The sequence below is a fragment of the Cavia porcellus genome, unplaced genomic scaffold (assembly GCF_034190915.1).
Source record: "Cavia porcellus strain 051 isolate PalLab524CR breed Dunkin Hartley unplaced genomic scaffold, mCavPor4.1 scaffold_14, whole genome shotgun sequence".
Taxonomy (NCBI): domain Eukaryota; kingdom Metazoa; phylum Chordata; class Mammalia; order Rodentia; family Caviidae; genus Cavia; species Cavia porcellus.
The window spans coordinates 32,933,541-33,005,629 of record NW_026947497.1 but is presented as its reverse complement, the minus strand read 5'-3'; the positions used below and the strand labels follow the sequence as shown (position 1 = coordinate 33,005,629).

The 72,089-nt window shown below is 35.9% G+C and overlaps 1 protein-coding gene across 2 annotated transcripts; it reads left to right on the top strand.

The window, feature by feature from the left end:
* Positions 1-49,033: 49,033 nt before the first annotated feature.
* On the top strand, positions 49,034-60,946 carry Pcdh18 (protocadherin 18). Of its 2 annotated transcripts, none has more exons than XM_003476797.5 (4): positions 49,034-51,981; positions 52,715-52,800; positions 52,886-53,049; positions 58,968-60,946. In XM_003476797.5, the coding sequence occupies exons 1-4, from the start codon at positions 49,498-49,500 to the stop codon at positions 59,636-59,638; spliced, it is 3,405 nt and encodes a 1,134-aa protein (XP_003476845.2). In that variant the 5' UTR covers positions 49,034-49,497; the 3' UTR covers positions 59,639-60,946. The 2 variants fall into 2 exon arrangements, with proteins under 2 accessions (XP_003476845.2, XP_005006836.2); XM_005006779.4 differs by having other exon boundaries at positions 52,712-52,800.
* The last annotated feature ends 11,143 nt before the right edge of the window (positions 60,947-72,089 follow it).

The window sequence follows — 72,089 nt, the reverse complement described above, 5'->3', positions numbered from 1 at the left end:
AAAAGAAAGACTCCCAAACTATGATGTTAAGGGCCATCATGGACCACAGTGCACATCTGGGACATAAAATGGTAGCACAGCCTTGACTGCAATTGTGATTTGTCATCCTCTTTTATTCCATCGAATTCTGAAACTGCAAAAGGCCTTTCACTCCCACTGGACTGTACTACAGTCTCCCATCTCCACCAATCTATGAAATGATGGAATGAAGCCAATTTCATGGCTTAAGGAATTACAGTTTCTGGAATATATGTGAAGTTTCCAGTTTGCATCTTGAGTTTCATTTTATGCACTTTGGTTGCTACAAATATATAATAGCCTTCAAGACACGGACTCTCAAATGTCTATTTTGAAAACTTCTAGAGTCCTCATTGTATCTGAACCATTTTCTTTCTCATCATTTCCCCTTTATCTTAATCTGTCTTGAATCTTAACTTACTATCAGAGTTTCTATGTGATTCTCTAGGTCTGAATTCAACCCCAGGACCTTAACACCATCACACAATTCTATTCTTAGCTCCCATTCTTTTCAAGAGTGACTTCTTGCCCTACCTTGGGTAAACTTTTTCAAATACTGGTCTCTGAATTTACCTACCTTTCTTTCTCCTCCTCCTCCTCCTCCTCCTCCCCCTCCTCCTCCTCCCCCCCTCCCCCTCCTCCTCCTCCCCCTCCTCCTCTTCCTTCTCCTCCTCCTCCTCCTCCTCCTCCTCCTCCTCCTTCTCCTCCTCCTCCTCCTCCTCCTCCTCCTTCTTCTTCTTCTTCTTCTTCTTCTTCCAGACTCTTGATATGCAGTTGAGGGTCACCTTAAACTCACTGTGCAGCTCAGTTTGGTCTTAAACTAACAGCAATCCTCCTGCCTCAGCCTCCCAAATGCTGAGATTGCAGTCATCATGCCTGACTTGTCTATCTTTTTGTAAGTGCCCAGTCTGGTGAGGGATGTTTGAGATAGTTTAGAAATTGTCAAAATAAAGAGAGGAATGAGCTATAGATGTTGAATGTGCAGATCTAGTTTACTTATCTCGGGATAATCTAAGTATCTGGCAGTACATGTGTATAAATATTATTCTAGATGTTTTTCAAAATTGTTTTCTTTTTAGATGCTGATCTATGCCTTAAGACTTTATAAAAATTATAGAAGAGGTAGTAACTACAATTTATAGGAGAGATGGTAACTTCAGGGATCAATTATTTCCAAATACAAATGGAGTACTCACTTAACTATGCCTACCAGGAAGCGAGATTTATGGCAAGAAAATCATAGTATGAATAATAAAAGATAAAAATGAATAGACATATTTTCAGATGCCAAATTCACCACATTCATTTACTATCCTCCTTAGATATCACTGAAACAATGGCAAATGAATTTTTGGTTTGTTTGTTTTGGGGTTTTTTTGGTACCAGGGATTGAACTCATGTCCTCTGGCAAATGAATTTGAATTAAATTTAAATCAATAAGGCCAAATACTGAGAATAAAGAAACAAGATACGTTGAAAGATACATAATCCGGGGAAGGCTGCTTCATATCAGAGCTGTGGATTTGGAAATCTGGGAAAAGAAGGGAAGATTTCTTTCCAGAATCACTCACAAAATCCATGCTACCAAATTACTAGGGCAAAGCAGGAACACTGGAATTTAATTCCTGACCGCATTAAAATAAAAACCTAGAATTCAGGAGGATTAAGTTTGTGAGGGGTAATGCTGAGTAGCCAGCTTGATAACTAAAGAGATTAATTGGAGGTCCATGCGTTCAGTGTGAGTTCATAGGAATTGCCAGAGAGATCACAGATGTTCAAAATAAGATAAAAGACTCACATGATTAGCTCAGATCTTCCATTCAGGTACTTAGGATTTCAGAGGGGAGACCAGAATAAATACAAAAGGGAAAATCACTCAAAGCACATTTCAGGCAAATTCCTAAAAGAACATGAGTCTCCATAACAAATGATCCCATAGGATACTCACACGGGAATTTATCATCAGGAGGGCACAACATTACACACTTCATGCGAAGGAAAAGGCCTAAGTGATAGATGTCCAATAATATTCTGAAAAGATTAGAGCAAGGAGTAAACAAAGGAAAAGAAAAAGATGACTTCAAGCTTCTGAATAGCAACATCAGAACCTAAACAGCAGTAAAAGAATGATTTTGTATTATGATTAAAATAAGATTTCCAACCCTAAATTTTATAGACAAATTTCTAAACTATGTGACTGTAGCATAGATTTTTCACGTGTGCAAATGATGTGGAAAATTTAATCTCCTTGATTAGGAATCTAACTGAGAATGTATCTCGTATTCTAAAAGAGGTCACCTTGATTTCACCTGTGGGCCTAATTAATTATGTCCCCATTTCTATGTCTTTGAGCTGTATGCTCCCAATTCCACTGTGCACTTAGCTTGTGTCTTGCTTTGAACAGCATGGTAACAGGAAGTTTGATGCAAGCAGGCTTTTTAAGGAGCACTTGCAAATTTTCTCATTCCCCTGCTTTTGTAAATTACCATGCAGATAGGTCATGAAGACAAGACTAGTTTGTTAAAGGACTACAAAAGCCTTGTGTATATGAGAAACCAAGAAGGGCATCTGAGTCTCCTAGAATAGCGAGACTCAAGCTCACCTACAATTCAATGTAAATCCATGAGTGAACCCAGCCAGGATCAGCTAAGTCAAATTCACCCAGCAGTCTGTCAAGTCAATCCTAGACTTAAGCAAAACAATGAAACACCTCTAAAACAATTATACTACTAAGCCAATACATTTTAGGGAAGAGTTTACATCTGTTTTAGTGTGAAAAATGGTACAGCGAAATATGCACAAATGGTAGTCAACTGAGTGGAAAAAATGTAAAATAGGATAACTTTTGGTGTATTGATTGAAGGGTAAGATTAGTTTAGTTTTATTACTCTTTCATTATTTCGTTACAGTAAATGACTTTCTAAACCATCAGCATTTTTTAAAAAAATAACTTACAGACTGCATTCAAAAAGATACTTGGAACTCAGAAAAATGATGGTGTTTGTGGTGGTGTCATTCTGTTTGTTAGGAATGAGCAAGGAAAGGAAATGTCCAGAAATAGACTTCGATTAGGAGAGCAAATATGAATTCTGCCTTTTCAGTCTAAAAACACGAGGATCTAGAATCCTAAGTGGTTAACTGGGAGCAGGAATCTTCCTAAATTGGGGCTGGTTTCTACTGAGGAAAGACTGAAATTGATTTAGCTTGTATTTTGGAGAACAGGGATTCCTGGGGAGCACAGATCAATGTGTGCAGGAGAGATGTGGAGATAGAAATTGACAGTAACGGGACTGTATTTTTGTCTTGATTTGAGGAACCGAAGGAATGATCAACTTAACTGACTTTCTAACCCTGAACACATCTCTCTTTGAAGTATTTTTTTTCGTGTGAGAATTTCTTGAAAATGTCAGATTTTGGGGGGCCTTTATTTCTGCAGAGATTTATAAAGAAATATTTCCCCTCAGAAAAGTCATATTCAACTCATGCATACACACACACACACACACACACACACATATATATATATATATATATATATATACTGAAATATCTGATACTGAATTTTAAAAAATTGGTGTTCATATGTGAATGAGTGAGTTACAGCTGTCAAACAAGGAAAAGAGTTTGGTTTTTTTTTTAAGGTACTGAAAATAGAAACTTTTATCTGGAGTGTGTTTTGAAAGAAAATACATGCTTGAAAACTCAAACATATCATTTGAAAAAGCAAAGTTAGGTTTTAAAGTCTTATTTAACTAGAGACTAAAACTTTTAAGTATAGCATGATTTAAATGCACCCAAGTAAATCATTCTGCTTTTGTGGAACAAAGATCATCATTTACAGTAAACTTGTTTTTCCCTCTATATAAAACAGACATTATAAGATATAAATAAGCTGACAACACATTCATTAAATGAGGACAAAACTGTTCAGTGTTTCTCAATTTTATTAGAATATATTAACAGTAATTTCAATACCAGCCTCTTATAACTTTGTTAGCCCCTCTGAGAGCAAAGGGGGGGGGAGTTTAAGGCAAATTAGTTAATTTCTATTGTCTGCATTCCTATCCTAAGCCAGAGATGTAGACATTGAGCCCCTAAGACTTGAATGTATGTTTATATATGTGCACACAAAAAATACTACTAGTTTTTCTTTTATCTTTAATGTATTCACATTTGATAGCCTAAGTAGTTCAACCTGATCTCATATTCATTTTTAAAATAGTCAATAATCTTCTGTAAGTAGCACATCAGCAATATCACACAACCTAGTAATAAAAAGGAAACATAAAGTTGTGTGAGAGACTGCACTGGTTTGCAGCATGTATCCGCTTACCTGTGATTTCCGCTGGGATGAACGTAAGAACTCTATCTGCTGCGTCAGCAATATGCTTAATGAGATGCCTACGCATGCAGGCTGCTGTGGGTGCTGCAGATGGAATTCAGCTGAAATGTGTACTGCTTGCTACTGAGAGAAAATAAAGGATGATCTGCAATTCTATACATAATCCTTTATACAATAAATGCAAAATTGAGACCAGTCCCCTTTTGTTGTAAGAATGTTGAAAAATAGTATTCAGAAGAACTCAGATTGAAATCATTCAAAATAAAAGAGAAATTGATGGGGGAAAGAAGGAAGAGAAAAAAATTATATATATATATATATACATATATATATATATATATACATATATACACATATAATAGTTAAGATAGTTTTATAGCTACTTTCTCTTAATTCAGTGAAAAGAAAGGTTTATGATAATATCGTCTGGACTCTATTTCATGTCTATATCTTGTACTCTGAGTAACTACTATGCAGATAACAATACTCAGTTACTTTCCTCCTAGCCTGTTTTGAAACTCTTATTTTTATTTATATTACTTTCTTCTACTTTTAAAAGAACTCAGATTGAAAGAAACCAAACAGAAGCTCTGAGCAGAGATGAGCTCATCATTTCTGTTCATGAGTTTGGAAGAATGAAACTGCACCAGCAACCTGCATGTCCACGTTTCAGTTGAATTTCACCCTCTGTGACTTACATGTGTAAGCAACTCATTAAGCATGTGCCGACACAGCATTTGGGTTGGTTATTATTTGCAGGTATTGAATAAAAGGGAGAAAATGGTTCATTTTCCCAGTTCAAGAACTGAGAAGACCCAGCACTCAAGAGGTTGAGGCAGGGCTATTGCCAAGGGTTTGAGAGCTGACAGAGAGAGTTCAAGTTCAACCTGAAATACACAGGAGCCTGTTTTTAAAAATCAAAACAAACAAACAGCGAAAGAGAGAACTGAACGAAGTTTACATATGATAGGTGACCCAAAACATTTCTCAGATCAGCAAAACACAAAAAACGTGTATAAAGTTTAATACAAACTTAGACGGTAAAGGTTAATCGAAGATTATTTTGTTCTTCAAATCAGAATACTATGCAAATTTGAATTTTGCTTAAAGTACACCAGAAGATAACATAAATGACTGAAACATGAAGTACTGATATTTCTTCAATTATATGTATAGCAAAAATGAGTCATTATTATATTGTCATGTGAACAACCTTTTGCAAGACCTTTTTTTCATGTTTATTTATGGATACTATTATTGGATACCATTAAGGCTATTGGATATTTCAAACTCTGAATTTATAAACTTGATTTCTCTAAATTTTATTTTTTGTAACAAATTTGCTGAAACTTAGCATCGAATTTAAAAAGTGTAAAATGTTCTTTTCAAATATGTAATTTAATTTGATTTTGTTATTGGTATATTCACAAGGCTGGAAATCATTATTACTATCTAACTTCAAAAATATTCATTACCCCATAAGAAACCTTATATCAGCTGTCATTCTTCATTTCTTGTATCACCCCCAGGCCCTGGAAATCACTAATCTAGTTTTTGACAATGTTTTTATTTAAAGTTGTATCTCAATATAACATCACATGGGGCCGGGGATTTAGCTCAGTGGCATAAGTGCCTGCCTGCCAAGCTCGGGGTCGAATTTCACAGAAATTCTTGATTTTGTCTCTTCCAATCCTCGGTACCACAAAAAAACAAAATCAAAACAAAACAAAACAAACAAACAAACAAACAAAAAAACAATCACATGGTTCTGACTGTAAGATTTTTCACATTTTCAAGGGCTCAAGGGCTGTAAATACATTATTATTTAATCATACCCTATTTCTAAATGATGTTATAAACATTTTGAGTCATAGGAAAAGACAGAGAGAAAAGAGGGAGAGAGAAATTTTTCAAAGTGAATGCATAAAACGTGATTTGAAATCTTCATGACTTCATTTTTTAGCTTTACAACAGACTAATACTTGCACAACAGAGACATGTAAGGCCAATTACAGGTCAGTGGCCACATTTGCACTAGTCCCTTCCCCACCAATACAAAGCTCAAGTCCAGATGGTGAAGGACTGTAACTTGAGTAGACACTGAAATTCCATCACACAGAGAGCTAAAATCACATTGTACAGGAAGAACTTGTGCAAGATGAGCCGGATACATGAATGTATTATACAGGACTCTATTTTGATAAAACAAACAAAAGGAAAAACTTCAAAATGATCATGCGAGTAAAGCAATAAAGGTCACTATTAGTGGGTGACAGTGACAGCAGCAGCATCCAGTGAATCCTTAAAGCAATGCTTTTACTGTAAAACAGTAGGTTTTTTTTTAACTCACAGCTTTTAAAACTATATACAAATGAGCCCTTATCTGTGAGAATGTCATCTCATATTTTTAATAGAAATTCTTGATTTTGTCTCTTGTGTTTTTCATATATTTAGATCAAAAGTCTATGATCTGTGTGAACTACAAAACATTTATGTTCACATAGAGTTCAATGGCAGAAGAGGAATTTTGCCAGGTTTTCTAGGCCTGAACAGCTTAAGGTCAAAAGGAAAGGCTAACAGAACTAATTTATATGAGATTATTGTATTAAAAGAAAGAGAAACCACTACAAGTGATCGCTGTTCCTTCATGTTTGATGATACCATCCCTCATTCCCTTGTAATACTTATATCTGGTTTTCTTTGATTTTTAATTTTTCCTAATTTCCTAAATGCTGAGTACTGATGATCCTTGTTATTGTGATCCTTAAGACATGACTGACACAGGAGGGTTTTAGGAGGGATACTGATGTATCCGTACTCCTTTACCTTGGTTCATTTCATAGTCTCAAGGTGATGAGTCAGTGGGCATTAAAAAAAAGATTTTACCATTTGTTTCATTGTAGCGAAGAAGATGTTTCAGTTAGAAGATGTTTCAGTTATTTATCCCTACAAGGGGAAAAATAAGAAAACCCATAAGAGGAGAAGAGTCTCTAAGTCTCTAAGAACAGGGGCATAAAAGCATTTTAGGGATGTATCAGAAATTGGAAACTATTCTTTGTCTTGTATCTTTAACATTATCGCTCTCTGGAATTAATTAACCAAGTTGTCTTTATAGAAAAGCTAAAATTGAGCTGAGAGAATCCGCAGAAAATTAAAGTTCTCTTATATGCTTTTTTTTTTTCCTAGCTTGCACTCAAGATGTATTTTTCCTGCCTTAGTTGACTCCAGTTTGACAAATGAAAACTTTTAATGGAGAGTATGGAACACAATATGTCTTCGCAATGGCAGTGTTTACAGAACAAATGGCCCTGCTTCTGCAGCTGGAAATGAGAGTTCAGGAAGACTTTAAATGTCAGGGAACTCACAATGTGATTTTTAAAAAAAATTTAGGCTCCTTGGGGAAGAGTGTTTTAAAGAATGTCAAGATTTTGCTCATTTCCTCCACCAATTCCTTGATATTCCATATATTCAAAATACTCTAATAGATCTATTAAAATACGTTAAGATGTGTACCCTCAGAAAAACAGACATAGTTTTGAATAAAGTATTAGTTATTTTTCTGAATTCTTTTGATTATATTTTAATTAGGATAGCATCCAAATAGCATGAAATAACTTCACTAGCAGGAGTTTTTTACATTAATAACGCTACTTAGAAAACAGCAACCACTAGAGAAAAATGATCAATACTATTATTATAAAATTGTCAGTGTAAACTATTTACCATTTACCAAATGTAATAGATGGAATTAATGTAACATAATAAATAGATTTAATGTAATGTCATAAATAATGTTGCTTTCTAGGGAAGTAAATTCAAAAGGAATAGGAGGCCGTTCCTTTTTATAAATGTTTTTAAGGCGCGAGTGCTAAGATTGATAACCAGTACTTCCTATGGAAGAGAAGTAATAGCAATTCTGCTTCAGATTTTTCCTTTCTGATAAAAAGTTAAGTTTAGCGTGATTTATCACATAGTAAATAAAGTATATACAATTGGTTGCCATTACAAAGATTTCTATATCTGCCACATTTTCAGTGTCTCCCTGGCAATGTTGCTTTTCTGTGCCTTCAAATATTTGTCGATTCAGCTTTCAAGGGAAAACTTTGTTCATCTACAACCATGGCCTTTCTTGAAACTTTTTATTGCCTGAATTCCTCTGCTTTCAAAAACTGTACGCTATCAATCAGTATTAGTCAATTTCCTGGAGGAACAGAACAAACGGAATATAGAAGAAGGAGGTTATTACATCGGCGCCCATGAGCAGGGCCGAATAGCCTCACAATAGCTGTTGCCACACTGGAGAAAGAAAAATATAGTAGCTGCTCAGTACAGGAAGCTGCAAGCATCAGAATATAAGGAGCCAGTGAGGTAGCTGTAGTGCAGACCGAAGGTCTGAAACCCACCAGAATGTCAGTAGTGGTAGTTCATGTTCAAAAACTTAGTGATTTAAAATCTGATGTCCACAGACAATAGCAGTAATAAAAATACATCGGTCCAACAAGCTTTCCTTTCCTATTTTTTTGCCCCATCTGGGTTCCTACCCCATTGCGTGGTGCTATGCTCATCTAATTTACAATCCACCATGTTGGGGCTTGAAGTCAGAGCTGGAATTCTATTCAGCCTAGTGCTTGTCTTAAAGGGAGACAAGCACAGCCTTATAGAGATAGGCGAAAATGCAGTTATTTAAAGTATGTAAAAAATTTAACATCCACAGACAGCTGTTTTTGTATTAACCAAATGATTTTTCTTCACCCATACTGCCTACATCTTTTATCTTGGCAACAAGTGCTGGAGGCTACCTCACCATTTCCCTCTTCATTACCCAAGAACTTCCTGATGTGTGCTATTTTCTACTCCCTAACTCTACTTCCTGTCTTTCCCAGGTGTTCTGTAAGAACACTTACTATTTTGAAAAGAGATTTTTCTTTGTTGCTGTTTGATGAACACATTCAAAGAGTTTACTCTGGATCAAGTGTGTAGCTCACTGTCAGAGAAAATGTTTAGTATTTAATTACCCCAAAGTCCTACTTACTGACTCAATGTCTTTAGGTAATTATTATGTAACTCAACAGTAGAGCTTCCATGCTCATTCAATTTACAGAAAGGTCTGTTTTTAACCTGCCAGGGCTCTTCTTGCATATGTTACAGTATATTTATCAAACCGTAACCTTCTTAAAGAAAATTAGAAGTCTTTTATCTCTGTATTTTCACTGTCACACTGTATTATTCATAAGAATTATGTAGATTTGTTCTTCCTAGCTACTTATATACCTCTCTATTTATATAGTTGTTTATGTATTTGTTTACTCGAATACTTTTTTGTGCATTTATTATAGTGACATCGATTATTTCATATATCTAGATAAAATAATTGAGACATTTGCTATCTATTCGAAACCAAAGGAACAAGGAACATTAATGAAGATAATATATGTTCAGTGCTACCTTCAGTGACACCTGTCATAATGATTTACATATCTATATTATGACAAAGGAAATTTGTCCTTTTAATATTGTTCACAAGAAAATCAATATTATTAAAACATTCAGAAAAAATTCCCCTAAGGCTCAGGAACACTGGGATTAATAAACAGTACCATTTTCAAGGCTGCTGCTGCTAAGTATGTGCTATGGATCCATGGAAGCATCAACCCTATCTATATTGCACAGTAGTTAGGTAGAGCATTTGACCAAGGCCTATGTAATGTAATATGGAAATACATGATGTTTTTCCAAATACAGGTGTGGCCTCTAGTACACCTTCCAAGAGCTCCACCATGCTTTCTTGCCTTCCTTTCAATAGGCTGATTTAGAGGATCTAGTGGAGAGCATGGAAGACTGATGGGAAAGCCGTCAGAGGGAATGGTCCTGAGTCTCACAGCTGCCCGAGAAGGCCGCCCAATGAATCAGGGATTAAAAAACACATATGTTATTATGTTAACTAAAACTTCTATGCTACATTTTAACTTTTATTTATTTATTTATTTATTTATTTATTTATTGTCTTTTTCCTTTTTATCGGTACTGGGGATCCAACTCACGACTGCCTGCTTGCAAGGCAGGCACTTATGCCACTGAGCTAAGTCCCCAGCCCCATTTTGTTTAACTTTTAAAGCAATTTACCTGTCCTAGCTAATGAAATATTATTTAAATAGATTCCTGAGTAACTTAGGGATATTGTTTCTGATAAAAACCTTTGACAAAATGAAATAAATGCTTTTCTCTGCAGGATGCATAAAATTACTAAGTAAATATATTTCTGGTGATCTGACATTTTATGACTGTACTTCAGTGTATGGATAGATGATTATATATTTTTAAATGAATGATCCCTCAGTATTATGTCTCTAATCTTGACTTTTGATAAATATTATCTAACTATAAACCCAGGGTGCCCTTTATATAAAGCAAAAGAGCAAACTGGTTGAATATTTCAAATTTTCCCCCATGGCTATTGGTATGAGAGTAAACAACAAAATAGTTGGAGAAAAGAATAGAGGTCAAAAATCTCTACATATGAAGTTGAAACACCTGAGATAAACTCATAAAGCTCAGAGTTTCATGAGTATTCATATTTGTGCTAATTTTGATTCCAACCATATCTGTGATGTAAAGCCTTAACATATCCCAAGGCTCTGGAATGACATTAAATATGAATCTAGCTAGTGAATGGTAAAATTCAGGTTTCTCTTCCACTGGAAATTCTAATCATATTATAAACATCTAAACAAAGGTCTCTGAGTGTGGGTCTTAGAAAGAGCAGTGTTTTTATTTTGCTTTTATCTGAAAAAATATTTACAAAGTGACTTTTGTGTTTGGGAGGAGACTGGTAATCAGCATTAAAATATAGTTCCTAAATAGTGCAAATATGTTCCAATCAGGAATGAAATCATATAAATAATCAAGATAACCCTTTTTAGAATTAGTGATTGAGTTCAACTGATTGTTGGTCAAATTGTATATTCTCATCAAAAACATTTTCTCTGTAACATCTTCTCTTTCACCAAAGTTAATACTGTAATTCTCTCACAGGTCTGATTTTCTCATGAGATTCTAAGTATTTCCTGCTTACACAAAATTAATAATGTGCCTTGTGACAGGATATTTAATGATTTCCTATTCTCCTTCTCTTACAGATATTAAGGGAAAGTGTAGGCGTGTGAACATAAATCCAGTGGAGGAAATGAATGATAATAAGTATTTGCTGTTTCTAATAAGAGGCTGGAACCATTTTTCAGTTTATTTTATGTAAATCTCTATGATTCTTACATTTTAAAGTCTCCATTGCAAAGAATGACAGGAAATTACAAGGCCCAGTGGTGAGGTCTGAGCACTTCTCATTTTTTTCCTGTATAAAAAAAATCAAAAATAGCTTTTTTTCTTAAAAATGTTTTAGCTTCAATTCCTTTACTAGAACATTTATAAATCCAAAAAATTACGTTTTAAATTACTTTCCATAAGCCATCACCATTCTTAGAAAACTTTCTCACCGCTTGAATCTCACTGACCTTGCCTAAGGGAACAAAATCAGAGGCACAAGTAACCATTTTAAGCTCTGTGTATGGTCATTACCTTACTGGTACTTTTCTCATTTGCATGCGTCTTGGCCTCCATTTCATTAAGCTGTCAGTGTCAGGCTGGAAGGAACTTTTCCTTATCTGAGCTGGTAAATAGCAGTGAAGCTAGTTCCCTCGTGTCTGCATCTTTCAATGAGGAAGTGAGACTGGGAAACAGACATAACAATACATGGATGCAGTGAATTAGAAAAGACAGCCGCAGAGCAGTGACATGCTTTTTTCCCCTCTGATGCACACTCTGCTGAGGTGTGTCAAATGCAGTGTGTTAAAGCTCTAGGAGTTTTGAAAGCTCTTCCAAACTCTTTCTTTTGTTGTTTTCTGTGGTTGTTGCTCTTTTAGCTTCTCTTCCTTTCCTTTTGTTTATACAACGTTTCCTCTGAGTCAGGCATATCCTTCCTAGATGGTTTTTGGGAAGAAGGTTACAAATGATAGCTTCTATTCTTCCTTTCCCTAAGCCTAACTGTTAAGGAGAGGATCAGCACCTGTATTTCTTGGAGGAAAACCTTCGAGAAAAGCAAATGTGTCATGTCAGCAAAAGAGCCAGCGTCTATCAACACGGGATGAAGTTCTCTCTAGTTTATCACAAAGAGACACTGCTAAAATAAAGTTACTTGAAATCATTCCCAAAGTGAAGTTGAATGAAACAAAAAGTTAAAAAGAACCTAACTTTATCTTAAATTATCAATCTTTATAGCCACCTTAATGAGATAAGGAGAATTTGATTGATGATACTTTGTAAGTCATACCAAAGTATGAAAGTTCTGCCTGAGTACTAGAGTTATTTAATCTTTATACATGAGACAATAAATGCAGTATTTTCAGATTGTATTTAGCATATAATTTATATTCCTAAAACATATCAACTTAGGGCTGGGGATACAGCTCAGGGGCATAAGCACCTTCCTGGCAAGTGCAAGGTTATGAGTTCAATCCCGTGTACCAAAATAAATAAATAAAACTTGTTTAAAAAAATATCAACTTAGATAATGTTTGTGTATGAAGACTAGAAATGTCCTTCATCCAGCAACCCTGTAACAGATGAAATTTTTCAACAATATTCCTGGTAGACTGTTTACTGTTCCCTCCCTGGAGCAGCACGGAGCACAGAGAGTCGATATCTTCAAATGGCTGCTGAGTGGAGAGTGGCCTTTACTCCTCAGTGGATTCAGTTTCTGTTGGAAGACTAAAACAAATGCCCTGCACTTTACCACTCTTAGCTCCTTGTTCCTTTGCTGTGTTGCAAGCATAGTTATTCAGAAAGAGTTACTAAGAATCTGTTTGGTAGCTGCTGCAACCTCACTGGTGAGCAGCACAGACCAGATTTTGCCCTGAAGAAACTTATACTCTGATTTTGGAAGCAAAATACCTGTAGGTGATTATGAAATAATGATGGCTAAATTATAAAATACTGCATTCGCAATCTGAAAATGATACTCATGTTTGTGTCAGTACATATTAAAAGAATGCTTCATCTTGTGTTGGATTCCTGGGATGTCTTCCTGGAAAAATCAGTGTATATAATTCAAGTGCTAAATTATGGACAAAAGTTAGGAAGGTGAAAAGAGAATACATCAAAGAATCCAAATTGTGGCTGAAACAAATTTAACAAGGCTGTTTCGGTGCTCAGTAATTTTCAGTACTTCTAAACTTCTTTTTACAATAGTGTGATACAGAAAGGACTCTGAAATGCTGTTTACAAGAAATTAAAGTTCAGATAAATATGCAAATTATTCACAGTCATGTAGTTAATAAGTAGAATATCCAAATGATAAGTATTTCGCTAAGGGTAATTAAAATTTGAAGGAACCACTGCAGAAGCATTAACTACCTTTTAGTTTATTAAATTAATGGATTTATGAGTGATTTCATTGTGATTCACTTACTGTTACATTATGTTTTATTTTGCTAGGCAGAGAAACTTTTTATATAAGTGCTTGGAGGCTAGGTAATGCATGATTGATGCTTTTAGAGATTTGAAAGTGCTTCAGTTTAACTTAAACTTTTAGTTCTTATCTAAACATTCCCAAATGTAGCATAAAGTACTTTTCCCTTTTAAATTTTATCTACATTGTATAGTGAGACAGAAGCTTGTTATACATTATTAGGTATCTCCCTGCAAATATGATTTTAAGAAATAAAAAGTTAGATTTGATAATCAGGGGGGCCAAATACTAGATGTGTGATCATAAAGAAGTAGAAATATGAAAGTTTTCCCATGTGTAAAATGTCATAAAGTAAAACTTTCACCAGTTTATTGTAAGGCTTGAACTGAGCTGCCTCATAGGTTGCTTTTGCCCAGCATCTGCTAATATCCTGCACTCACAAAATGTTGCCACCCTTAGTCTTGCTCAATTTTTAATTTGCATTCATTGTTTTTCATGGTTTGCTTTCACTTTGATGTTTTACATATCAGGTTTTTCCAATATATGCAATTGTTAATATCAACCCTAATTTTTGGGAGGTAGAAAATACATAATGTGGAGTTGTTTTTCAGCTGAAAATTTAACATAATATCAATGTCTAGTTAAGTGATTTGCTTGAATGAAAGCTCCAAATTATAGTTTACCTGTCTTTAGAAAACAAAGTCCATAATTATGAACTGTGCAGTATTTCTGTATCACACATTCCATGACTAATGGCCATGGAGCACCGTGCAAGGTGCCACATGGGGCCCAGCTATAAAGCTCTTACCATGTAGTACAGTATGAACAACAATTAAGGTAACACTAGAAAGGAATGATCAGGGAAAATGAGAACGATATCTTGGAATACAGAATTGCATGACTAGAGTATTTGAGTAGCTATGGTTAGCACAAGTAAGGAATTAAAGAGTACTCAAATTTTATACCTAATAACAAGAATGGAGTCATTTACAGATAGAGGGAACTCATAAGACAAAAAGATTTGAAGAACACACTGAGTGTGACAAAATAGAACCCATTAAAAGAGGAAGAGTACTAAAGATCAAGAAAAAAAAAAAAAAAAAAAAAAAGGAAACTCCGTACAGGGATTGTTATCAGAGCAAATTAGACTGCCAAAGTTTAAGAAGCTGGAAATCTGAACCCTCAAATTTGGTAAATATATTTTGTTCATTGTATAGTTCAGACTTTTTGATGCATACTTCTTACTATTCACTATATATTATTACATATGTCAACATAATGGAAGATTTAAAGATATTTGAAAATAATATAGAATAAATAATAGTTTTTGATATTTCTTAGCCAAAGAAGGAATTTAGAGCTGATCACATTTACGTTCACTCACATAATTTTAAATAACTTTAGAGAATTTCAACTTGATAGAAAATGTAATGTTTTGGCATAGAAATCATTAACGTTTTTATATTAATATATTATAGCTCAAGTATTATTTGCATTAAAATTGTTGGCAACCTGATGCTTTCTGGTGTAGTTGAATAAACAGCGGTAACACAGCTTGCAGTCAGGAGCAACTTTCTTATTTAAAATGGCATCATTCATCATTGAAACAATGTCAGCTGAAATGTCACTGGATCTCACATTTAAACCTAGCATCCAATATGAGCCCTCTTCTTCTATTTTTGGCATTCTACCACAAGAACAGAACTTTATGTAATCTTGGTCAGTTTTTAAAACTATCTTATTCTATTATCTTGTTTTGGTTGTATAAAATTTTTTTCTTTTCCAGAAATTTACACTAAGTTTTTCTAATCTTCCAAAAAAGTCCCCCTTACACACTTTCCTTTAGGAAATCACTACTTTTACTTTGTGCCTCTGCCTTTTAATGCTTCAAGAATAATTCAGATAAGAAATTCAGCATAATAGATTTCTCAACTAAGTAGCTTTTACTGAGCAAAATATTGTTCATTTTCACTAGAATCTTTTGGTTTGTATGGGAATATTTATGTTATCATTAGGACAATTTTGGCTACACTTACCCCTAATCTGTTAGAATTCTTTAAAAACACTGTTCTAGCCAATATTGGCAATCTGGAGTTTGATGTTTTATTCAGTTCAGGATATGTATAGTGATAATTAATATCTTTGAAATGAAAAATATATCTTTTCTATCGAAAAGAGTTGTTTGTTCTATGCAAATATCAAAGGAAATATGCAAGTGCTCACAAGTACATACACAAATATATGTAAGTCTGAGTAAGTACACTAATAAACTGTCTATTGCTGTGCGAAAAAAAAAAAAAAAAAAAAAAAAAAAAAAAAAAAAAAAAAAACCTGAGACAAATATTTTAAAGGAAGAAAGGTTTCTTTTGAGTCATGTTTTCGGTCCACGGTCACTTGGCTCCGTTGACTGGCAGAATATGGTAATAGGAGCATGGTGCCTCATGGCACCCAGGAATGAGACAGACAGACAGAGACAGACATGCAAAGAGAGAGACACAGAAAGAGGATACAGGAGCAGAGACTTAGAGACAGACAAATAAACGGAGAGGAAGAGAAAGAATGACAGGAGAGGAGGCCAGAGAGGAGAAAATGGTGTCCTAATATCACTTTTAAGGGCAACACCCAATGACCTAACTTCCTCCAACTAAGCCCTACCCCCTAAACATTCCACCATCTCCCAGTAGCTCCAGAGATTGATTACCAAGACTTTAGATAATGGGTCTTTGGGCAACATTTGAGAAGCACATCATAAAAATAAATTTAAACTAGCCATGGCTACCCTCAGTCTAATAAGCAAGTTAATGTTCTGTTTATCTTTTTTAAAAAAAAAACTCATTTAAAGAAAGAAATGGAATATCAACTTCACAGAAAATTTGAAATTCTTACATGTTGTTTTCTTATGGTGAAGTTCACCCCTAGTTATCAGCTGTTCTAAAATGGGACAAGTGGTGTCACCATTCAGTTTTAAAAGGAAAGCCAAATCTACCTGATTCTGCCTGTCCAAGACTGGCTTAAACTCATGTGTACTTATTCTGGGTATCTTTGAATAGCTGGCCTATGTTCCACAGTGAGGCACTGGAAAGGCATATAGCAGCACAGTAATTACTCTTTCTTCATTCTTGAGCTAGAAGTTTTGAGAAAGTCTTTCATTTTTTCTCTGTGTGGTTCTGCGGGGACACCACACAAGGAACTCACTTCCACATTATACACTGGCATGGGGAAAGATGATAATTTTGGATGCTTTCTTTTACCCTGAGTGATCATACTAGTACCAGTCATGGAGACTGAGCCTGAACATGAAGGGAAGAGACAGAGGGCCAGAACCAGACAGAGACAGACACAGAGATAGATCAATGCTTCAATTTCAGGTTGCAGTTTGAGCTTCACCTCAACTTTTGGCTTTCCCAGATACAATAATCAACAAATTATATTTGGCTAAAATAATGTAATTTATATTTTAGCCATTTACTGTTAAAAAAACTAAAATTTTCAAGTATACTAAGCTTTGAGTTTTTGTCAGAAATAAGAAGAAAAGGGTATATACTAAGGAGATTTTATTTCAACAGGTCATGGCATGTCCAGGGTGAATATCGTGTTATTTATTTAGAGCAATATGAGTCAGGTTTTGACTGTCCATCAAACTGAAGGAGGAAAGGTTTCTTTTGGCTAATGGTCTCAGAAGGTTTACTCCATAGTCAGCTGGTTCCATCGCTTTAGACCTGTGTCATCATGGCAGAGCATGACTGCAGATGGAGAGAGTAAAACTGCTCTTCTTATGGCACCCAGGAATCCGAGAGAAAGTGAGAGGGTGAAACACCAGAGAGAAAGGGGTCCTGAACAAGATGTGATCCCCAAGATCACACTCTTTCCAGTGTTCCCATCTCCTGAACTTCTACTGTGTCCAGTAATGCCATGAAATTACAGTCTCACTAAGGACAATCCAAGGATGAAGATGTAAGCTCTGGATTCAATTATCTTTCCAAAGTCCATCCTCTGAACACTTGAAACTTCTGGGCTATATTTTAGATCAAAACGGTACCAAGTGTCTATTTTGTGTTAGGTACACTTCTCAGAATTTGGAATGCCAGTTTCCTATATCCAGAGATTCTAAACTTCTGGTATGCTGTGGCACTCACTGAACAGATAAATAAGCTGGGAGTGTTGGTACCCATCTATAATCTTAGCACTTGGGAGGCTGAGGCAGAAAGATCACTAGGAGTTCAAGCTAGCTTGAGCTTCTGAGTTCAAATTCAAACTCACTACAAAATGAAATTGTCTAAAAAAAAGCAAATAATTTTAGTAGCAGTGAATACTACAAAGAAGTGAAATAAGAGCTATGTAGTATTAGTAAGAGCAGTCAGCAAATCTCTTAGAGCAGAACATCATATAATGAAGCGGCCTAATATGTAAATGAACTGGATTCCAAACAAAGAAAAGAGCTTGTTTCAGTAAACTCATGGATGCCCAGTGCATTGAGAAGTGGAAATTAAAGGGAAGAGCAGTAGGGAGACATGTCAAGGAACAGAAATTTGTGGGGTTTTCTGATTTTATATTTATTTTAATCACAAAGGCAAATTATTGCATTTTTCATTAATGCCATGATACAGTTGTGCTTCTTTATTTTTCTTTTAACTTCTGTTCTCTAAGGGCTACATCAAGAAAGGAAGTAGAAGACCTGTGAGGAGACTGTGGTATAGCACAAGAAAGAAAAAAAAATATCTTGAGTTAAGGTAGCTATGAATACAGAAATCGGTTAACTGGGTTAATTGCATACTGTGGAATACATGGAATAAGACTGACTGATAATTGAGGGTGTTGAAGGGGGTGGCCAATACTACAAGAAAAATCAAGGGGGAAACCAACATAAGATGGGAACAGTTTCCATTTCTCAAGTGCCCTTTTATTCTCAAAGATTTGTTTAGGTTACAAAATAAAATAGCTCTTTGGGTTTAAATCATTAAAGATCTGAGTTCAACTTCCAACTATACTTTCTTAGATGTGTGATTCTTTATTCACTCGTTCAATATGTATTTGTCACATGGCACTTTCTGTTGTCATGTTACACACAGGAGAAACAAAGGTAAGCAGGATGCATCCTAGTGGAGATAAAGACAAATACGAAGTAGAAATATATGAGATAACATAATTACAAATTATAAACGAGTGATGCATAGAAAATAAGAAACAAGAGAGGCTGATTCTAGGTGCTTTGATAAACACCAAATTGCTCTCCAGTGATGCGATGTTTATGATGTGATAGCACTTTAGGGAAGAATCTTGCCAAGCAGTAATTGAGTGAAGAACGTTCAAGGGGTAAAATGGCACACAAAATAGCCATGTGCAGGAATTTCTTGATTTGTTAAAGCAGGAGATGATAACCTTTATAGAAATATTTAAGCAGAAAATAATAGCATGTGCAGAACTAATTACAGTTCCAGAGGTATATCAAACATTAAATAAAGACTGTGAGAATCATCTAGTTAGTAAGTTTGCTAAAACCGTAAGTTAGTACTGTGTTGCAAGTCGTGTTGCAAGCATGGGTTTGATTTTAAGCATTTCTCTTAGCAGTGAAGCGCCGGCCTCCCACATTCAAGCTTTAAAATCTTAGAAATTGCTTCCTAAGGTCAGAGGTTCCTTTTCTGAAAAATGGGATGAGCCCTGGGGTCAGCTTCCCACTTAGGGAAAATGAAGGCAGGGACAATCTGGAAGAGCAAAGGAAAGTCATCAGCCCAAGGTCATTATCTCTGCTACACAGATGAGGGAAATGGTGAGTTTTCCTGTGGTTGCTCAGTGTTAGAATCCATTCATACCAAGGCAATGTGAAGCCAAAGCCCATGACACATTTCTGAGTGTTTAACTGGCTTTTGTTGCCTGTATGTTCTGACTAAGTTACAGTAATTCTTGAAGGAAAATTTATGCTTAAAAAACTATGTAGGTGGTCCTACACCTACTAAGGAAAGGAGTTTTTTCCTTTTTCTAAAACAGCGGTTTGTGAACCATAGGTAATTTTTGTCCCCCTCTTCACCAGGGGATATTTGGAAAACAAGTGGAAGAATTTTTCATTGTCACTATTTGGGATTGGGGAGAAAATGGTAACACCAGCACCTCCCGAGAGGTCAGGGATGCTGCTGAATATCCTACAATACAATGACACCTCAGTTCAGAAATGCTGCTGCTTGTGAACAGTTTAGTTCACGAATGGAGGCATTTGGCAGAATTTTGCTTCTGTTTGCCGACTCCACATGGGGTGAAGAACACTGTGCAGGTGTCTTCCCTGTTCTGACACTTGGCCATGGCTTTCCCTAGTTGAGATTGTGGTTGCAGCCAGACCTGACTGATCTGGCCAGGGAGTACAGGATGGTGAAGGCAACAATCTCAACTATTTTGAAAAGTAAAAACCCCATCAAAGGAGCTGATACAGCAAAAGGAGAAGATGTTAACCAAGCAGAAGACACAAGAGTTTGAAAACTTTTGTTAGTGAGGTAGAATACAGAAAAGCTAGCAGGTGATAGCATTAGCAAAGCTTTGATTTGTGAAAAGCCGAGAAATTGCACAGGGATTTAGTGCAAGAAAACCCTTCTACAAGTGCCCAGAGAGGGTAATTTGATAAATTCCACAAAAGAAGTGGCACCTATAGTGTGATAAGACACAGTGAGGTGGGGCTAGGGATTTAGCTCAGCAGCATAAGCACCTGCCTTGCAAGCAGGCCGTCGTGAGTTCAATCCCCGGTACTGATAAAAATGAAAAAGGCAAAAAAAAAAAAAAAAAAAAAAAAAAAGACACGGTGAGGCTTCTAGTTCTTACAAGATTACCTCAGCTCATTACAAAACAGAATTCACAGAATTCACGAAGGGAGGATGCATTGCTCAACAAGTGCTCAGGTACATTGAAACAGAACTCTTCTAAACAAAACCTACAAAGTGCAAGAGAAAAAGCCATGGCCAAGGCACAAACTTATGAAGGACAGATTGACTCTTTCATTGTGTGAGAAGCAAGCATCAATCTAAAGATTAAGCCACTATTGGTGTACTATTCCCAGGTCCCTTGAGCATTCAAGGAACAGAATATGAACAAAGGCCAGATGCCTGTCACATGGAGGGCCAGCGCAAAAGCTTGGGTCACAAGGCAATTGCTTATGGCATGGATGCACATGTTCACATCCACTGTTAATAAGTATCTTTCTGACAACTGCCTGAGAAATGCCTTTCTCAGATTGACAGTGCCCCCGCATACCTCCAGCCTTGGGTCATATGGATGCTGAGTACAACTTCACAAAGATCAAGTTCCTCAGCTCCACAGCACTGCATCTCTTTCAGCCCATGGACCAGCAAGTGATCTCCAACTTCAAGAAACTATATGTAAAGGCGCTTTTCACGAGGCGTTTTAATGTCACCAAGGAGATGTCCTTGACTCTGAAAGAGTCCTGGAAAAAATATATCAATACCTACTGCTGCTGCAACCTCACTGACAAAGCCTGGGAAGTTCTTCCATAGTGGACCTGAAATTCAGCCTTGAGGAAACTGTGGCTTGAATGTATCACTAAACATGACTTTGTAGGGTCCGATGCACAGGTAGTGGAGGAGGTTGTGTTCATGGGCAAGAGCAAGGGTCTGGATTTTGATGGTGCAGACATAGAGGAGCTTGCTGAAGACCAGAAGGAGGAGCTGACAACAGAGGAACTCTCTGAACTCCAGAGTAAGCAGCAGAAGACACACGCTGAGGATCATCCATTGAGAAAGAGGACAACAGGTGGGAGGTTACCAGTGATGAGATAAAAACTGAGGAATGAAATGAGTGCTTGGATTTCTTTGAGAAGCATCACCCCACCATAATTGTAATGCAGTGTTGAATCTGATAAAAAAAAAAATAGCATAGTCTTTCTTTTCCAGAGGGTTACAAAGCATAGGAAAAAACAAGTGACACTAGACATTGTTTTGGGGGGTCTAAATTGGCCTTACAGTTAAGAGACAAAGAGAGGAAATCCCTGAAGGAGATGTCTATGATTTCCTCATGGAGGAGGACTGAACTTCCAAACAGTACACCCCTCCCCACCCATCTTCCGGTTCTCTACACTAGAAGTGGCCAGAAGTAAGGTTATTTTTCTCTTTATGCAGTACTGTAATGTATTATACTGTACTTTGTATCATATTTTGGGGTTAAAACATATATATATAGTTCAGAGTGGATTATTCTTATTTACACTGAACCTTATGGAAAAATTTGATTTTGCTTGTAATTTTGGTTTGCCACCAGAATTGCAGAACAAATTAAGATTGTGAACAGAGGTACCACTGTAGCCAAGAGATACCCCACCCCCTGCAAGAAATGACTCAGCTCAGTCTGTCACTAGGGCTGAGAGTGAGAAACAAAATCTATAATCATACTAGAGGGCGTGAGATAAAAGATATTCAGGAATATACAGAATGCTTTTCTAAACTGCAATAGGTAAGAGTTTTTACTTTCTCTGAAAGCTATAATCTATAAGAATGACATGAAGGATGGCCTGCGTAAATAACTACGTTTTGATGTAACTCACTTTTGGGAACACAATATTGCTTTTCAGGCATTGTAATATGGAGAAAGGAAGTAAATTTTAAAACCTAGGTATGTTGCAGACTCACCGTTTTTAAGGATAATTTTTGAAGTATATGATGACAAGACAAAAGATTGATCAACTCTTCTTTAAGAATGAGGGCTAAAAATTCAGAAAGCATATATTAAATGCTACATACATGCTTCTGATTAAGAGTGTGAAAATAAACAATAATATCCCTATAGTATATCTATGTAGTATTGAATCCAAATTAAAGTTGTTGACAAAATCATCTTAAGAATATTTAATCAGAATCTTTTGGAATTTAATCACATTTTATTAATCATCTAAATGAAAGTGTTTTCCAATGTATGAAGCAAAAAATATATTTCTAGCACTTGGGAGGCTGAAGCAGGTGGTTCACTAAAAGTTCAAGCCAGTGTGGGCTACACAGTAGCTCAAGGCCAGTTTGAATGACGTAGTAAAATGCTCAAAGAAAAACAAAAAACACCCAGAAACAACAACAAAAACAAAACAATCAAACAAAAAAGAATATTGTTAAAGCATACTCATGCTGGGTTTGATAAAAATGATGCTTCTAAAACTAAAAATAATCTAGTTCTAAATTACATGAAATCAAAGCTCGTGTGAGGAATCACACAATGGATAAAAACAAGCAATGCCGAGCTAACCTAGCTCTTGTGTAGACTCTGCTTATACAACACAAAGAATTCTCAATCTTTCTTTGAAAAGATGTAGATTCACTTAAGGAACGGTGATATTTCAGTGAGATGCTAGCCTGGAAAGGGTTAGGATGTGGTCCATTTATACACAGACTAGTTATGCTTGGATGAGGAGATGAGAAAGATGTAGGACAGCTATCTTGGAGGGGGCTCAAAACTCCCATGTGATGGAGAGGACCGTGGCTCTCTCTCATTTGTTCTTAAATTAGGGAGAAAATGTGGTAAATAAGCTATTTAGTTAGCTGATGAGTTACGAAGCCTGAGATAGCAGTGGAATTAGTCAGAAGTCACTAATGGGAATTTAATTAAGACCCTGAACTAGGACTTTGGATCAAGAATGAACTTCCTCAGGCAACACAGAATTCAGCCCACTAGATGTTCAACTGTCCCTACTAAGTTCCTGAGTTCTGAGGAACATGAAAATAACTACTTGCTTTCTAAGATCCCAGTTCAGTGTACACACTGTGTAAAAGAAAACTGGGTACAGAGCCTGAGTCCAAACTAGTTTTTTTTTTTTTTTAACCTTCACAGAGGCACCCAAAAAGGTATCCACCCAATAGAAATTAAGCAATTCCTGTGTGCTACTTACCTATAAGTGACTCTAGATTAAGGGACCACATAACAACTCACTAGGACCTCTTAGAATCCTCTTCTTATTTTGTTTGCCTCCTTCTTATTTCCAATAGAGACTTTCCTAGCCTCATTCTTTGGTTTTTTACTTTGTTCTTCATCTGAAGACTCACAAGCCTGGTACACATGATAACACAACCATATGCTGTTCCTCATAGTTGAGTTGGGAGAGTTTAGTGATAAAAATGCTATTGGTTAGAGCTTTCCTACACTTTCCAGTTTTGAAAAGTGTCATAGAAAATTTTTGAACACTGCACACTAGATATAGGTTCCTGGGAGCCTAACATTCCTTAGACCCATTGTGGGGCATTAGCTCTTTGGTCTTCATTTTGCTTCCACTAACAGGAGGAAAAGGTTTTATCAGAAACTCAAAGACAAGCAGAACATCTACCAGCAGGATCAATAAGAGGTGAGCAGAAAAGGTAGCTAACTGAATTCAAAAGGGAAGCGTAGGGAGACCTTCAGGGGTGTTGGGTGCAGCCAGTGAGCACAAGGAAAGCTTTGAATCACTGCTGTACACCTGGAGACAGTAGAAGAAGGCTATTTTATTTTAGTGGCTACTCATTGCTCTGACTCATATCTTGGAGTAGTAGTGTAAAGGCTTCTGACAAGAGCACAGTAATGAAAGTAGCACCGATTTAATGGCAGTTATTTTTCTTTTTGGTTTCCTTTGAAATAGAGGAAAATAAGAAAGAGCAGTCACTCATGATGAATGCAGAAAATCAGAAAATCACTCCCCATCTGCTAGCTAAATAGACAAATAACCATAAATCATTTAAATGATAAAAATAAGGAAGTGTAATATATAAAAAAAAAAAAAAAAACATTCTTTCCATATGGCCTGCCAGAAACCCAAGAGGGTATATTTGTTTAATTTTTAATGTGCCAATTTTTGTAGTGAAATCAATAAATTAACATTTTTAGAAGAAAAATATTATTGATAAATGGACAGATTCAAGTTCTTTAAATTGCAGTTTTCTTTAGGAAGGATGCTTTAGGACTGACAAAATTTCTTTAGCTCACAGTCTTACTGGCACTGTTCTATTCTTTTGAAAAAGATTCCCACCTTTGTTTTTCTGTGGAAAAGATGACCAAGGTCATACTTGTCACCTGGTGGAGGCTTTGCAAACAAAAACAAATGTTGTCAAATGCTTCTGATTGCAAACCAAGTTGTGTGCAAACAAAAGTATAAAATAACTAGATTTCTTTATATGTTCATTGGTTTATGGGCAGAAGGGGAACTTGACAAGGGTAGCAGGTAAAGTAGGAAAGCAAAAGAAAAAAATGGGAGAAGGATAAAGTGGGAAAAAAAACTTCTGTAACTAAGGAGAAAAAGGCTTGAATAGATGGGGGGGAGAGAAGGGAACTATATCATATACAGATACAAATTCCCTATGGTGAATATGATCATTATATATACCTAAACTGTACAACTAAACTTAATGAAAAGTATTCACGACCCAAAGCACCACTGTTATGTATATGTATATGGATATATGGATATGGATATGGATATGGATATGATGTATATGTATATGTAAATGTACATTTGCTGTTTTGGAGACTGAACCCAGGGGTAGTCTACCACTGAACCACATTCTCTGCCCCGTTTTTGTATGTATTTATGTGTTTATGTATTTATCTATGTAGAGACAGGGTCTTTGTAAATTTCTCAGATTAACCTTAAATTGCAATCATCCTGCCCAATTAGCATGCCATGCCCACTACCATGAATTTTTAATAAAATGTATTGCAGATTTGTATATTGTCCTTTTACTCCATGTTGGTATTTTTAAAATCAGATTTCTTGAGGCTTAATTTATATGTTTTCACTCTCTTAAATGTATAGTTGCATTAGCTTTAATAAACACATACTATTATTTATGTTCTGTTGATATTTTAATACTGGTTTCTAAAATTTTGAAGAAATAAATTGTTGATAAAACATCAGATTCTAGATTTTCAACTGTTTAAAACTGATTCTGAAGCTTGCCTGGATATTCTTAAGAGAATTTCAGAAATCTTTGAGAGACTGAATCATATTCAAACTTCTCAATGAACTGGAATGATATATATGTATATATGATTCACATATATGCATATATGCAATAATATTTAATTTTATGTTAGCATCCAAGCACAATATTTAGAAAGTAATTATTAATTTATATGTTGATCAGTAATTATTAGTAATTAGATTAGTAATTATTAATTTATATGTTGAATCTTTGATATTGAGTATATACATTATGACATATTTTTAATATGTCAAAAATTTGGTATATTGAACACATGTTGCCTGCTTTAAAAGGAAAGCTTACCTCATTTTAAGTAAGTAAGTAAATTTGGTCTGTTTTCTCAATTTACTTTAGATGAATGTGCTAAATATTCATTGCATATATGTATAACAAAATAAAAGTGCTTATCATAGTTTAATAGTTTTAGGAAAAGAACATGCATTCTTTATTAAGATCCACAAATGATCAAATTGATAAATTTTTCAAATGTTTTAGGTTGGTTGCACAAGAAAATAATAATGATAATGATATGATGTCAGAATAATGTTATATATTATAGCAAACTAATAACCTTCAGGGCACTTAATTTCCATGAAATTCATTTTATATCTCATCTATTATGGAGGATCTGTGAAAAATAGTTTACTATTCCCCTTCTGAGATATTTGGCAATGCAGGCTAGACTCATGAAAGCAAAGAGATTAGATAATGTCATTTTCAAAGAGTAAAAAATCTGTGAAAGCTGTTTTCTAATTCTAGAAATGTCTGAATGATAAAAATCCCTTTATTCAAATAACATGGGAGGAAAAAGCTCAGTCATTTTTCCTTCAGTTTTCAAAGCATATATACTCCTTTCCTTTAAAGCTGCTCATTCATCAGAGGACCTCTTTCCACACACAAACATACACGTACCTGTGTGCACACATATACATGCACACATAATAAGGGACCTATGATTATGTCAATGGTGTTTATTTCTTGACACTATCTACCCTTGGCACCATGTAGCACACTTCACAGATAGTTTCAATCTTTTCAACCAGAGAAAGAATCATCACATTCTTAAAACTATGTTTTAACTAGTTATAGTAGCACATAACCTGTAATCCCAGCTCTCTGGAGCCTGAGGCCAAAAGATCACACATTCAAGCCTAGTTTGAAAGACTTAGTACATGAGTGAGAATTTATCTCAATAAATAAATAAATAAGTAATAAGCCACGTACCATACTGTATTCAGAATTCTGATTTGAACAATGACATTCATGTGGAACAAGGTCTTGTTTATCATTTATCATAAAATACATACTCTTAGGAGCTTTCATGTTTTCATCAAATTCTCACTTTGTACAACCAGAGCTCTTTGATAGCTAAAGGCTTTCTCAGGTTCTTGATAAACAAGCAGAATACTACATGAGTTTGTACTTAGACATGAGAGACAAAATTTTTCATTGGTTCCTTAAAGGAGTTTGTAATCAGGATGATGCAAATATCATTTTTTGACACAAACATCCTATAACACAATCTTTAGGCCTTCTGTATTTCCCTTTTCAACTAAACTTACAGTTTTATTACCTAAAAATATGCCTGCCCTGAATTTGCCCTCCAATTTAGGATTCCTGAGTTTCTACTAATTCCTTTTTGCTCCATTTGCATCGGCAGAATTTCTACAGAATCTCTAAGATCTAATTTATAAAACGATCTCATTCAATGAAGCAGTTTGTGACACTCCTAAGAAGAATTAAACGGGTTTGCGCTAGCCCCTTCCTTAATTTGACATTGTATTTTGTGTGACTTTTGTAGACATCTCGTCTTCCTTGAATAAAGAGTCTTTGTAAAATCTTGTTTATTTTGTACCACCAAGGTACACCCATATTGATTCACATCTAATGAAACTCCAAGCTTATTTCAAACTGTCTATGCTCCATACATTACATGATGAAACAAAAAGAAATAAAAAGGAAAAGAAGTAAAATTAGAAATAACTAATGTGAGCAACCCTCCTTTGCTGATTCTATGTGATTTGTGTTTGTGCTTCTCTTCAGCAATTCCATGTTTTTCCTTTTGCTTTCTTCTTTGAATCATGGTAACGGAAAATAGCTTTCCTTAGATACCTTGCCTTTTCCTATCCTCTAGCATCATATATGAAATGATATAATAACTCTTTTCATAAAAACTTAATGGAAAAATTTTTTCATTCCTTGAATTCAAAATGTAACTACAAGATTGAATAAGCCATAGTTTGCTTTTGTTGATTTTTTTCCCAAAATCTCAGCAGATGCGAAATGTAATGAAAATAAAAATAATGATCTTGCCCTTTTGTGACTTTATAGTCCCTTTCCTAACCACCAAGGTGACAAAAATATCTTTATTTTCATTACACACTGATGTCCAGATATTTTACTTCAGTGTTTCTGACCTTCTTTTTCCTCTCCAGATATCAAAATTATTCTGAAAAACTAGCAGTAATTGCTCTCTCTCTCAAAAATGCAAATCTCTCAAATCCAGCTCATTCTCACTTTAAGTTTGTGGAATTCTTCCTGTACACTCTTCCACTCCAACCTCTTTTCTGATTGCTCAAAATTATTTTCTTTACAATTCTCTTCGTTGTAGTCTCCTCTTACGTTATGGAACTAGTCCCTGGCTTTTTAAGGTATCTTACATGAAATTCCTTCATATAAGGCATAATTAATTCCTTGTAAAATTATTTATTTTCCCCAAATCCTTGGAACACTAATTCTGTTGATCTCTCCAAATTTACATTAGAGTATGATTTTGGGGTTCTCTTGGGTCCCACTGGCACTTGTGCATCATTAATTTCCTACTTCCAATAAACTCTTTGCATGCGAAGAATATTCTCCTCTGGTTATGAATTATTTCAGCTCTGTCTTTGTGTATCTAGAAGTATTTTAATCATTTTCCATCATTCATGAAATCTTTGGTACACTGAATTTTTTGATCCTTTTCAAACCAATCTCCATTCATTATCATATATGCTTCTATTTCTACATGGAAGCCTGTCAAACTATAAACCCCAATTCCTCTCCTTTGTTTTCATCCCCGCCCCTCCCCTCTCCTCTTCTCTCTTCTCCTCTCTTTCTTTCCCTTCCCTTCCCTCTTCTTCTTTCTCTCCCTCTTCCTCATACATATTTACATTTATACAAACTCTTATGCATTCTCATACATTCATATATATGTATATGTAAACATAATTACCTAGGCATTTATAAAAATATAAATATCTGGAAATTATTCTAATTCATTGGAAACTCATGACTTTGGATAATTATGAAAACCTTAAAGAAAAAGCTTAACTGGCTGGGGGTTTAGCTCAGTGGCATAAGTTCCTGCCTGGCAAGCACAAGGTCATGAGTTTGATCTCTGCTAGAAATTTAAAAAAAAGCTTACCTGATAAAGAACATAGTTTAGGGCCAGGGATTCAGCTCAGCGGCATAAGCGCCTGCCTGGCAAGAGCTAGGTCGTGAATTTGATTCCCGTATTAAAACCATAGTTTAACCATTTCCTTTTATAGTCCAGTTATTCTGATCTATTTGTACCATTAATTTCAGATTATCAAACATTTGTAATTCTACCTGACCAAAACACAAACATGGCACCAGCAACCTCAAAATTATTCGTGTACAAATCAATAAATATGATAAATTCCTGGTCCTTTTCAGGGTGTATGCAGGAAGGACAACTGCCAGAAAACCACATTGCTAGAAACAATTTTTGAATTACTGGCACTAGCTATTGCCATATTGATTTATTGACTAACACAGCAACAATAGTGTACAGGCTTAAGTGGCAACTGAAATAAATCAGTGATTTGGGGGATATTAATCGGAAATGTACATTTTAAATACAAAATTACTAATGTATGCTTGCTTATTTCTTTAGAAATTATCCTCTAAGATGCTTCTCAAAGAATTTTCCAAAAGTTTCAGCTTTTAAAAGAAGTTTACTTTTCTTGAAATATAGTTGAAAATAAGGGATATATTGTATCATTAATTAAAAGGCATTTTAAAACAGCACTTACCACATCAACTCTCATGTTCCTCTGTTTTCTGTTGAAGTGTTATTATTTTTGCTGACTTTCCTACATTCTAAGTTTTGCTGATTGCATCCCAGCAGCGTTTAGCATGATTTTTCCCCTTTGTTTGCTGTAATTTGGAAAATAGCTCCAGAGGATTATCAGAGTCATTTTAGACGATTTTGGCAAATATGCTTCTTACGTGAGTACATTTCCATCTAGATGCACATAACGTTGTGGGTTCCTTTTGGTGATATTTTCAGTCACTGATGCCCACTGACTAGACTCTTTATTTCACTATGTATTTTTAAGATAACCATATTATATTTTAACACTTTTTTTTTTCTAAAGAGAGTAGTTCTAATGAAGGAAGAGCCTAGTCGAGACTCTAACTAGAAGTAGCGATTGTTTAGCAAGGGCAAGGGAATTCTCATTTCCCCATTTACTTACAAAACGTGTAGTTCTGTAGCATCTTTAAAGGGGAATGAATTTGGCTTTCATTATCATGGTAAATTCATGAACTGATCATTGTTTCATGTTTTTTAACACTCTGTGACAATTATCTTTCTTCATGTTCAGATGATTCCAGCTTTGGCCAGTGAAAACTATCCAAGTTTGATACTGAGTCTTTTAGCTATTATTTTGGTAAACTATGATAAATCAGTACAGACTTACTTTGTACATTTTCCTATTTCAGACTTAAAGCAATTATTGTCCCGGTGGTTTCTCGATGCTTTCGAATGAAACAATACAGAGGGCACTAAAGAAGCACATTTCTATGGGTCAGTCATTATGTGTAGTTAGTTTCAGTAGTAAAAAAGAAAATGCATGCAAAATAAGCGTGTGTATTTGTTTTTAACAAATACAAATTATGATCATTCATTGGAAGCTTTTTAATTTTTGATATCTTAAAATTTGCTTTTGTTATATAATTACATGCCGTGTTTGCAAGATTCCAAAAATTTACTCAATGAAGAGCATGTATGCAAAGAAATTCAGTTTATGTGCTTCTCATCTCTACTGTTTTTCCACTTTTTCCATTGATAAATTTTTAAATATTTTGTGGATTACACGTCCAATATTTCTTAGCATTAACATGAACACTGAACATAATTCTGATATTCAACTTAGTTTTAGATATTCATCTTTTTCGGATATCCAGCTTCTCTATATGACTTCCTTCAAGAACTGACAACCGTCTACTAGAACAGGTAACCATTCCAGGTGCATAATCTTATATTGGGTGAATATTTTTATGCATTTTGCTTGAACCGTCCTTTATTGATGGGTATTTGAGTTATTTCCTTTGTAATTAGTTTCTTCTGATTACAAATAGTACTATAATGAGTAATCTTATCAAAATTATGTTATTTTATAGGATTGTCAATTAATGACTTGATTTTAATAATAGTCACTTTGAGACAGGCAATCATGCCACTTAACAAAATGACAAGGCTCTTGGGAAGAATATTAAGTGTTAGAAAATAAATTTCATTGATCAAATGATTGATCTATAATCTATCCAAATAATTAAAATGCATACTGATGAAAGACATTATGACAGGAAGAGAATAAAATTTCATCTTATTTTATTTGAGTGAAAGTTAAATCTCAATTTATAAACAGAAGCCTGATAAATTAGAGCAAACTCAGCATGGAGTCCTCAAAAGTCTTTCCTACTATACTTGGCTCTCAATCTCCAATATGGTGTCTCTGCTTTCATTGTGTCTGTGTGTTATTTCCGTTTTTAATACCGACCTTTGCTCTTTATGTCAATTGTCATTCATAATACACGATTTAAGAGAAAAATTAATATTTTATCATTTCAGTATGTAGAGTGAGATATCAATTTCACATTATCCAAGTAATTTGGCACAATCTGTGAGGTACTCCATAGTCTTCCAGGCACTCCTAAGTAGTGATTGGAAAACAATAATCTCTTTACTTTTTTTTTTTTGTACCAGGGATTGAACTCAGAGCCTCACACTTGCCAGGCTGGTGCTTATGTCACTGAGCTAAATAGCCAGCCCCAATCTTTAACTTTTAAAACTCTACTAACTGTTATTCCTGTCCACTTGCCCTGGCCTTACAGGGATGGTCCAATCCATTTTTTCACTGACTGAGTTTATATACACATCTGATGGAGACATATCATTTCCCAGTTTGTCTCAGAGCGTCTTTATGTGTCCCTTTTCACAACATTTTAAGTTATTTAAAGTGTAACATGTGTATTGCAACCCATCTATCACCATTTCTCTGTGCAATTGCCTCTGAATTGACAGTTCATTTTTCAGGGAAGTGAAGGTGACTATTAAGCAGGAAACAAGGATGTGATTTTTATGCTTCTAGAGTGGTTTCATGGAAATGTAGGAGATCGTATGCACATCTATGAGTTCAGATTTCCCTTGATCAAAAAGCAATTTAGAGATTTCAGAAGATCATCAAAGTAGATTCGTTCCCAAATTAAGGTCTGTTTATTTCTTAATGGACTAGCTAAGCTATTTAATATTGATGTTTTTTCTTCCTCCAGTACTATAATTTATATAAAATTTCTATTCTTTTGGGAAGCCAAGAAAGATACAAAATGATTATAAGAGAATAAAGATGAACAGGAATCTCGGATCCACTGTATCCCTGAACTTCTCCTTTACACAGTAGCTCATCCTGCCTTCTTTCCCTTCCAAACATACTTGTTTCCCTTCCCCTTCTTCCTTTCTCACCACAGTCATTTTCTTTATGAACATTTTCCATTGATGTATTCCTATTTGGAAGACATCTAAAATAATAACTTTGCTATCTAATTACAGATGAGTTAACTTGTTTTAATATTTTATGCATGATAAGGATATCACACTATCCATTGGCCTGTTTTTAAAAGTCTCAATATTCACTGTGGATTATAATCACCAGGTAGGATTTTTCAAAACACCCAGAAACAAAACAGACCAATTAGGTGGGGCTTCCTGGGGGTGGGGCACAGCCACTAAGTATTTTGTAAAATTCCACAGATGATTCCAATGTGAAAGAAGAGGAAGAACCATTGGAAGTAAAATATATTTCTCTAAGAAATACATATCTGCAGTTTGAAATTTCTATGAGTGAGCCACCAAATGTACAAAGCCATCAACATACTGAGCAGAACGAGTTTTGAGAATCAGTGTCATCAGCTCCATAAAGTGATCATTCATTCAAACCTCATTAATCAACCTACTATTTATAATTACAAAATAGTGAAGGTAAAATAACATGCTGAAGAATAGATTATAACTCTACATTGAACTAAATTGTGGTGAAGAGGGATAAGTGCTAATAGTTAACTACCTGTTTCCCAAGTTACAAAATGAAAATCACAGGGAATGATGCCCAGCTTACTCAAGGAACCTGACCAATGCAGCAGTAATAATAATTATCAACCAAATCCATTCAGAGTCTGATACTCTATTTGTCAGAGTTTTAGTTTTATCCACATGCAAACTTCTTTAATGGAAATTGCCCATATGCCATACAATGTATGGTTGACTTATTTTACATTTGCTTAACAGCCGCATTCCATGACTTAAGACGTTTTGTAAGGGCAAAACAGTCAAATAATATTTTAATAACAAGATGGTTTTAAAAGGGCACTCAAGGCAAATGTGAATATGGCATTTTAACATTGATTTAGTAATATGAATATCATGCAGTTATTCTATCTAAAAGCCAAATTCAGCATATCGATTTGGTTAGTGACATATGCAGCGTTTTTTGCTAAGTAACTGATAAAATTTTGCCATTTTAGTTTTCCATAAAGAAAAGTGATATTTTGGCAATGAAAAAGGTAACATTTGCCTGTATTTCTCTGCATGCTGGAGTTTGAAGATATAGAGTACTTTTAATTCTTATGATGAAAATACTAAAATTTGCATACTTTTTAATTGTAAGAGGTGATACCAGCTGTTTCATTATGCATTGTATCTGCTCAGGGATTTAATTCATGTGTCTGAGAGCATATGCTTTTTAGAAAACATTTTAGTAAACGTTTGGATGTTGCCATACTTACAACTCTGAAGACAAAGTACGCTCTATTACTTAAATTATATGTGAGCAGGTGAGTGTGTATTATATAATTACATTGCTCTGAAATTTTGTATTGATGTATGGCTACTATACATAACAAAATAATTCAGATTTATATGTATATATACATCTATATATTTTATTTGCATGCAAATCAGAATCCTTGGACAAAATATATTCTTGTAATAGTTGTGCCCAATTTTTTTAAACACAGTACAAGTTACATCAAATACTGAAGTTGACTTAGTTAAAATGTGCTGTCACATTATACAGATTATTTTGATCAAGGTAGAGTTTTAAAAAGTACAACAAGAGGCAATATCATGACTCACAAAAATAAAATACAAGTTGCTACCTGGAGATTTCCTTGTACTAATAACATATATGTGTGTGTTCCCTTATTTTTAACAATATTCCATGCTATCAACTTCTACAATATTTGAATTGAAATTTAAGTGGTAGACATGTGTTTCATCTTTTATGAAGTTAGGATGTTCTGTAATGCATTAGCCAGCAATAATATAGCTAAAAATTTATGTTACATACAGGCTATTGTGATAAGTAAGATTTGGTTACTTCGAATAGTGCAAGTCTTTGATGTAAGCAGTCTGACAAAACCTACCTTTTGTAATAGTAAAGAAAATACTAAGAAAACCCCCTAGGAGCACTGAGCAAAATTCCCATGTAGAGAGAACACTAGAGTGTCTGGCAGCAAAACACCAACCATCACTTAATAAATACTTGACAACACAACAGGCCTTACAGACGCTCAGAGGGAGGTGGAGCCAAGAATGAGGACTCCAGGGAGATCCCAAGACACATTCAGCCTCATAGAATTTTATATGATGATAGAAAGGCCATAGCCATCAGTTTGCAAGAGGTTTGAGTAAGTTGGAACTGGAATATAATGAGAATAAAACTAGCCAAACCAGAGTGTGTGGAGGTCAACTATTGGAATGTTACACGAAGCAGGGATCAGACATCAAGCGTAAGGGAGAAGTCTAATTAGAGCTGAGAACTAGCATGGGGTCAAGGCTCAAGGTGAGCATTAATTATTGCTGAACACCAGCATCCATATATCTTCCCTGACTCAGAACAAGATTGGCTCCAGATATACCGGGCAGAGCTTAAAACCCTGGGGATGGTGTAGAGGACAGGGTTACAAGGATGCAAGATGAAAAAGGAGAGAAACACAAAGGTTATGAATCAAGCAGTCTTGCACATAAGTACCAGAATTCAAACTATAAGAATGACATATATTTTTTCTCATGGATTTTAGAAAATCTGTAGTTTGGTATTTTTCATTATGTTTACTGGTATACTTTTAATGTACATAGTGATGACATTCATCGAGGGAAATTTGTACCTGTGCATAATATAATATCTTGATTTCTTTTTTTCCTCTTCTCCTTCCCCCTTTAATTCTATTCCTTTCTTTCTGTACAAAACCTTTTTTTGACATTGTTAGAGAATAAAGAATAGTCAGAACTTAAGTTTCACAGTCTCACATCGTGAGTCTTTGAGAGTCTTGTAAGTAAGTAGATTTTTGCTTATACTAGGATTCAATCATAAGAAAATAGCTCCAAGTATGTCATGGTAACCTGTCAAGAACTTCTAGATGCACAGATTTTCTTAATGGAGCATTATCACTTTAGTTAAGACAAAAAGTATGGAGAATCCAGATACTCACATTTTTCTTTCTCCAAGCAAACTGGGGATGATGCGTTTTCTAATACACAACTGCAAGTTAGCTGCCCTCCATGTATTCATCATACAGAGTAGGTCCCTTGTTAAAATCTCTAAAAGGAAACCACTTTCCTTCTTTCACATGTTAATAAGTTTGAATTAGATAGACCATTAGATATATAGTTTATTTTCTCTTGTATTTTATTTGAGGAAACTCTCTTTGAGCCATTATAGAATGATTTACAAATTAGATACTTACAAAAAGGTATTTAATATTTGAAAACATCTTTATTTTAATGTTTTGACTTTTAGAATTCAAAGAGATCATACTATAATTAAGATGAGCAATATAATGCTCAGTGAAAGAAAAAAATCAGTAGTGGCAACATGAATATTATCAGTTTTCCCCTAATTATATTCACTGGGTAAAAATTTGTTTGTTTCATACAGGTTTGTGGACTTTTTCCTATAGTACCTTTTGTTTTCTCAAAAGTACACATGAAAACTTTGTACCTTTCATGACGTAGCCCTGATTCCACAGCTGTTAACAGCTCACTCTTTCTTTTGTTTTTTTTCACACAGAGAAGCCTTCTTCCATTTGAATAGATTGTTTTAAATGCTTCTTGTTCAAAATTAAGTCTTACCTTTAAGAGAAGGCACAGCTTTTACATCATTTATTTAATAACAAGAAAGGAGAATTTCTTTTAACCTCGTTATAGTCTACACTTTCATAAATAACAGACTTCTGCTATTCAAGCCAGGGGAAAAAGTCATACATTATCACCTCTCTCTTGTCCAACATAAACTTGTCAAAAACTGCAATTTATGAATATTTATCATGAGGCAGAATGGTTAAAGTGACAGCACAGCCTAGCATTTCTGATATTTGTGCATTTCAATACTGATTAATCAGACTGCTGAGGCTTTAAAAATATAAACCTGTTTGAATTTGTCATATTTTCTATAAAGCTTACCCTACTTGCATGGCAAAATGTTCTACTGCATTCCTACTAAAAATTATCTCCAAAACTTTTGTTGTAGGTAGTTTTAGTCTTGGCCAACTCTTCCACAAGATGCAAAATTAGACCTGAAATCAATGAGGATAACAGAAGTCATTCTCATTAACTGCAAATGTTTGAACACCAAATATAGTCCCTTGAACTGTGAAAGGATCTGAAAAGATGAAGCATTATAAAATAAAAATAGTTCCACACCTGGCCCCTCAGCCCCTTTCAGAGATAGTTTTAGCCTCTTTTGGTTCCTCCACTTTCCTTTCCTAGCACTTTGCTGTTACATTTGTGACCAGTTTTCCCAGAGAAAACTCCCCAGCGCTGAAAGCCTGAGAATTCTCCAGTTCTGATGAATGATAATGAACACTGTCAAAGAGGCAGTAAAATTGAGTCCTTGGTTCTGGCCGCTCAGCCAGAGCTGCAGGAGTTAATTGTGTGAATGGTAATGAGACCAGGGAGGCAGCAGATGCTCGCGTGCCTTTACAATCCAAATCCCACCAACAGATTCCTCCCACAGAAATGGTGAGGGACATCTTGGCACCCTGGAGATGCAGATAGAACCAGCCATAGCCACATGCCACCTGCTAAATCTATTGTTAAAAAAAAAAAAAAGCCCATTACAATAACAAAGTTGTTTGCTGTCTTTTGCAATGACTTTATGGCACTGGTTTTACCATGCTACAGAAATGGAACATCTGATTCTTTATGAAGAAACATTTACAACCCAAACAGTTAATGCCTTCCATGCAGACTGGTGATCAGGATATGATACATATTCTTCTGCTAAAGCATGCCTGTCTTCTCTGGCAACTCCTGCCTGATTCTCTTTACTTTATAGCAGATGGTTATATAGGGCATATGGTTTTTGATGACCTTAAGAAAATAAGTCATTTTGTCCCTACAGAAATATCAAAGCAGTAAGCATTTAGGAAATAGAATTGTTATAAATAATCATGTCGAAATGAAAAGAAAAATTTAAATATTTTTGTTCATCATAGATAAAATTCCTGTTGAATGACCTATTTTTCTTGGGTTAGAGTGGCCCGATGATTGTTTAGTAATAATACGCTAAATATCTAACCCTAAGCGGTCCAGAATATCCTGTTTTAGGAAAATGATCAGAATTGAGGCAAGTGAAATGAGAAGTGGCCCTTATGCATTGGCCCCTTCGCTGTGCCTGGTACCGTGCTCCCTGTGGCCATTTGGGATGCTCAATAAGAAAAGCAGACGTGTGAAACTCTAAGAAGCTCTTCCATATGACAGTTATTTTCATTTTTGAGGATGTAGAGACTTAGTTTTCAGGCATCTTGGTATTACATTCCTTGTAGGAATTAGTGAATCTATTTCTAGCTTTGGAACACAGGATCTGTCTCAATGGCTACTCAGATGGGGCGCATTTGTCTTGCTAACAGCCCCAGGAGGGAGGAACCCTGTCTGTCAGGTTAAACAAAAGCTGCTTATATCCTCCTTTCATTCATCAAGTTGACCCTCATTGCTATAAAAGCATTAGCTAGACTGGAATTTCTGAATTCATTGTGAAAAACCTTTGATAATCAAGCATTAATAATACAGGTTTTAGACTGAAATGTTTGCCTGCATGGTAAGTGTACACCATTATTGTCGATTCAGGTGTTGCCTGTTCTAACTTGGTGGTGCTAGATTATTCTGTTTGTGAAGACCCAAGATTCTATGGTAAATAAAAACTGTGTTCTTTTCTATAACAATAAAATATGTGCTTCTGACTTACTGAGAACTCAGATATGGAAGCATGTGGGAACAATATGTAAATGCCAAGCAAGCTGTTTACACCAGGATACTCTCCTGCATAATAATCCACTCCTAGCAGAAACCTTTGGAATTTAAAACATTGTTGAGTTAACAACAACACAGAAAAACCACAGCAAATGTGTTTGCTGATTATTTTTGTGAAAACTTAAATATGTTTAAACCTTTTGTAAATTAAGGATTTGTGTAAGTTTAATACTATCCAGGAAGGTCATTTTAATTTTGTCATCATGTTTTGGTGAACTGTTCTGAAAGAAAAGTGGGGGAAATTCTGAAATTGGCTTTTACATACTTCTGTTATATTAAAATAGGAGCATACAGCCATTTTGTCAAAGAGAAATTGGTATTGAGACTGGTGAAGAATGTGAATATTACTTTATGATTTCATTACATTCATGTTAGACATGCAGAAATTCTATGTAAATTACATATGTCTCTTTAAAATATAAAGAGGTTATTATTATTATTTATTTAGATGATAAAATCCAATATTTTTAGCTCAGCAATATAAAGCACATGTGCTTGTTTATAAATAAATTATATAGCTTTCTTTACCAAAAATGTTAATGTCTTTCATTTAGCCTCACCTCAGAAACTACAGTTACTAGAAAAGTCTATTAAAATTAACACTCCTCCAAAGTATGCAAAGTAAGGAGGGCATTCAGATGGGAATTGCATGTCTTCCTTTTAAATCTAGGATTCAATCATTTATTCAGAACAATATTGCAGACAGAAATCTATCATGGGGAAGACTGATGATGCCACAAACAGTGATGTAAGATCAAAGCCTGACTCAGGGAGAAGTGAGATTCTTTGATCTCTAGGTCACATCTCTTGTTCTGCATTATGCCACTCCCCGTGTCAGTCCCCTGCTTGGCTTTTGCTCAGAGTTTGGAATGTTTCTGATTATCATGTAAGAATCTGAATGTCTATCCTCCTTTTCTCAGGTTCACGCTGGCATTTCCTTTACACCACTTAATTTACAGATGATTAAAGTGTGATTCTAGGAGAGTCTAGTCTCAGGAAAATAATACATAGTTCAAGAAGAAATGTACATTAGATAGTGAGAAGCAGTAAAAGTATCACCTCTATCTTTATGTCCTTAGTTCTTTTTTTCTCCTTGATGTAGGAATTGCCTCAGTTAATCCTATGGCACTGATCATATTCAAAATTATCATCCTAAAAGCACAGTGATGATGATTTTCTTCTTGGTTTTCTTGAATAGATTATGATAGTTTTCCACAAAACAATTCATCTTAATATATACTGACATTCTTTTTTATCATAGTTTGGAAAATAATTTGTTTTTGGTCTTTTTGAGATAGGGTGTCACTATGCCGTTCAGACTAGCCTTGAGTTTGTAGCCTAGGCTGGTCTTGAACTCACAATGATCCTCTTGCCTGAGCCTTGTGGGTACTGGGATCACAGGCATGAGCCACAATGCCCGGCTCTACTGTCCTTTTTATTGTAGCTCGGAAAACAATTTTAAAAATGATACTTTTTAAAATTAAATGATGTCTAAGAAATATATACACAAGTATTATATAGAAGTGAATTCTGGAGGCAGATATAGGTATAAAAATTCAGTATTTTAGCTATGTGAAAACTTTCTTAACCTTTGTGTGACCTTTTACTCCCTTGTGCATAAGTTGTTTTCTGATCAACATCCTCCCTCTACCCACCTTAACTGAAGCTTGCTATTTTAGCACTTTGTTCTACATGAAGGGAAAGAACCATTCTTCTACCCCAGGGCTAATACAATTTTAGTGTAGACTAATCTGAATAATTGTATTCTTTTTCTAGAGAACAGTCATGTGACATAATTCCAACCAATGAACTTTAAGAGGATTCAGGAGAAGGAGGCTTCTAGAAATCATGTTATTTCTTGATAAAATATCTGGTAGGTGATACTATTTTTTAAAATCTGTACTCATTTGTGGAAAGGACTATTTCCTAAAGTGTAGCAGCTGTAGCAGCTATGCACAAACCTATGCCAAGTGGACAAGCCATCGCATTTGGAATTAAAGAACAGGAAATAGGAAGATCTGGTTCATTATGCATTATTGAATGGCTTAATATTCAACATCAAAAATGCTCTGTTTTTTGTATCTTTTGGGTTGTTATGTTTGAGTTTTGTTTTGTTCTGGTACAAGGGATAAAAGGTTGAGAATATTCACAGTGAGCTATAGTCTGAAACCATTTTACCTCTGTATTTTGACTCAAAGTATTATTATAGGCAGCTAAATTAAATAGAAATCAATATATGGAGAGAGAGAGAGAGAGAGAGAGAGAGAGAGAGAGAGAGAGAAAGAGAGAGAGAGAGAGACTGATCCCTCAATAAAGTCAGCACAGAATTATAGAGACGTGCCTACATGTCTCCCTAGACATAAAAAGCAGCTTGAGATTATAGTGTAATTAGCACCACCTGGTCCAGTGGACTCAGGCAGACATCAGACAATAGGTGGGAGACGGGAACACCTGGACCCATACTCCTCATCCTTTCCAAAATCCCTTTGATCTTTCCATGTAACCTTGCTACACAAGTTGTCTCCCTAATGTGTCAACATTATATAAGCAACTATATTTTTAGTCTTATAGGATGATTATAGTTTGACCCATATTGTACCCACACTGAGATCTTGCTGTATAAATTATCCCTGTTGGGGCCTTCAGTGGCCACCCACTTGGGACCCTTCCTTTCTCTCAGGAACATTTCCATAATAAAACTTTCTTACTCTTCATCCTTTGAAATTCACTCTTTGATATTTGGAGGACATGGACCCTCTGACATCTAGCAGGTCAGAAATTAGTGTGTGTCTTTCCTCTATCAGTATTGCTAAGTCACTAAATCATCCAGGCTGGGCTGGAATTTGTGAAACTCCTGTCTCAGTCTCTTAGGCTGAGGCATTCCAGGCATGCACCATTATGCATGACCTATATTTGTGCTTTGAAATAATAAATTCCTTCTTGACCCTCTGTTACTTATGTCTTACATGTTTCTAACAATTATAAATGCTACATTCTTAAAATCACAGCAAGGATTACAATGAGAGTACCTAAGTAAACTGCTGGCCCATCAACTTTTACTGTATTTGTAATATGTTCCCTTACAAAAGCAGCCACAATAAAAACTGTTAAAATCAGGCTGGGGATTTAATTCAGTGGCAAAAGCATCTGCCTGGCAAGCACAAGATCATGAGTTTGATTCCAGTACCAAAAAATCCCAAAATAAAACCAAAATATACCTGTTAAAATGGACCTTTTGATTACAGTTTTGGAATATTTTCTGTGTACTTTGCTGCTTTCTGTACAGATATTTTCTGAAATTCTTCAGTGCTTAAATGAATATCAGACAGCTGGGCGTGGTGGCACACATCTATAATCCCAGCACTCAGGGAGGCTGAAACAGGAGGATCCTTGTGAGTTTGAGACCAGCCTGGGTTACAAAGTAAACTTAAGGCCAGCCTCAATTGCATAGTGAGGCCCTGTAAAGAAGACAAAAAAAAAAAAAAAAAAAGAATATCAGCTTTGGTTATTAATCTCCTCTGGCTTGACAATATCAGTTATAATTAATCTATTAGTTAAATTAAAAAGAAGATGTATATAATAAAAATACCTTGTCCTCATTAATGGTAGTGTGTGATGTTTTACAGGAAGTAGTCATTATTTTCAGTGACTAACAACTCTGTTCAGGTTTATTTCCTTTGAAATATCATCTGTTTCAGTCATCTGCCACTTACATATAAGACATGCTCTGAGAGGTACATCATGTGTGATTTTGTCACTGTATGAACATCATAGAATGTACTCACATAAACTAAGCAGCCCAGAGCACTAACTGGCAATGTAATTGAATGGGACCACCACTCTGATGGATGGGTCATTGATTAAAACCTCTTCATATTGTTCATAGTTATTATCCTTTTATACTGAACTATTTGTATCCACAAATGGTTTCTTTCCTTTCTAGTTGGTAAAGGAATGCCAGCCACATGCACTGCTGGGGTCAGGTTTACAGCTAGGTATCTCCTCCAAGTTCTCAGTCTATTAATCATTTATTCTCTTTATTTGATGATGTTTTAGTTATTCTTAAAGAAAATTGCCATGTGAAAGAACAGCTAGAATGTTTTCCTGAAAGCGAAAATACTCCACAAATTTCATAATACTGCTCCTACATTACAAACATCCTACAGTCCTTCTTCAAAGTGGTTCAAATTAAGGATGAAAATCAGGAATGAATGCTTTCTTACAATTCTAAAAAAAGATTGACTCAAATTGCAATTAACCTAGCTATGCTTACCATTAGAAAATCTGGTGTACATAATTTATGTTAATATTCAGTTGTCATTTAAGGTTAACATTCTATATTAAACATCTTACAATCTAATCTAACATATCCTAAAGTATTATTGACTTGCTTGCCATTTTTTAGGTGGCTGCTCATTAGTTCACTTTATAATTTTAGAACAGTCACCTGTCTAAGAACACTGGGACTCTCACTGGGACTCTCCCAATAATTTGATAAAGTTGACACTTATTAGGAACATCTTACAAGCATTACACATGAAACAGGAACACAAAAGAGTCAAGCACTGGCAATAAACTTTTTGTCACATTTCCACTGTTTTCCTAATCTTGAGCTGGGAGTAGTTCAGGATAAATGAACAGTGCTCAAGCTTTGTTTCCCACAGGATGAAGGAATGATAAATGATGAAGTAACATTTGCATGAAAAAAACATAAAGTAAGCTTGTAATTTATATGCACTTGACAGATGTAAAGTGCTGTACCTGAGACTCTTAAACATAAACAAATGAACAAATGTGTGTATGTGTATTGATATTGGAAATAATTTCCCTTCCCAAACTAGCTGTTGAAAAAGAACTATGTCTCTTTTACTGAGAAGTATTTCTCTTACTAATGAAAGCCATATTGTCTAAATGGATAAACAGAGTAATAGCTGGTATAAAACTTTGGATTTAGGAGGAAGCTTAATTTCCCCTCTCTTCCTATGAATTTAGTAAATGGAGAAGTTTCTTTATATCACTTTTCTTATATTCTTGAATTAATGACATCTAATCCCTAGTTCTTTCTATAATAATCTTCTTCATATGCCAATTGTCTCTAAATTCCTGACAGGAGCAAAATCTTACAGCACATAGAATTTAAATTGAATCATGCTGGAATTTCTACCACTTCAGACAATAGGTTACTCTTCATAACAATGTAGCTTAAACTTTAATGTCCATGGGAATCACCCCAGGACCTTATTAAAATGCACGGTATGTGTTAAAGGTCTGGGATGCAGTCTGAGCCTCTGCATTTCCAACAAGCTTCCAGATGACATCCATCCTGCTGGTCTTAGCACATGCACTGAATAGCAGGGCTTTCAGCAAGAATTGAGTGGGGCTTGGCTCCCTTAACCACTTACTTGACTCTCAAATCTTCTCAGCTATAAATGCAGGAAGAGGCTGAGCTGAGCAGGCTAAGTTTTTGCCTAAGGGCATTGCTCTGATAAGAGAGAATTTAATGGATTTCATTATAGTTTGACTAGTGCTAAAATCCACCTTACCATCTAGTTTAATTTTGTGATCTGGTCTTACATTTTGACTAAGGCTCTTAGTATGTACTTGTTTTCAAAATACTGGATCTGTAGGTGCCATCGTATTGTTCTCCTCATTTTAATTTCTAATTTCATAACCTACCTGGTTTCAAGGCCTAAAATCATAAAATGGGCAGCAGCTCACCTACATGTTTCTCATTTGGACTCAACAGACTCCCTTTTGCCAGAGTCTAGGTCACCTGCAGGAGCCTGGCATGCTACCATTGGCAGGACATCCTAAGTACTGATTGCCCAGTCAGACAAAATTGCCCTAACACCTGTCACTCTGTTTCACTGAATCCAACTCTTCCCAGCCCCTGGCTTACACTGCCTCCTGACACCTGTACAGTTAGTCATGTCTCCATGTGTGTGGCCTTCCTTTGGGCACTTAGCCCATTTTGTATTGGTCTGAATCTACAGAAGTTCATTTCTATTATGTAGATCTAAGGCCAGTTTGAGATACATTTTCATTTCTCAAACCTTGATCTTATGCTGAGAAATTTGTTCCCCCCAAAAATTCTTATTGCTCATTGTTACATGTTTGAACGTGTTAAGAAATGGAATACAGGGGCTGGGGATTTAGCTCAGCGGCATAAGTGCCTGCCTTGAAAGCAGGCAGTCGTGAGTTCGATCCCTGGTACCAATAAAAAGGAAAAAGACAAAAAAAAAAAAAAAAAAAAAAAAAGAAATGGAATACAGAGAGAACAACACAGAGAAGTAATATAATTGATTACAAATGATATAAAGCTTTTTAAAAATATTTTGTTATCATGGATCAAACTCACAAACTCACACTTGCCAGGCTGGTGTTTGTACCACAGAACTATATCCCCAGCCCCATGTAAAGATTCATAGTGCTTTCAAAGTGACAATTTTGTTTGATAAATTCTACCTTTGTCAAAATATCTCATATATCATGCTGTCTTCTTACTACAGTGTGACATGGTATTTAAAAATAAAGCTACTTAGACCAAAAATTTTAAAACAAGAAAATATTAGGTATGTACTTGACTCAAAATAAAGGATAATTAAACATCTGCCAAACTTCTCTTAATTGTGTATTTGATGTTTTTCTGTGGCTTCTGTTCTGGAAGTACTTGGGTATACATGATAAACACTGGATATTAGAATCCTCACAGTTCAGTACTACCGGTATTATCAATTATGTTTTACAGGACACCTTCATAAATTGAAATAGAGAGGAGTTCATCTTCTCAGCATAAAATTGTTAAACATCTGAACCAAGAGCTCAAAATTCATCTAGGACTCTATGTGTGACTTATGTTTTTTTTTTTTTTCAATAAGTGTTTAGCAAATAATAGACATACAGAGGCCAAAAAAAAAAAGGAAATCAAACTTTATTATATACCTACTCAGGCCAATAAAACTATTAAACTTCTATCACTGGTTCTCATCTAATGATGACTTAGTTAAATTTACTTCTTCTAGAATTTTACTAAGTCATCAGAAGATGCTAGATCTTCCAAAACAATGCAATAATTTAAATTCTTTCAAGAATTCTTAATAGCAAATTATTATTATTATTATTATTCTCACCTCACAAAGGATTATGTGGATGCAGAGAAGATAAATAGCTTTTCCAGGACTGCACAACAACCAAGTAGCACCTACAATCATTCTTTTGTTGGGTTCCTATGAAAGATAAACCTTTTATCATAAGCTGTTTTAGAATATTGCAATTCCTTAGCTTTACCTACCTTTGTCCCCATTTTTTGCTTTTCAGGTTTTCTGGGAAACATAGTACAGTAATTATTTAAGCTTACGATGGTGTTCCTTCTTCAAGGCATTTTACAACAAAGGCTGTAAGAAAGATTGAAGTGTTATACCAATCCACAGGATCATTTGGTTACATGCTATTTTTTTTTTTTTTTTTTTTTTTTTTTTTTTTTGTAGAGGAAAAGAGATAATACCGTAAGAAGGAAATGAATATGCTATATTATTCTAGCTAATTCTTTTCAGTTCATATAGTTCAATAAAGTAGAAAACAATAGCTAAAATATTTTTTTTAAAATCCAAATCTGTTTTTCAAAAATGCTAGTTACTTTCAATTTTACACTTCAGTTTTGGAAAAGTAATTATTCTCTGTGTAATGAAGAGACATTTGAACTTTACAGTTGTGTTCTTGGTTTCCTTTCCTCTACAGTAGGAAGGTAAATATTAAAGCTTTAAATATATATAACTGAAATTTACTTGACAGACAAGCAATAAAAATTGTTCTTACAGGTGACTGGATGGCTGAAAATGCCACCTGGTATATTTTATCTAGGTTTAGTAATTTTTACCAAGTTAGGTTAAAGTGATAGAAGAACGTATTTGGGTAAAATAGGCACAACAGGTTGGCTGGACCCACAATTCACCTCAAGGAGTTTAGGAATACTCTGCTTTCATGCCTGACATCACCCACATTATCACTGTCTGCACTTCTTTTCCTTCTGAAAAAAGGCTGCCATATCAAAGATGGCATGGATGACTGGATGACTTCTAGTGAGATTGAACTGGTGGACCTCCACTGACTGTCTGAGAAGTTGTTTGGAAGATCTACCATCATTTAATGACTACAGTTCCAGAAATAGGCGTAAATTCAGTCAGGCCATCATCAGATGATTACTAATAATAGGAGTGTGTAAGTTTTCTCCTCTAATACAAACCATATGCAGATAATAAACAATCAGAAAGAATGTATTTTTGGCATTCTCTGGTTTATTTAGTATTAGCAAATGAGGACATTTTGAATTACCAGAACTAATCATGCATGTTTGGAGAAACAAAGCCAGGTGAGGTCTGGAGGTTCAGTGTACAGTGCTTACCGCATATGAAGTTCTTGGTCCCATCTCCATCACAGAAAAGTAAAGGAAAGAAAAGAATAGAAAAAGTGAATAAGTAAATGATACAGACATACATACTAAGGATAAATCAAAAGTATGATTACTCTCAGGTAAACTGCAAATTAAATAATGTTGGTGAAGATAATAAAGTCATTCTCCAGGAAAGTATTCCAAATTCTTTAAAGAGTTAATCATGCAAACATCTTCTTTGTGACCATATGTTCACTTATAACTCATTTAAAATATTTTAGCAAATCATATGGAAGCTCTTTTTTTTACAATAATTATGTTCATGAATAATGTTGGAAACAAATGTACTTAAAAATATTTTTATCTTGAAAATTTGAGGTGGAAAAAGGTCTTATACATTAAGATAATCAAATCCAGTGATGGAGATTTGGGGGGTAGACTTACCAAATTCACAAAGATAACTCCTAGAACTAATGGTATTAGGTTACTTTTTAATTCTCACCCCAACTTTGAATAGTCAGTAATTCCTTTCTTTGCTCTTTTGGATTTTGCAAAGGGGTTTACTAAAGCCTGAATTGATATAATTATTGGCTCAGATTGTTAGAGATCTTGGCCAGATGGCTATGGGTTTCCAATGTCCCAGTTGCTTATGGTACTTTTCCTAGTTTGTCTATAGCGGTTGGGGATCACCAATTTGAAAGGGCTAGAAACTTATAAAACAGTATTATTCATGGGGGCAGAATGTTCATTGGCGTGACCCACCAATAAATACATTCATTACAGGCATTTCTATTCTGCACAATTTGCCACACAGCACTGGTTTCAGGAGGGGGAAAAGACAATAGCTTATAAACGTTTTTGAAAGCCTTAAAAGAAAGCGAGTTCACACTGAGACTCCTCTGCTTTCTTTCTTGGACAGAACCATCTTAGTGACTTTAGTTCAGCTCTGCTGAGAGTAAGCAATGTGGAAAATTCAGAAAATTATTATTATTTTTGTGTGTGTGCTTCTGGGGGCAAAATAGAAAGTGGGAGAGAATAAATGGGAAAAAAGAGACAGTGAGACTATGCAAAACAGCAAATATGCAAGTAGATGAAGACAGATGAAGCCTAATGCAAAAGGTAGAGGGAAAAAGCAGCAAGAATGGAGACACAATGACAGACTTAAAAGGATTTGCAGGGCAGAGAGAACATCATAAATAATCATATTTTCAAATAAGAATACCGTATCAGTTTCTGTGACCTGGATAGAGCACAACCTCCCCGTGGTATTCCTAGCATTTTGATGTGCACAAAATGCAATTTTCAGCTCAGGCATTTTATTTGTCAGTGTAAACAAGCTTTGAGTTTTTAAAATACATATCTGAGAAATGTTTTCATAAATAATGCATACATTATAAAAATTTGACTTGTAAACTACTGAGTCCCTGTTGCCAGTATTCATTGTGAAGGTTCACCTTTCTGGTAGAAATTGGCATGCTACAGAGTGCAATGTCTCTTGCCTAAAATAGGAATTTTTAAAGTGTAAGACAAAAACGTATCATGAGCAATTTTGTCCAAACTCAAACCAGGAGTGATACAAGGTAAGAATTATATTGTTAATTAGTCCCAAATTCTGAGGTGTTCCTTCAAATCTTCCTAATTAACAGGAATCAAGAGTGCAAGATAGCCCTTTTCTTATCTTCAAAGAATAAAGATGAAAGAAAACAGAAAATGAATCCTCTTTACTTGTTCTGTTCCGTAGAACAGAGCTCTAAGAAAATCTGTGTCTGCTCCTAGGAAGAGAAAGACCCAAGTATTTACTGAGGGGGCAGGGAAGGAGGCAGTCTGTGAAGCATAATTAGAAGCAAGTTTCCAAATTTTATTAAATTCTTCCACCAACAAAACACAGAGAGGGATTTTTAAGTTAAACCAGCACTTAAGGACTATGAAAAAAAAAAAAAAAGCAAGATAATTACATGTTTGTGGCAGAAGAAAAAGACAATTAAGAAAACAAGAACAATTTAAGGTGCCACATACATAAAGGGGACCAGAAGTTGATTGAAAGTTTTTCTTCTGTCATTTGTCTCCTCTTTGTCCTGGCGCGCTCAGAGAAAGTGAATGCAGAAGATTGAGAGGAGGAAAGAGAGAAGGAGGGAGGGAGCAGCCGCGAAGGCAGGGCTCCCTGCTCCTGCCTACATCCCTCCCTCCCCTCCCCCCTCCCCCGGCCCCGCCCCCTCCCCTCGCCCCTTCCCTGCCTCCTCTCCCGCCTCCCTCCTCCGGTGACTCCATCAGCTTTTGATTTGGAAGCGCGCTGATTGGCTGGAAGCCATTCAACACACGCCGGGCAAGAGCTTTGTCTGAGTTGAAGTGAAGTTGTACAGATTTTAGACTGGAGTCAGCAATCGCGGGTGTTTAGTCTGCAGCCGAGCAGGGAAAGGGAGAAAGAATCGCTCCGGAAAGACGCTGCAGACTCCGGTGCAGACTCCGGCTGCCAGCCACAGACGGATCCGGGTAGACGCGGGGACCTCGCGGAGGTGACACTGGGCTGCCGGGCAGGAGCACCGGCGGCCAAACAAATGCAAGGAATTGGACTCCATGCCGATAGCGGGAATCGAGACACGGTGTGTATGAAACAAAAGTTTGCGAGCTGTTAATTGCTGTGCTGTGTTAAAGAGACGCTTTCAAGTTTCAGCTACCAAATGTCGCTTAGGTTTGAGTTGCCAAAGGAAGTTGAGGGGATTGCTTTGCTGTTTTAACTTGCTCTGTGAGGGGAGTCTCAGAGACTGGCCAATGCACCAAATGAATACTAAAATGCACTTTAGATTTGTTTTTGCACTCCTCGTAGCGTCTTTCAACCACGATGTACTGGGCAAGAATTTGAAATACAGGATTTACGAGGAACAGAGGGTTGGATCAGTAATTGCCAGACTATCAGAGGATGTGGCTGATGTTTTATTGAAGCTACCTAATCCTTCTGCCGTTCGTTTTCGAGCCATGCAAAGGGGAAATTCTCTACTTGTGGTGAATGAGAATAACGGGGAAATCAGCATAGGGGCTACCATCGACCGAGAGCAACTGTGCCAGAAAAACTTGAACTGCTCCATAGAGTTTGATGTGATCACTCTACCCACAGAGCATCTGCAGCTTTTCCATATTGAAGTTGAGGTGCTGGATATTAATGACAATTCGCCCCAGTTTTCAAGATCTCTCATTCCCATTGAGATATCTGAGAGTGCAGCTGTTGGGACGCGTATTCCTCTGGACAGTGCATTTGATCCAGATGTCGGGGAAAATTCCCTCCACACGTACTCCCTCTCTCCCAATGATTTTTTTAATATCGAGGTCCGGACCAGGACCGATGGAGCCAAGTATGCAGAACTCATAGTGGTCAGAGAGTTGGACCGGGAGCTGAAGTCAAGCTACGAGCTGCAGCTGACTGCCTCTGACATGGGAGTGCCTCAGAGGTCTGGCTCCTCCATACTGAAAATAAGCATTTCGGACTCCAATGATAACAGCCCTGCTTTTGAACAGCAGTCTTATATTATACAACTCTTAGAAAACTCTCCTGTTGGCACTTTGCTCTTGGATCTGAACGCCACTGATCCAGATGAGGGCGCTAATGGGAAAATTGTATATTCTTTCAGCAGTCATGTGTCTCCCAAAATTATAGAGACTTTTAAAATTGATTCAGAAAGAGGACATTTGACCCTGTTCAAGCAAGTGGATTATGAAATCACAAAGTCATATGAGATTGATGTTCAAGCTCAAGATTTGGGGCCGAATTCAATCCCAGCTCATTGCAAAATTATAATTAATGTTGTGGATGTTAATGACAATAAACCTGAAATCAACATAAACCTCATGTCCCCTGGAAAAGAAGAAATATCTTACATTTTTGAAGGGGATCCTATTGACACGTTTGTTGCATTGGTCAGGGTACAGGACAAAGATTCTGGGCTGAATGGAGAAATAGTTTGTAAGCTTCATGGACATGGTCACTTTAAACTCCAGCAGACCTATGAAAACAATTATTTAATCTTGACCAATGCTACACTGGATAGAGAAAAGAGATCTGAATACAGCTTGACTGTCATCGCTGAGGACAAGGGGACGCCCAGTCTCTCTTCAGTAAAACATTTTACTGTTCAAATCAATGATATCAATGACAATCCACCTCGCTTCCAGAGAAGCCGATATGAGTTTGTGATCTCAGAGAATAACTCTCCGGGAGCGTATATCACCACTGTGACAGCCACGGATCCTGATCTTGGAGAAAATGGGCAAGTGACATATACTATTTTGGAGACTTTTATCCTGGAAAGTTCTATCACTACATATGTGACCATCGACCCTTCTAATGGAGCCATCTACGCCCTCAGAATCTTTGACTATGAGGAAGTGAGTCAGATCACGTTTGTGGTGGAGGCAAGAGATGGAGGGAGTCCAAAGCAACTTGTAAGCAACACCACAGTTGTGCTTACCATCATTGATGAAAACGACAATGTTCCTGTGGTCATTGGGCCTGCGCTACACAATAATACTGCAGAAATCTCCATCCCCAAAGGGGCTGAAAGTGGCTTTCATGTCACAAGAATAAGGGCTATTGACAGAGACTCTGGTGTGAATGCTGAACTCAGTTGTTCCATAGTAGCAGGTAATGAAGAGAGTATCTTCCTAATTGATCCACGGTCATGTGACATCCATACTAATGTAAGCATGGACTCAGTTCCCTACACAGAATGGGAGCTCTCAGTCCTCATCCAGGACAAAGGCAATCCTCAACTGCATACCAAAGTCCTCCTGAAGTGCATGATCTTTGAGTATGCAGAATCCGTGACAAGTACAGCAATGACTTTAGTAAGCCAGGCATCTTTGGATTTCTCTATGATTATAATTATTTCCTTGGGAGCAATTTGTGCAGTGCTGTTGGTTATTATGGTGCTCTTTGCAACTAGATATAACCGGGAAAAGAAAGACACAAGATCTTATAACTGCAGAGTAGCAGAATCAACTTACCAGCACCACCCCAAAAGACCATCCAGGCAGATCCACAAAGGGGACATCACATTGGTGCCCACCATCAACGGCACCCTGCCCATCAGATCTCATCACAGATCATCCCCATCTTCATCTCCTACCTTAGAAAGAGGGCAGATGGGCAGTCGTCAGAGTCACAACAGTCACCAGTCGCTCAATAGTTTGGTGACAATCTCATCAAACCACGTGCCAGAGAATTTCTCATTAGAACTCACCCATGCCACTCCTGCTGTTGAGGTAAGATCATGTCCTGCATCAATTCACTGACAATATCTGTTGTATGCATTGGTTTCTAAGTATTGCAGTTAATAAGCATCAATATGCAAATTAAATAAGATGCAGGTGGCATGTGTACATGCAGTGAGTATGCACACCTTTGCAGCCCACTGTGTCCACTTTTTCTTGCATAAAGTAACTGCAGGTAATATACATTGCTTTGAAAAACAAGTGTGGTGCTCCAGAGGGGCCATCTAATTCAAGTCCCTTCAGTCCCCAAATTAAGATCCTGGAAAGCTCAAGCGTAAAGGGACTTAGTCTATTCTCATTGTCTTGGTTTCTACTAAAAAAATAAATACTGAGGCCTCTAGATTCTCTCTGAATGCATGTTCTTTTTGTCTCACTTTGGAAAATTTCCTGACATTATTTTAAGTAGATGTGTTATAATGAATTTTACAATATCTTACATATATTTTATAACTGATGACTTTACCCAGATTGTAAAAGAATTCAGTTATTTAAAAGAATCTTGTTTGAAAAAAAAAGTATAGACCTCCCAGGATATATTTCAGGTACATTTGGTGACTGACTGCCTAGCTTGTCACAGTCCAGCCTATGCAAATCTTTAAAAGGGCTGTAACATGTTTGCTTACTCAGGATAAAATATCAAAGAACTTTTGTTGCATGCTCAACATATGGGAGCATTTGGGGGTGTGTCTCCAGAAATCAGCTCTGTCTCTTTGGTTTCCAGCAGGTCTCTCAGCTTCTTTCAATGCTTCACCAGGGACAGTATCAGCCAAGGCCAAGTTTTCGAGGAAACAAATATTCCAGGAGCTATAGGTATGGATTATCCTCATATTACCTATTCAATCTCAAATTAGTGCTGAAGAATAAAAACTGTATTTTCCCTGATTGGTCTTTTTAGATATGCCCTTCAAGACATGGACAAATTTAGCTTGAAAGACAGTGGCCGTGGTGACAGTGAAGCGGGAGACAGTGATTATGATTTGGGGCGAGATTCTCCAATAGATAGGCTGCTGGGTGAAGGATTCAGTGACCTGTTTCTTACAGATGGAAGAATTCCAGCAGGTAAGAGGACAATGATAGTAAATCTTTATGTTCAGATCTACTACAGTTCTAGTAAAGTGAACCATTTTGCCCAAGTTTCCATTTCTTCTCTATTTGTCCTTTGCAATAAAGATTTATAGTCTGCATACTAGTACCAATGAATGCAGAAGTGAAATACTGTGAAATTATTCACTTAAAATTCATAGCAAGTAGCTGATAGATATGGAGGAAGTATGAAAGGAGAGGCTACAAAGTCAGACCATTTTCTGCCTCTTTCTACCCCATCAGTACTGCCACAGGATACTCCTGAGAAACTGTATAAAATTACTGGGTGGGTGTTCTTAATCTGGCAGTCTGTTTTGGTGCAGAGTGGTGAAGTGAACTATAATTTGGAGAGTGCATTTCCTGTGATGGGAACCAACTCACCAAGTCAGAGTCTGAAACACTTGAGAAAGGGCACATTTTAAGCACTAAAAATAAGAGAAAGAATGCATCTTGTAGGTGGTGAGGATGGAATATTTCTACCCATCCTTCACTTTAATGTCTGTACTATAATAACATAGAGGCAGGGATTCCAGAGGGGGATTTATAGGCACACAGCTAAATGAAGGAGATTGTTTTAAGCTTTGAACCACATTTTCCTTAGTATCCCTTTCCTTTAATTGTGCAGCAGAAATTTGCTGAACCAACTGAGTAAATACTGACTGTGTCACTATAGCAACTGTGTTACTAAAGACTGTAATTTTGAATCAACCCTTAGGACTACAGAAGTGCTCCTGTAGTTAACTGTCTCTCAATTCCTTACCTGAGGAGCAAATGTCTGTTGCCTGATAAATAAAGGAAAAAAAAAGAGCAACATTCTATCACCCATTTTAGTTCTAATATTTATTTTCCAAATATAGTTAGTAAGAGAGTCTAGAAAATAAATATATAGAAATTGATGAAAATCCATAAATAGAGACTCTAGCTCTCATAAATCACAGTGGCCATAGAGGCAGTAGGAGTCAGCAGCCACATTCCAGGGCTTGCTCTGGGACCAGTCTAAGTACTCCAGGTCCAAGTGGGGGTCCTTCCCTCCTCCATCTTCCCTTTCTCTCTTGCTCTTTCCTCCTTTCTTTACTTCCTGCTCTCTTTCTCTACCTCTTCCTCCCTCCTTCTTTGCTTCCTTTGGTGTGATACTGTGGGTGGAACTCAGGCCTGATGGATGCTGTGCAGGAGCTCTAACCACTGTGTTACATTCCTAGGTTTTCACATAGTTCTTTTATCTACATTGCTTCTCCTGAGACTTTGACATGACAGTTGTAGTGGTGAAAGTTACAATCAGTGTTCATATTTTTCTTTTCAGATCTGAAAACTGAAGCTTATTAAAGTTAGAAAAATGCACCTTAAAACAGGCAATTTGTACATAGTAGAGATGAGATTTGAATCAGTCTCCATACTCTTAAACACTAATCTATAAAATACATGGAGTAACAGATGTTTCTGTTTTTAATTAAATATGTGTCTTATATTTTCTTACACAATATTATAAAGACTTACTAGCTTCTAGAATGTTTTGACTCCTTTTTAATTCTGCCATCATATAATTCTAATAGATTATTGTGAAATTATTTTCTTATATTTCTAAAATTATTTATTTACTTAACTTTGGATTGAACCCAGAGCCTCACACATACTAAATACACTCTCCTATCTAGCAGGGGAGTTATCTATACTTGCTCTAGATAATAGTAGTAGTAATAAATGTCAGGAATGAAGACATTGAGTAAACAACAGGTAGACAAAGCTAAACGTAAAACAGTAGAAAGTCTTGTGTAGTGAGTACTTTATGTTCCACTCATGTAACATTTCTCTCGAAAGTTAGGGGCTTACATTTACATTAGCATTCACAACTTCACTAACATTCAGATAATCCTTTAAAAATGATTTCATATTTACCCAATCATGCTTCATCCAAAGGCGTAAGGGAAAGGTTATTTTCCTGGTATGTAACTTTGCACTGCAACAGTTTATATCATAGTATATTCATTTTTGCCTCACTGGCTACCTGCATCCTCATGATGCTTATCTGTAAGCCTAGAGTATCAGCAAATTGGTCCCAAAAGTGTATTCATATTGGGCAGCATAGACTGCCATGCATGAACTGATTATGGATAAAGAGATAAAGATCCCTACATTGTGAGCATCATTCTGATGACAGTTTACTGAACTTATAGTTCGATATTTGTCCTGTTAATGGCCATATTAAAGTACAAAGCGTGGCCTTGTAAACTTATAGTTCCAGGATATTTTCTAAGTAGAAAAATATGTAAGTTCACATCTGAATGCTATTAACAGAGCCCAGGACAGTTTTCTCTAAAACGTGTTTATTTTAAGAATGTAAGCATCATATTTCAGCTTTTTTTAGTGTTAGTCTATGAACAAATATAGACAATGTGTGCTGTTTGTTTGCCAATAGGGTCATTTCTGGTCATTCATTCTTTTAATTCCCACATAAATACACTACATAGTGAGCAATAAAATTATTGTGCTTTTTTGTCTGTTAGATCATATTTGTCAACCATCCTCTTTCCTACTCATCCAATGTTGAACCATAGCACGAAGTGTTATGCTTGCAAAAATCCCATTCTCTATTTATTTTACTGTACCAGGATGGTTTATCAAGGTTTTTGAGTTTATTTTGTGAAATACTCCTTGACTGAATCCATTCCACTTTTCGTCATCTGCCATCTGTAAGTAGTTACTTCAAACATTCTTTTTAAATTCTAGATTCTCTCTGTTCTCATGACAGGTGCTCTAGCTCTCTCTTGGCCTTTCTTCCATGGATGGTTGATTGTACTAGGGTCCAAGCCGATGGTTCCTCTCCAGTGGTTCTTCCCACTGTCAAATCCTTTCTTCATATATCTTAAGCAACCTTCTCAGAACATTTTAATTTATATTTTTGGCTTAAAATCAATACCTAACTTGTTGCTAAGCAACAGAGAACAAAGTTATTTTTCTTGGTATTCTAGGCCAACAGAATCCACTCTTCGTTTATTAAGTCTCAGTTTTGCTACTTTTCAATCTAAAACAGGTAGAGGTATCATTTCCCAAGACGTAGCAGGCTTAGCTCATCCTGACTTTCCACCTGAAAAGCTGGTTTTTTCTTACTTTGGAAGTAAATTCTGTTCATCTCTCAAACTTTATTTCATGCTGCACTTTCTTTAATGACATCAGCCTTTCCCTTCACTTATTTATCTTCTCTTGACATTCCTTGGCATCACTGAAATTGGCCCTTTAACTGGGCATAAAAATGTCATTTGTTACACTTGACTCAACTAGATCATAAGCCTTTCGTGCATGGGATGGTATCAGTATTTCACATGCGATAGGTCCTTAATAGAGAGCTGACTGGTTACCCCATGATTAATGACCTGATGGCAATGGAGCATGAATTTTTCTTCTTACATTCTGTGTTCTACTTACTGCCTCTCCTTTAAAGTGTAGCAGAGTGACAAAACTCACAGTTGTGTTGTGGTAAAAAAGAGTTTCGTAGAAAACTTTGTCACCCCCAGAGCTTTTAAAGAGTAACAGAAAAAATTTGTTGCTTGCCAACAACTTCTGTTCCCTGGGGTGTGGAATTCAGCATTTGTGGTGCTGAATTATGTATGCACTAAGGATGTTTTCAAACAGTTGAGTCCCTCGGGATAGGATTGAAAGTATTGATGAAATTGCAAAAAAATGCTCTCTTCTGTACCACTTTCTCTGTTTTTTTTTTTTTTTTTTTTTTACTTTCTTCCCCTTAGTCTTCATCTCTTTTCTTTAAACTCTATTCAGTTTAAATTTAGTTGTTTTATAGGTAAAGCCACATTTAATTATTATGATTAAATTTCATTCACTGTTTAGAAATAATTACTATGATTGAAATTAGTTTTGATTATGAACTGTCAGACTAGATCAGTAACCCAGACTGTGTTGTTGTGTTTATTACTAGTTATACTTTTATTACATTCAAGTATCTAGACAGTGTAATCATATTCAGAATTCTCAGAACCATGTATACATCTCCAAACCACTACCAGTGTCATTAAGCATTGAAACAAAACACAACCAATCAAGTAAATAAGCACATTATAAAGTTCTTCCTAAGTCTACACCACAGAGTTAAAGACCAGAAAAACAAATGAAGAAGTGTCAGCAGGTCTGTTCCCCTTCCTTCTGTCAGGATGTGAGTAAGACGATGTGTACAGGTCTCCTTTTCATTTTCAGAGACCCAAAGAATTACAGAAAAAGAAAAAATCGTTAACACTATGACAGTTTCTTCACTGCTGAGAAAACCTCCTTTCTATTTCAGCTCCTTTGGAAATTGCCCACATCATGTGGTGGAAAATGACAGTAAATATTTCTAAGTAGTGATAAATCATGAAGTCAAGACATCTAATCCTGCTTTTATTCTTAAATCAGCCTTGCTTTTTAAAATTACATCAATTTATAGCAAATCACACAACGATTCTCCATATTCATTCTTTGCACACCTTGATTCATACGGTGTTGGTATCCACATTTTTCTCTGCATTTTCCCACACTTCTAATGTATGTGTAGCTTTCCTAGCAATGAAGCTTTTTTTTTTACAACACTTGCTCTCATTCTTTGTTCTTCTGGTTTCTCCCTTCCCATTGAAAAATTGAGGAGCAAGGGGATTTAGAATAGAACTGTCTTGCAGGTTCTATCTGTAAAGCAGGTGATTTCTATACCTCGAGTCAAAAACCATTATTCTTCCCCTTCTGAAATTCAACTGTTCTTGCATCACTTTTAACTCAGAAGCTACCACATGAATCCCTCTTCTATGCAGATTCCTCACCAGGTGGGAGGACATCACAGTGAGCACGGTAGGGAGCAGAACCTGAGAGTCTCTTAGCAATAATTTGGGAAGAAGAGAAATTGTTCCTAAGAAGTTAAATCTGCAAATTTAGTTCTCAATACGTACAAAAGCTAATATAAGACCAACTTGCTTTCAAATCTAAGAAAATTATTTCGCAATTTCTGAAATTCTGTTTTTCTTTCTAAAATGACATCATGACACTGAAAAAGTCTAATCTTTTCTTGAAAGAGTCATTTGTGGAGTGCATTTTACATCTTTGCATTTCTTGGCTTTCATATGGTTTAGTTACTGTAATTGCCAATGTTGAAGGTTTGTTTTTTTTTTTTTTTTTTTTTTTTCTCCCTTTTCTTTTTCAGCTTTATCATGTCTTTTCTTTTCTGAGAATGTGACCACTCACATTCCAGTAAGATATCAGAACATCTGGGAGAACTAAATAATGGATTTTTCATATTTTCAGTTTTAGATGATGTTGTCCATGTATTTCAATATTAACAAATGTAAAGTTTTTAAGAGAAGACTTAATGGCATATGAATTCAGGTGTTCAATAGTTAAGGAGAGTTCACAACTGTTTTAAGTAAGGCCAATACATAATTTATAAAATCTTTATGAGAGACTGAACCAGCTAATTATGCTTCCAATACCCCCACTACAGGAAGACAGAAAGCTGCACAGAGGTACCAGAGCTCCTGGTGCCATTCCCAAGTTAGTATTTCATTTTAAAATTCTATTTTTTAGAATTTAAATTTTTAATCAGTTGTTTTCGTACATAAATTATCAACTTACTTTCTCACGATGTGACCAGAATGTTCCTGAGAAATACTCACTAACCTCCTCTTTTCAGTATACAATAAACAAGAAAGCAACCTAGCAGCTTCTCTGACTTTCGGAGGTCCATAAATCTAGTATTCGAACTAAAGCTGTGGTTGTAGCCCATCTAACATGTCTGGTGACAGGGCAGCATTCTGCTAGTAGTTTAAATTGGTCTTGGGCTATTTAATAAAAACAAAATCGTGTTCCCTGTAGCTCTGACCTTGCTGAGTATACTAACGGATCCTCATTGCTTTCCCTGAGTGCAGCCATGAGGCTGTGCACGGAAGAGTGCAGAGTCCTGGGCCACTCAGACCAGTGCTGGATGCCACCGCTGCACTCGCCCTCCTCTGATTATAGGAGCAACATGTTCATTCCCGGGGAAGAGTTCCCAGCCCAGCCTCAGCAGCAGCATCCGCACCCAAATCTCGAGGATGACACCCAGCACGCAGAAACCGCGGAGAAGAAGAAGAGTTTTTCCACCTTTGGGAAGGACTCACCAACCGAGGAGGACGCGGGGGACGCCAGCACGTCCTCGCTGCTCTCGGAGATGAGCAGCGTCTTCCAACGCCTGCTGCCCCCTTCCCTGGACACTTACTCCGAGTGCAATGGTGAGGTGGATCGGTCCAACTCTCTGGAGCGCCGGAAGCCACCGGTGCCAGCTAAAACTGCGGGGTACCCACAAGGGGTGGCCGCTTGGGCGGCCAGTACACACTTTCAGAACCCCACCACCAACTCTGGGGCGCCCCTTGGGACGCACTCCAGTGTGCAGCCTTCTTCAAAGTGGCTGCCAGCCATGGAGGAGATCCCCGAAAATTATGAAGAAGATGATTTTGATAATGTGCTCAACCACCTTAACGATGGGAAGCATGAACTCATGGATGCCAGCGAGCTGGTGGCTGAGATTAACAAACTGCTTCAAGACGTTCGCCAGAGCTAGGAGATTTCTGCAAAACGTTTTTGCTTCCATGGGTGGGAATAGGGGACAGGAAACACCATGAAAGAACTGGCTCTGCCAAATAGTTGCATTTATCATAAATGTGTTTGTGTATATTGAATATTAAATACTGTATTTTCGTATGTACACAATGCAAGTGTGATTATTTTAATCTGTATTTTAAAAATACATTTGTACCTTATATTTATGTGTAATTTAACAAACAAATTTTATTTTTTTACTCTCATGACAAACATGTCTCTCCTGTTCATGTAGAAGCTAGCCATTGTTTAAATCCGATGTTTATTCAGCCACAAAGAGAAAGGTACTGCTTAGTTTAGTTAACTTGTGTTGAATAGCTGTGCTGGGTAAACAATCCCTCTGATGCATTGTACAGTTCTTAGTTCCTTTAAGTGACTCGAGTTATTTTGCAATGCTTTATAAAATTAAGCATAATTTAACATAGAAGGGTTTTTAACTGTCATTTTTTACTCTTCTCTGTCAGCTTCAATAGTTCACCTCTAACAGCAAAATTAAAGAGTGAAGCGAAATTCTATTTTAGAATCGGAAAGTATCTTCAAGAATATAGGTGAGGTGATTTTCTGAAATGAATTTTTCACAATGATTAAAAACAAAAGGGCTAAAATCAATGTTTCCTGACTCCCGGGTCCCTTCTGGTCCCTTCTATTCCAAGCATCACACTGGTCTGATCTTGAGAATGTTTCTCCTAGAGTATTGTAGTCTACTTATTACTAGGAGAAACAATGGTTTCCTTCCAACCTTGTAACATGTGCTGTGATGTAAAGAAATGAAATCTATCCTTTGAATGGATAGCAGTGTCTGTTCAAACAGTGTGAATTATTAGCACGCAGTCATGCCAGTGCCCTCCCAGGGTCATAAATATAATTGCTTTCTTTTGAAATCATTCTATTTGAATCTTTCCCTTCACTTCTCATACTACTTGGATATTTTTATCTTTCACATTATTTTTATTTTGCTACAACTATTCACTTTTAGCTTTTGTCTCCAATGCATGATCTTATATTTTTGCTTGCATTTTAGAACATTTATAATGCCGCATTTTTGTTTTTACAATTTTGTATTATTTCTTGTGTGACAAATGAGAACTTATTTATTGTGCTGTTATCTCTCTATGTGGAATGCCTTGGTAAGAGAGGTTCTTATTATGACTTTTATCATTTATGTTCAAGCTTCTATGAATGTTATTTCTATTAATACACTATCTCGATTGTACGCTCCAGAAAATTTTACTGTCATGAAAATAAAAGGAAAATTAAAGTGAAAACACCATCTATAAGTCAAAGTTCTGTTTCTGTATATGTGTTCAAAAGCCTGGCAAATACACTTCCTTTCCTGAGAGGTTAATTCAGTGCTGGGTTTCAAATGATAGAAAGGGAACATCCAACTGGCCGAGAAGCAGTGTGGAAAAGAAATGAATTTGAAACTCGTCACAGAAATAAAAGTAGTTGATCTTATGCCAACTGGATTAAATAATCTTAAGTGCATTTGGAGTGTAAAGAAAAAGAGCAGGCAATAATGACTGACTAAATATTTTTCAAATTACACAGAATACTTTCTCAGAACATTTTGCATTAAATTGTGCAAGAGGAAAAAATGTGTCCTTAAAGCCTTTCCAAAAGGCTAAAATATTATCCTTCTTGGTTTAATCGGAGAGAATTAAAATACTAGAAAAGTTAAGTAACCTAAAATTGGCTAAAACTAAGATATTTGAATTCTCAAGTGAGTAACACATTAAATAGAATATATTATCTCTTTGAAAAGGCACATTTGCCTTCAAAGGGAAGATGGAATCCCAAGTGAAATTTCAGTTTTCTTTCTAGTAGGTTGCACAAACAAATATTAACCACATATATTTTGTGTTAGAACATCACTTCTTTTCAGTACATATTATCATTAAGTAAAAGATATTCATAACTTCCATATTTTTAATCAGAAGCATCAACAGTGATTGAGGGAGCAAAACTGGAAATATTTTGCATAATGTGAAATAAATAAAATGCAGTAATACCCACAACCTGGTTAGTGACCCTACACAGAACACTCCATGACGCCGCCATGGAGTGCGGTCACTTGTGTTTCCAGCCTTCTGCATTTGTTATGGATTTCCATATCTACAGTTTAAGGGAGCATTAGTATATCACTAGTTTTTCATTCATATAATTTCACTGGTGATGTTTTGGTGAAAGCTGAGACCTCTGGTGCTGTAAGAAGGATTGAGATCCTTATCACATTTGTGTGTCTTTTTTTGATACCACACCTCTCCATAGACTGAATCAACAACAAAGAAAGGAATTAAGATTATACTCTCCATTCATTATTCTCTAATCACTTTGGCTCTGTTAGATGCCTTGAAACATTCTTTAATGATAATCCTCTATTAAAGGGAACCATCTTTCAAAATGTAACTCAACTCTGAATCTATTGCTCAACAAATCCACCTTTGAATTCTTGTTAATAGAGTGTTTAAAAGTAGCCTCTTCAAAATCTTATCAGTAAAAGTAGTATTTCTCATTCATCTCTTTTTTAGTATTCAGTAGGTGTAGTTTAAACTTTGTTAATCATTTAAATTCTTATTCTTCTTGTTTTGTGTCTGTCAAATTCATCCTTTTAGATAGCGAGGAAAGAAAAGGATGGGTGACTACGCTATCACTGCCAGAATGTATTTAGAGTTGAATTTAAATTACTGACACACTGAAGTTCAAGAATCTCAAAAAACAACAAAATTCACATTAAATATAGCAAATTAATCGCATGTGTGAGGCATGCATTGTCTGACATGGCAGCTTTCAAACTTTCACAGGCTCATGTAGCCAATCCAGTGGCGCATAATTTTCTTTCATGTGATTTTCTCATGTATGTAAAAAACAATTTGACATTATTGCACATAGTTTGATACTTCTTTTCTAGTTCAATATATCCTGAAAAAAATATCATTGCAGCATCAAAGACTGGAGAGTCTGAACTCTGAATAAGTGGCAAATGTTTTTGTAGAAGATTTAAGTTATATGAAAGTATTCAAAGATTTATTTCAAGATTTAAAAACAGGGGCTGGGGATTTAGCTCAGTGGCATAAATGCCTGCCTTGCAAGCAAGCAGTCGTGAGTTCGATCCCTGGTACTGATAAAAAGGAAAAAGACAAAAAAAAAAAAAAAAAGATTTAAAAAGAATTTGAAGTGTAATTAAAAATACTATATATTTGAATTTCTTAGATTAAATTCACAAAGCAAAACTTCCTTTATGTTCACACCAAATCATTAATAATTACATTATAAACATACTCATTTATAACATATTAGGACTTCTCAATGATTGATAGAGTAATTATATATGCTTACATATATAGACATTTTAACTTGATTAATTAGGCTAGTTGTGTCACCGGAGAATCATATGGTTCAGTTAAATTCTTAGAACAATCACATTTACTTCGTCTGAAATAACTAAGTGAAATCTAGAGCACTAAATTGAGATTGAAAAAATACTTTATTGTTCATATTGTGATTCCACTCCTCATCTTTGTAATTAGAGTCATAGGTAAACATACTCTTAATAAGTAATAGGGAGTATTAATGTAATCTCAGCCAAACATGTGGCATGTTCTCTATAATAGATGTGGAAATGGAAGGGATATTCTTTATTAATTTATTGTATTTTCATTACACGCTAGCTTATACAATTTGAGAAGCTGTTAAAAAATTTTATGAGGAGCTGGCATCACAAAAATTGCCACCAAAATTTACATACTTTCTGACTTTTAAAATTGCAGTAGAGCATCCTACTCTGGCACTTTAAAATAATAGTTTTCTATTTCCTTTTATGACTTCTGCAAGATGCTCTTAATTCTTGTTTGCTTTCTCAGATTTTATCTCCTCAATTTATTTATTTAATGGCACTTCTCCTTGATAATTCATCTTACTGTTCCCGTTTATAGTAACCCTATCCAAATTTTCACATGTATATAGTTCCTCATATAACCATCTAGATTTTATCAATGTTTCTAGTGCTTTTTATTTGTTATTGATATAATAATGAAACTGTTTTTGATATACAAAGTTAATCCATTTAATTCTCAATAAAACTTGCCCTTCTGATTCATTACTTGGCTGTGAAGGAGTATTGACACAATTAAGGACTGAGCACTCACTTTTTGTTTAGCTCTAAATTAAATGTCGTGGGAGGTTAAAAAAACACTAGCAAACTCCTTATGGAGGAAAAAACCTTTTTTTTTTTTTTTTTTTTTGAAATATAAAACATTTCTTTTTATGCACTAACGGTCAGACTGGAAAGAGTAAGTCTAAAATTTTTCTATAAAGTGTAGTGCAAAAGGAAAATATTTCCCCTTTGGTGTGGGAAAAACGGTAGCTAGTTCTTGGGAGCAAACAGTCCTAGAGGTGAGTGAATTGAGGAGGGAGAAAGATCAGATACTACAGTCTTTTTTTTTTTTTTTTTTTTTTTTTTTTATTCATTTTGCCAGGGATCTGAAGAACATGGCATAGGAAAAAGCTTGGCACCAGGTGCATCCTTCTCCTGACCCTGGTGGCACAGGAGCACAGGAAGGGAAGGCCACGGTGTCCATTGCGTTCACCTTAGGGTGCTACCTAAGCTTCTCAGTGCCTTGGGATAGTGATGGACTAGGTTTAAATGGGGCAGGGCTTGATTGAGTAAACCCTCTCACAGGGTAAGCATATGAATGTGCTTAGGTAAGAGCACATCTCAAAGTGCTCTTACCTAAGTGAAGACAGGCTTTCTAAAAGTCCAGGTACTTTCTTGTTTTATTAGAAGGCACACTCTAAAACTTAAAATAGCTAACCATAAAATATTCTTGGCAGGAGTGAAGCGATCATTCCCTTAGGAAGTAGTGCTGTATGTTACACAATGTTTCAGGTCCTCAGTGAGAGTTACAACTGGTGGTTAATGGTATTCTATATGGTAAAATAAATCCAAAATATGTAACTAAAAAGGTTTTATGAATTCTAACTTTAAAAACAATGTCTCTGCCATCCCCAAATTGCAGTTTGGATTTCCCCTTTAAACTTGTGTCTGGAGGCAGTCATTGTGGTCCTCTTCACCCTTTTAAGGACTGTCAGAAAGGTTAGTGGCACATACACAAGAGGGACACTTGGCAGTGAGCAAAATGTCAGTGTAGGAGAGGGCTACAGCAGACCGGCCCCCAGGTACACTCAGTTCGCCTCTGCCTTTCCTCCTCCTTGCCTCTTTGATTTCTCTTTCTCTTGGGGTGATGCCTGCCTGAATAGAGAGCCAGCATGGAGTCATTGCTATGCTCAACAGATAATTGCTGTGAACTTACTGTACAGTAGATGTAGGATAGGCATCTGAGATACACTGTTGAACAACTCAGACAAAACTGAGATGTTCCACAAAGCCCATAGCACCAGGTCGTGACTGTCATGACAGTACAGGCCACACAAACCAGCACAGGTGAACACTTCTCGGCAGATGCAATGAATAGCCACAGGACAGAGACACGGCCGGAGGCCCTCCTGTACTTATTAATATACTGCAAACATTCCCTGGTCTGTTAGTGATGCTTTGATGTGATTGCTGAGTAGGAAGTGACCAGGTGCTACTGAGAGAGAAAGGCTGACAAAAACCCTGTATTAGGGAGCCAGAAAGCGCTGACAACACTGAGTGCTTTCTGCTAAATGGAGGTATTGGAAATTTAGAAAAACTAGGACCAGTCCAAGGGACACGCCTGCATCTTGCCCACTTTTCTGTTTCCTTTAGATACTTTGAATATTTTGCCCTTTCCTGCGAGTGCATTATTTTCCTAGATCAGATAGAACAGTTTAATTCTCATAAGTGGTGTTCCAGGTTCCACTTTCTCACGAAGTGTGTGCACATAACATGTGAACAGTGTAGTTCCCACATTTGTACTACAATGTCAGTGCTGGTCACGGCACTCTATTCACCTCACAGAGTGACGGTAAGCCACGTGGAACAAAGTGATGTTTTTATGTAACAAGCAGAACATGAAGACCTTTAACAGCAAACACTGCACTTTACTGTGTCATTCTTTTTCTATTGACGTGCTCACCAGCATAGATGCCATGTAGAGAATTCAACATGAGTCTAACCAATCTTACTGAATTTAATTGAAAGGAAAAATTTAATTTTATATAAAAACATCATAAACAGCCCATACTGGTATTAGTTGGGGACTCCAATTGATGACAAAAATAAATGCAAAATAAATAACTTTTCAAATACAGAAAAGTATTTGAAAACAGCCAATATTGAGTGAAAATACAAATCCAGAGGGTTAACTTGTTTTATGAGATCATTTGGGAATTAAGATGGGGCCATCATTAACATATCATTGTGAGGGATCTTTATTCCAGATGTGCACAAGGGAAATGCTGATGAAGTATCTTTCTTTCTTTTTTTTCTCTGTTTCTTTCTCTTTCTTTCTGTCTTTTTCTTTCTTTCTTTCTTTCTTTCTTTCTTTCTTTCTTTCTTTCTTCCTCTCTCTCTCTCTCTCTCTCTCTCTCTCTCTCTCTCTCTCTCTCTTTCTTTTTGGTAATGGGGATTGAAACTCAGGTGTCTTTGCTCTTTCCAGAAGGTGTTTATGCCACTGATCTATATTTTCTGCTTAATTAGCATCAGGAATTCTCTCAAGAGCAGATCTATAAGTGTCTGATGTCATTTCCCCTGACCCTCATTGGCCAGAAAGAGTCATGTGAGCACATAGGTAGGCTATGAAGTTGCATAAAACTTAAAACTTTACCCCCAAAGGTTCAACTCCTCTCCTTAACACTTCATGTTTACAATCAACCTACTGCTACTAATTATCCCAATCCTCCTAGCCATAGGTCATTGTGCTTTAACAAGCAGTGCTGATTCTATGACAGGATCTTGGGGTGTTCTAAGGTCTCCAAAATGTCACTCTAAATCAATTATGTTATTTCTTCCCTAATTTCTAATTTATTTTCCTAAGCCCCACATGAATCTCAGGACCTTGGATTTGTGTTTTTTTTGCTTTTTTTTTTTTTCATTTTGCTTTTTAAGAGAAAAACAATGATAGAGGATTTCAAAACAAAGTATTAGGAGATGAACAATAGATAATGTATTATATGTTGTTATCTTCAAAATAGTTGCTTGGATTATAAGATCTGGACATCAAAAATTGATCAGTGTAATTATCTTAGCTATACTATATCTATATATTTTTTCTCCTTTTCCTTTTCTTCTTTCCTCATTTACCCCAGGTGATCTTTTTAAAAAGCAATTTCCTTCTCTCTCACAATAACTATTGTAAAATTTGGATCTTATTTACTCTTTCAGTTTCTTACACTAATAAGACAATATGGTGTTTTCACGTGTGATTCTGGTTTATTTCACTTATGAATGTAGTTGTGTTTGTTTACCTATAAAAACCTTGAGTTTATCCTTTGTAGCTGAGTAGTATTTCACTGTATCAAAATATCACATCTTTTATGGAGAGTGAATAATTTTATATTGTTTATATTTTGCCTTTAGTGACCAGTACACTTGCAAAAGTATTAAATCTGTGAATTAACCAGCAAGAGAAAAAGAATAGTATTTAAATCCTATGCTTATCTTATACCATAATTTCTAAATGCTAGAAGTAGAGAAATGAGCCCAGAAGACTGAGGTAGAGAGGGCTGGGAGATTTAATAATTCTTAGAATCAATTTTTTTTCCAAAGCAAAAATGATCACTCTAGTCCAAATTCTGAATAGATATCTTGGAAGTTGTACCCTGCTTAGGAGGCGGCGGAGAGCAGAGGAAAGGCTTCAGGTTGCCTGCAAAATGAAGTAAGGGAAACTTTTCAGGAGATGGGAGTGTTCTTTCAGCCGTCAGGCTTGGCACATCACTGCTGTCAAAACGAAGGGAAGTGCACGTTTAATGTCTGCATTTCACCTTATGTAAGTTATACCTCTACCAAATTGGACAAGAAAATCTATATTTCAAGAACTAGGACAAAGTAGAAAATACAGAAAATACAAGGACTTCTCATTAGCAAATCAGTTCAGCTCTAACTGGAGAGTAACTGAGCCCAGGGAGAGCTGCCAGCAGATGTTCTGACTGTGTTCCCCTGGCAGGGGTGCAGCTCCCTGACCCAATCTCCTGCCTTTCTCACCCAACTCTAGGATTTTCCGTGAAGGGGCCATCTAATTAAAGCTCATCAGTGTGACCTCTGCAGCATCGCTTGTGGCAAGGGCAAAAGCACTGAGGAAAATTTCACGGAAGCTGATGGCCAAACTGCATTCAAGCCTCCCCAGGTTTAGGTAAATGCTTGTGATTTTGATTCTATTTTGTTTTGATAGGAAACCAAATTTGTTCTTGGTACAAAAAGATCTGAGGACTTTCCAAGGGAGACTGTGATTTTGGAAAAGTAGACATCCATTTGTGTGTCGGTCATCTGTCTGTCTGTCTATCTATGGGTCTGTATGACGCTGGAACAGACAGAATTTTTAAAGTGTTCAGAAAGTACTTTTGGAGTATTTCCCTTCCGCGATATTAGAAGAGAAGCCAGACCTTTACCGACAGCTTTCACGTGAGGGTTTCAAACAGCAACAGGCTTGGTGCTCAAAATTACACTAATGAAACAGTCAGAAATCTACCAAAAGGCAGCGTCCCTAGCGTGTCAGTTTAGACACATGCATTAGGCACCCAGCCAGCCCTGAGGAGTGTTGACAAACAGACACGGAGAAGCCATTCCAAAGTGTTTGCAGGAAACTGGCTCTTCAGTCAAATCAGTAAGTGCCAAAAGTGCATAGTAGACAAATGTACAGCTTCAGTTCCTTCCTGAAAACAAGAAAGCAAATATACAAATGAGGGGAACAAAAGTAAAACAAAACCCTAGGAGCCCACACCCCCTTCTGTATCCTTCATGTTCACCATACTTATTCCATCTCATAGAAGTCACTCCATAATTTATTTTTTTCAGAGATGTTTTCCACTTTTTAATGAAAATTTTCCATTAATGTTTTTGTTTTGTTTTGTTTTGTATTGGGAATCAAATTCAGGGCCTCATGCTTGCCAGGCAGGTGCTATGCCACTGAGCTGTATTTCCTAGCCCTTCTCCATTGATACTTAACCCACTGAATTTCAATGAAAATAACTAAATTCCAAATCACTAATTGGGTAGTGACTTAGACTGGGGACTCAAAGTTATTCATTTTATTTCCTGACAGGCAATTTTTCTTAAACAAATTACAATTTCATTCCCAGTATCTTTCAGTTTTATTTTTCTGCTAACATACCTTCAAAAGTTAATTACTCCTCAGGATATCATATCCTCAATATCCTCTTTTGTAAAAAGAAAATTTGATTTAATCACATCTCTCCTTGACTCTGCACACTTTATTCATTTTATTTAGCTTTAATTCAGGACAAAAAGCTACTGCTGAAATGGCTTCTTCAAATTGTATAAGACACATTTCTACACAATTCTTAACTGTGCTTTTTACTTCTATAAAATGAATTAGATAGCATTAAACAACGGGTTAGCTTTAGATTAAAAATTAAAACAAATAATAATAATAATATAAAAAATGAATGCGTTTTATCTTAGAACATAAATTGCTTTTGTTATGTTCTTTGTTGTGCTGTTTCAACTATGTTGTAATTTTGAAATAAAGAATTAGTGGAGCACTATTTTCCCTTTTTTATCCCTCTAGTTTTAGGAAATTTCTGGTTACATTATTCTCATTTTAATCTTAGAATTGGCTTGTCTAGTTTTCAAAAATATGCTATTAGTGTTTTTTATTGGACGCATTTCTTAAATTTTATTTGACTTTTTTATTTAAAGAAAAAAGCAAAACAGAAAAAAGGTAGAAATAATACAGAATTTGAAAAGAAATTAAAGCTAGGAAATCACTAGTTGATAAATTACATATTATCATCTTGGAAATAGTCATTCAAGTTCCAAAATTAGAGCATAGAAAGTAGACAAACAAGAAGAGTGCAAACAGTTCTGTTCAAAGATCCAACAGAAGCTTAGTAATGTGGTTATCTATCTTACACACTTCGTTCTTAAGGGTTCTATATTTTCTCTACTAAGAATGTGTCTCTCCTTGTACTGAAGCTTTTTTTTTTGCATTTTTCCACGGCACATATAGGTTCTTCCTAGAAGATTTTATACGTTAGCTGTTACCTTTTGAATTTTGGCTTTTGCTGTTTTGTTCTGCTACCTTGTTATCATCTAAACAAGAACATTCTTTAGTCTTATTTATTGGTTTTCTGCAGGGCTCTGCAACTGTTCTTTCTGGTTATTTGTAATCATCTTCCAAATGGATTCTTTAGAGTTTTCCAAGGGTGAGAAAAATCTTTCATTCTTGAGTAATGATATTTAAAAGGTCTCTTTGCTGAGCATGGTGGCACATGCCTGTAATCCCAGCAGTTAGGAGGCCGAGGCAGGAGGAACACTGCTAGTTGAGTCCCCCCTGGGCTATGTAGTGAGTTCAAGGCCAGCCTGAGTTACAAAGTGAGACCTTTCTCAAAAAAAAAAAAAAAAGTTCTCTATTCCACTTTTTCTTCCTAAATTCATTTCTCAAAGTATTACCTAATTATGTTGGCTAATAACCTGTAGAACATTTTTTTTTTTTTTTTTTTTTTTGTCTTTTTCATTTTTATCCGAACAGGGATCCAACTCACTGCTTGCAAGGCAGGCACTTATGCCGCTGAGCTAAATCCCCAGCCCCCTGTAGAACAATTCTTAACAAAATGCTAACAAATCTTGTTTGTTTGCTATGCATTTTGAAGAGGATGTTTCTATGGATGTCTCAATTAGCATATATATGGTACTTTGCATGGATGCATTAATGGTTATATTGAAACTGTAGTGTTTAGGGTTTTTTTTTTTTTTTTTTTCACTTTTTTATTGGTACACATACTTGTGTATATAATGTAAATTCCTCCCTCGGGGACATGGTACATCTATCTGCATAACAAAGCTTAACTCCCTTTCAGCCCTTTGCTCCTCTGCTCTGCCTCACTCTGTCTTTTTCCTCTTCTCTTTTGCAGTTACTGTCTCTCTATTTCCTGTTAGCTGTCTTTTATTTTGCTCCCTATTTATAGTTTAGATTTTTAATATAGTCGTCCAATGATTCTGAAAACCAAGAAAGGGAATTATATTTTATTCAAAATATCTTATATACTTAGTGAGATTTTTGGCTGCTGTTGTCTTAAACCTCACTAATAATACTCAAGGAATAAACTTCATTTACCTTACTCTTCTAAATCAAAAGCTGATTTTTACCAGTTATTTAAGTGTTTTTATCTCAATGTCCTTAAATAGATTGCTCTATAGTTTTCATTTGTATATGCATCTTTAATATGATTTAGAGATTACCTTGATATTATTACATATTATTCCTAAAACATAAATTACAATATACCATTAATGTATTATTAGATTGATGTCTTAATACATATATGTAAATAGAAAATTATTTTTTTCCTCTTCTTTGGACAATTGAATTTTAATTTCAATAATCTGTTATTTGACATTTTGGAAGAATATTCTTGTGAAACCATATGGTAATAGCTAGTAGAAAACTTTATCTTTTGAATAGTAAATGCTCTATGTATTTTTTCAAACACATATCCTTGTGTCGGTTTGGTTTTTTAATTTCTTCTTCTTTTTTTTTTCATCTACTTCAAATTTACTTGAAAGTTTGAAATTAGTTTCCTTCTACTTATAGTCTGTTAATTCTAGTAATATTATAATGTCTGTGGGTATTGTCATTGGCAAGGTTAGGTCATTATTCTTCCTTTTTATGCAGATTTTCAACTTTATTCCAAATAAAGAGCAAAGGGACTTTATTGGCTCTATCATTTAACAGCTTATATTTAATTAAATTTTGCTTTTACTTTTGAGTTGTTACTTGTTTTCATTTATCTTTGCTATTGTTAGATATTATGTTTCTTCTGTGTAGTACTTAGCCTACATACTTCCCTAGATTCACAAGCTTAAGTTTAAACTGCATGATTTTCTAAATCATGCATATATGTGTCAATTTTCTCCGTGGAAAAATCATTTCTCTTTTTTGTTATTAACTTCCATTTATTGTACACTGAGATCATGTTACTTTTAGTAAGCTCTTATATGAGTCCAATATAGGGTGACTTTAGGAATATTATTTAGAAATTTGAAAAGAAGCCATGTCATCTGGTCTTTTGTAAGCATGCAGACACACACTTAGTTACTTCCTCATGGCTGGGGAAATACCAGATGCCCAATGTTGGAGGAAGAAAGGTTTATTTTGGCTCACAGTTTGTTCATACAACAGGGTTCAGGCCATAGTTGGTTGGTAACAAGGTAGGTGGCACGGAAGAGGGACCTAACAGAAAAGAAACGGTCCAAGGGGGCAGGCAGGAAAAAGAAAATCCAAGCCTCCTTTTTCTTATATTCCTTCCAAGCTACA

Bases quoted from the DNA above. Each gene is read 5' to 3' on its own strand.
- Pcdh18 (XM_005006779.4), top strand. From the start codon at position 49,498: ATGCACCAAATGAATACTAAAATGCACTTTAGATTTGTTTTTGCACTC. The intron at 51,982-52,711 runs GTAAGATCATGT...TTTGGTTTCCAG, and splicing joins ATGCCACTCCTGCTGTTGAG to CAGGTCTCTCAGCTTCTTTC. The intron at 53,050-58,967 runs GTAAGAGGACAA...CCCTGAGTGCAG, and splicing joins AGATGGAAGAATTCCAGCAG to CCATGAGGCTGTGCACGGAA.